This window comes from Magnolia sinica, chromosome 7 (assembly GCF_029962835.1).
Source record: "Magnolia sinica isolate HGM2019 chromosome 7, MsV1, whole genome shotgun sequence".
In the NCBI taxonomy this organism is placed as follows: Eukaryota; Viridiplantae; Streptophyta; class Magnoliopsida; order Magnoliales; family Magnoliaceae; genus Magnolia; species Magnolia sinica.
Genome location: NC_080579.1, coordinates 52,646,256 through 52,718,344, shown reverse-complemented (window position 1 = coordinate 52,718,344; position 72,089 = coordinate 52,646,256). Strand labels below are relative to the sequence as shown.

Genomic DNA, 72,089 nt, shown 5'->3' with positions numbered 1-72,089 from the left:
AGCGAGGAACCTCGCAACCATTCTGTATGCAGCGAGTTTAGTCCCACAGGCTATGATTCTTGGCTGTAAGGGCCATGAATAGTCCTGAAAATTCAAAAAATTCAAAGGCAGTTCAAGTCAATTCAAAACACTTGAAAAACAAGGACTAAGAATCATGATGAGCATATCAATGATCTTACCGAGACTGAACATGGCCATCCCAAGACCTGCATTCGACAAGATCGTGACAGAATTTTCCATGATTTGAGGCTTCTTACAATGAGCATGTCTATGATTTTTACTCTTTGTGACTTGTGTGTGACCAATATAACAAAAACAGTAGCTACATACAAGGCAGTCAACCTGCAAAACATGAGAAATTAGTGAGCAATATGTATATATGAGATGCCAATGTAAGAAGAGTGAGACTAAACCACTACATGACCTCCACACTTGTTGGATGGCAGCTACTCATCCACCGTACACGTGGGACATGGCATATATGTATTTCAATGCCAACCACCAAAATAGTCAGCCCCACTGTGGGTGGGGCACAGCCCAAAAATCACTCTGACTGATCTTAACCACACATCCTATTAATTTGGACATTTGACCATTTTTCTCTTAGGTGTGTGTTGGTTGCAAATTGGATGGCTACATACATCCAATAAGTGCAATTTCAGGACACAATACATCCTCATTAGAACCGAGTGACCATGTATGCCACATGTACAGTGGATGAGGCACCACCATTAAGAAATCACAGAGAAACCATATAGAAGTCTAGCCCAAGAATATGAAGAAACTGCAAATTCCAGAGAAAGAATGGAAAAATGAAAAATTAGATAGAGATAAAAGCAAAAACATGGTCATTGGCACAACCTTATTCGAACTGTGTTGAGCACCAACAAGCATTTGGTCCCTAAAAATCAACTCACCCTCTTTGAATTCCAAGCTTGCATAGACAGCTGCAGTTGCCAATCCAAATTGAAGATATCACAATTCATGAGAAGTACAATAAAAGTGAATAGACAGTGCAAATAGATTTTTCTAAGGGAGTGTTTGGGTTGAGGGTATACTACAGAAAGCAAATAATTTTCCTTTGATTTGACATTTCCTTTTTTTTCTCTCTTTTTCATTTTTCCTTTGGAAAGCCTTTCATTTGACATTTTTCTCTGTTTGATAAACATAAAAGGAGAAGGAAATCAATTTCCATTGCTAAGCAAGGGAGTAAAACTTTTTTTTCAAAATATCAATTGATGGGAAAAGAGGTTTCTGTATGATGTGATGCTTTTAGGGCGTGTTTGGGCAGTGGGAGTAGAAGGGATTAGGTGGGATGGAATTGCATCTGGTCCTGTGCCAATTCCACTCCATGTTTGGGAAGAATGGAAAAGCTGCAGATGGAATTGTATTGGGTCCTATGCCAATTTCACCCAATGTTAGCAAGTTGTGTAGGTCCCACCATGATGTGTGGGCTATATCCACACCGTCCACCCATTTTTCGAGATTATTTTAGAGCATGGGCCAAAAAATCAAGTAAATCTAAAGCTCAAGTAGACCCCACCATAGAAAGCAATGGGGATTGAATACTTACCGTTGAAAACTTCTTTGGTGCCACATAAGTTTTGGATCTGCCTCATTTTTAGGCCCATGCCATAAAATGAGGTTACAAAACAAATGAACGGTTTAGATATAACACGTGTGTTATTCTCAGTAATTTCAAATGATGGTGGGTATATCCATTCAATGTACCACCATATTACCAACAAAGCATGGAATTAATCTTATCCCATGGCAACAGGGGACAATCCCTTCCATGGGTAATAATTATGTTTTTTGAATCCCGTCCCACCTAATCCCTTCTAATCCCACCGCCCAAACATGCCCTTAGTGCAAAATTGGAAGGAAAAATGTTTCCCTTTGAAAATTGAAATTCAAACCAGACAGTTTCTATAGTAAAACGAATAGGTGCAAAGGTTTTCCTTCCCCCAACGTCAATCTCACTTTACCATCCGCTTATGTCACACTTGTACTTTCCCTCGCCTTCCCTAGTTTACCGTCAATCTAAACACACCCTAATATATCACAAAATGTAAAAGATAATCCTCAACATTGAAAAGGCAAAGTATGATCTACGAATTGTTTCTAGCATCATTCGTAATGCCTTTTATAACTTTTCCAATTTATCCTGTTTTCTCACACATTAGTAATTGAGCACAAAACTCTTTAGACCCAGTCTGCAAAAAACCATAATATTCAGCCCTTGTTTAAAAGAATAAGAGACATTGAAGATGAAAAGAATAATTCAATTTAGATTATCCAAGTGAGTGGGTAAAGTTGACTCGGGTGTCTTAGGCCCTTGTTGTGAACTATTCTTCTTATAATATTCATGTTAAACATTACTAAAAAAAATAATCTTAATTTTAAACTTCACACATCTAATCCTTTTTTGAACATGAGAATACTTGATTACTTCAAAGTGTACTAGAAGACTGACAAGATTCTGTGTAGGACTAGACTCTAGTGGCTTAATTCCTATAGGTAAAAGAGTTGCACCTTGTAGGAAGACTTGTGCTAATGAGCATCTTTAGAGCACCAACATCCATGACATTTTAAAATGAAGTTCCCATAAGAGACATTGAAAGGAAAATAATATTTTAACATTGATTATCTTAGTGCTACTATAAGGAGATTCAAAATCAACATATTTGGTACAAACAGAAAAAGGTGCAAGAACCATGTTTTATGCCATCAAATGTAGCTGGAAGCCTAGACCAAAAGGATGAATGTTAATACATTAGTTAGAGTTATTAGTTTTACTTTGGAAAAATACTAGTTCAATCATTGAATATCATGTGGGGACACAACAAATATTATTGATCATTGATGTTTTACATAATAACATTGAATACATGTCTTGGTATGCATTTATCTAAAAACAACAACACATGCACAAATATCCTTGGTAACTTGTGAATTTGAATGCTATATCACCCTTACGGCACTAGGTCACCAGGTGCTTATCCTGGAATGGGAAAAATGCTTATGCAAAAGCATTCTTATATGAGAATTAAAATACTCATTACTCACTTCTCGAATAATGTAATTTCTACTTCAAAAGCATTAGCTGAATGCATTCTAGATCTTCCTTCAAAACTAATATGTAAAGGATTTTTTTCTTTTTGTACTGATGAGTTGATTTTGGTAATGATGAATTGATTTTCCTCTTATGAACACAAGTTGCACATGTGAAGCCCAAGATTGATGATCCAGACAATTGAGCTCATAGCTCTCATCATGGATGGACCATGGCCAAAGAATATCTTCAATCAGACAATGCTAACCTTTCCATCAGCAGCAAGAAAAAAGATCGTTACAAAGAATTTCACAGCAATCCAAACTCAATGGAAAAGAAGGCCAAATATTAGGTGGCTAGGCTTCCAATTTGGGAAAATTTTCTGTGAGCAGTCTATCCATGATGAGGACCATCAAGTCAATGACTTGGATATCCCAACCATGAACCCCACAAAAATGAACTTCATGCACAATAGGGAGTTCCCTACTAGTCACTAATTGAGAACTCAACCTCTAATGTTAAATGTAATCATCACTTGAAGTAAACTATGTAAAAGTTTTTAATATCTCAATTATTTAAAACAACATATTAGCATTCACCGATACTTTGGCTGGGATCTCGGCCGTTGTCATGCAATCTCTATTCATTGTAGTTAATATTTCTTGTTAAGTATTTGAGAGCAAATGCATATGCATCTGTGTGTAGGCGGAAGAACATGAGATGTCCTACATACCACTCATAAATTGGATCAGGAACAAGGAATTTTCAGTATGCCTGCATATCCTACCATGAAAGATGTCAGGAATCATGAGAAGTACACTATCATTAACATAGAAATCCTAGTAAGCCTCCATCAACAATATGTCAATACAAGCAGGGGCCTAGATTTAATAAAGGTAGTGATTACGTGTTGTATTATACTTAACCCATTATACTTAACCCCAAGGCGGAATGCAGTGCCATTGAGCCGGCAATCTTTAGCCAAATTTTTGGTAAATTTTAGGCCATCTTGCATGTTGTTTCCAGAAGCATTCACCATAGAGACTATGACACCGGCTGACGAACCGGCCAGTGGTGTGGTTTCCTGAGCACACCAAAAGATCCCATTTTATTAAAAAGAAGAAAAAGAGTGTACTATACAAGAACTTTGCATTTTCCCATATCAATGACAGGTAAAACGTAACAAAAGAATTACAAATAATGGCAGGTAATATTTCCTTCAAATTTTGGTCCTGAAATTGGAGATATCAGTAGTATAGGCGGTTTAACTTGTGTCTGAAACAAACACCTCAAGAACATTGGTAAGACCTACAGTAATCTATTACTGATTTAAGTAGCATAAGTTGCTTTCAAAATGTGATTAGCTTCAAAAGCCCAAAATCAACTAATCATTTGTTAAAACAGAATGTATCTTACAACCAGTGAAATCTTCTAAACAACACATGACAGCAGAGAATACAAAACATAAGGGTGTTGTTAATAACATGAACATATCTGAAGGCCAAAACATAAAGTTACATGCTACTTAAGTAGGCATAGAAATTTCGACATGGCATATCATAGGATTTCAAATATCAACCCCCACACACAAACACAAAAAAGAAAGAAATGACTTAATCCCCAAAAATGCACTAGAATTTCTATTCTGGTAGTCATGCACATAACAATTATCTTTTAGTACAGTGACTTACTAATGGTCTAATCAGAACAAAATCTTCCTTGATCAGATTATCTTGTAAGATTAGTTCCTTCTTCCAAACAGTCACATAGTCAAATAAAGAAACAGAAAAATATATCTAAAACTACTCAAAACTAGTCACAATGAAAAGGACGAATGGTCCAGAAGACGTAATAAGTTGAGTCTGAAGTAAGACAGACGCACCTAAGGGCCTGATGAAGGGCCATCATCCCAACCACTGCTGTTCTGACCCTTGTTTGGACCTCTCTCTGCTGCAAATGCCACCCATCTGCTCTCATTTCTGGGGCTTTTGATTGGGGTTTTGGGGAGCCAAGGAGAGGTAAATTTGGAATTGGGGGGAACTGTTGGAGAAGCGCTAAAATCCCCACCATTTATCTCTCCTCAATCCACTCCTTCAAAAAAGATTCTTAGTTGAAGCATTTCTTCAAACATGTAGGAGGCCATGGACAGTGGCGGATATGTCTGCCACTACCATGGTTGCTGCCCAATTTTTGGCCATCAAAAGAGGAAATGAGAGAGAAAGAGAGAGTACCTCTGACTTCGTGCTCTGATTTCTTCTATTCCCGTTGGCTATTGGAGGGAGATCGATCAAATGACTGCTTCGAAGAGAACGAACTAGGAGACGCCGATGGAGAGGGAGGGAAATGAAGGCAAATCAGAGAGGGAGAGAGAGGAAGGGAGAGCGATCAAGAGAGTACGAGGGAGAGAGATCGAGGAAGGCAGAGGGAGAAGATCGGGAGAGAGAGAGAGAGAGAGAGAGAGAGAGAGAGAGGTGAATGGGAGCAGAGATCGAGAGAGAGAGAGAGAGGGAGAGAGAGAGAGGTGAATGGGAGCAGAGATCGAGAGAGAGAGAGAGAGAGGAGAATGGGAGCTAAGATCGGGAGAGAGAGAGAGAGAGAGAGGAGAATGGGAGCAGAGATCGGGAGAGAGTGAGCTAGGGAAATAAGGGAATGGAGGGAGAGAGGAGAGGAAAAGAAATTTTTGGGCGCGCCTCTATTTTGAGCGCGCGCCTTTTTGGGCATGGATTGGGTTCCAACCAGGACGGTCCTATTAGGGGCTCTGTGGTGCCCATCATGATGTATGTAGTTTATCCATGCCGTCCATTCGTTTTGATAATTAATTTTAGGTTATGATCTTAAAAATAAGGTATATTGAAGGCCCAAGTGGACCACACCATAGAAATCACATGTGATTTAATTTTCATTGTTTCCTACCATGTCGTCTACTTGATCCTTCAATCTACCTGATTTTTTGGGTTCATGCCTAAATGATATGTCAAAACAGATGGATGGATTAGATAGTACACATATATTGTGGTGGGCCTCAGAGAGCCCCTTACACGATCATCAATTTCAGGTGGTGTAGTAATCTTTTAGCTATGGATTAAACCCGTAGTAATATAACTACGGTTTATATCCGTAGCAAAAAAATAACATAGTCCGTAGCCTTTGCTCATTTTTTTGGTAGTGGCCGGAAGTCTTTGCTTTATCTTCTAGATAAATGTGATGAGTACAAATCGAAGGGTCAATTCCCTTGAGGTTTGAAGTTGACCATCCAAGGGCCCCCTTATACTCAATGAGAGTAGAAATAAGCATACTCTCAAGTTCTTGCTCGAGGTGGGAAGAAATCACCACCTGATATGTCTCACCTTGACCTAATTAGACATATTTCAAATTAGAAGGTAAAGGTTTTAGGTCAAGCTTTTGTGCCTTGAGGTTAGACGGTAGAGGCACTATGTTAGTTTGGGGTAATTCTTTAAATTGTGGCATCCACCAGTTGACTTCAAGTACTATCATGGTTCCCATTTCCCTAATCATATCATCTTCTAAATCATGAGAGTGAGTGAGGCATGTCTCTAGAAGGTCAGAGGATAACTTTAGAAGAGTTCTATCTTCCACGAAAGAATCAATTAAGTTAATATCATGGGAATCGTCATCATCCTCTAACTGTTTACCTGTATTGAAAAAGATTTTTAGCTCTAATATCATATTTTCAAAAGATAAACTCATGACTCCATTCCTGCAATTAATGACTACATTTGATGTAGCAAGGAATGGGCGACCAAGAATGACAGGAATTTGAGTACTCATATCCACGATGGGTTGAGTATCCAGGATAATAAAATTCACTGGGTAGTAGAATTTGTCAACCTAGACTAACACATCCTCAATAATTCCTCTCAGTATATGAACGAAGCGATCGACAAGTTGTAATGTGGTCTGGGTGGGTTTTAATTTACTTAGACTCAGTTGTTCGTAGACCGAGTATGGGATCAAATTTACGCTTGCTCCTAAGTTAATAAGTGCATGCTCAATACAATAATTCCCAATTACACAAGCAATGGTTGGGCTACCAAGATCTTTATATTTCTGTGGAACATCTTGCTTTAGGATGACACCCACTTTTTCTGTTAAAAATATTTTCTTTTGAATACTTTGCCTTCTTTTGGCGCGCATAAATCTTTTAGAAATTTGGCATATGAGGGTATTTGTTTAATGACATCCAGTAGAGGAATATTGACTCTCACTTGTTTCAACACCTCTAGAATGTCCGGAGAGTTAGAGAGATATTTTGCTGAAATCAACCGTTCGGGGAATGGTGCAATCGGCTTGCCTTGAAGTTTCGGTTCTAATTCTTGTGGAGCAGTGCTAAGTCTATCAGTTTTATCTATTTTCGGGTCCTTAAACTTTTCATCTCTTACCGGAATAGATTTGTCAATTGTTTTCCTACTACTAAAGGCGGTGATAGACTTAGCTTGCTCCATTTGATTGGAAGAGCTTGGATCACTTATTTCATATTGTGGTTTAGGATTAGGGAAAAGTTGAGCAAGAAGCATCCCCTTCTCTATAACTGTAACATGTGAATCCATCTTTTATATAAAATTTATAAGTTCTCGTAATGCTTGGATAAGCTCCTGAGTTTGTGTGGAATTTTGAACCGGTTCCTCTTGATTTGGAATTTGATTAGGGAATCCTTGAGGAGTACCAGTTTGTCCATTCCTCCAACTAAAATTTTGATGATTTTTCCAACTAGGATTGTATGTATTGGAGATGGGTCCATTGAAAGGCCTTTGGTAATTATTCACGACATTAGATTGCTCATTCAGTACCTCTTATGTCACACCCTAAACCCAGAAATCGGGCTCACAAAATTTCTAATTACCGAATCTGATGCCGACAACCTCCATAGTACCCCATTCTTGGCTCCCAGCACCTATACACTAGATTCCGATCCTGGGATACTACAAGGAGAATTTTCTACTGTACATTTATCTCATAAGAAGTATAACCATAAGTTTACTCAAATCACAAAGGCAACATCATCATCACATATCCACTAATATAAACAGTTAAATACAGTGCTGAAAGGGAAATACATATATTGAAATTATAGCTCCAGAAGACCGTTGCACGCTCCAAGCTCAACGTTGCTGCAACCTAACACCACCTGCACACATCAATCATGCATAAGCTTATAGAAAACTTAGAGGGTGGTAAAAGTGTGTGCATAAGGTAAGTGCCAAGTATGCAATACAATGCCATAAATCATACAATGTCGGAGTAAACAGAAACATGCTGGTAAGTTCACGAATGCTATCAATCATACCAAGGCTATGCGATGCAAGGCATGAATGCTAATGGCCATATTAAGGTTGTGAGATGCAAGAACATAATAAGACAATATCATATACTGAGGATGCAATGCAATATGCAAATCCTGAAGAGTCCAAGAATACCAAAATATGCAATATGCGGTGCGAATGAAATGACCAAGTTAGAGTGTGAAGTGGGGATGATAGTATGTAGTATCACAGTCTATAGGGTCCATCATAAGGGACTTTTATCCAAGTAAGTCCCATACCTAAATTTGGATAGTCAGACACAATGTGGTAAACTCCTGATCTCAAGTTGGTCGCGCGCCCCAACCGAAATCCTGGCCATTGCCAAGGTACATAACAAATTAGTTGCACACCACCAGCCCGAGTGGATAGTGAGTGAATGAATGAATGAGTAATATGCTGAGTATACGACTCCTGCTCGATAAGTCCACATATCATACCGTACATCTCTAAGATCATCATCGGAGTCTAGTACACTCTAAACCAGAACAAGGTGAGTGGAAGAGACCTCACTATCCGCCTGCCAACGTTAAGCCCGGCTCATCGATAGCGGACCCATTCCTCAAGCTGGTCAAACTCAGCCTAACTTTGCCCCCCCCTCCTATTGGGCAGGTAAGGTCGCACCGCTTCCAACTGACCATGACAAAGTGGAAGACGCGGCCTAACAGTATACGACCCTCATACACTCATGCATCCACTCAGTCTAGACGTTGGAGCAACCTCTGGAACCAAGAGGGTTTAAGAACTTTCACCTAAGGATATCTATAGCACCTCATGTAGAATAGATTTTCGGTGTCCCATCTGGCTATCCATGATATGCCTGTGGAAGCTACGACCCTGATGTCGCTAGGGCTTATGGTGATCATATCACAAAATGTGAGATGCATGAGTCATACCATCCAGTCATGCATCAAACCTACGCCTACCACGGGCACATGTGGACAACTCCTCTTATCAGGGAGTCTCATAATAATCTGCCCAATAGCATATGCTATGATCAATCACTTCTCACATCAAGCATACATATGATGAGCATGGGTATGGATCGTGAAGCTATACTAAGCACGTTATATGATAATGGTGTACTCTCCTCATATCCAGGATAGGCCTAGACTGTAAGCCCCGTGTCCTACACCGTACCGTTCCATGGACTTCCGCGGTCTTCTCGGTCAAATTCCGGTAACCTTCGACCCTTAACCGGTATTTGCGTGTGACCCTGAATCACACGCCGTCAACTTGAATTGACTCAACCCGAGACTTGTACCATTGCGACCGCGTCGTCGCCACGATTTCGATGCCGCGACTTGCGCGCCGATCCGATACCCTGGTCAGGAGATGTGGGTCCGCGTTCGGTGCGAGAGAAACGCCGCGCATTTGCAATCCCAATAGAATCTCTACAACATGTCCCATCAATCAAGTACACATCAATCACTTCATATGTCAAGTACATATCCCATCACTCCCTTACCAAAGCAACTCTAAAGTCAAAGTAACCCATACCCCTCTTACACAAATTACCTCAAAAGTCAATAAAGCTCTTACACACCCATCACTCACCTCACCCATCACTCCATCACCCATCCCTCCCTCTCTCCTTACAACTTTCTCTCTCTCTCATTTCTCAACTCATTTTCTAAGCAAAACAAGCTCCAACGTATGAGCTTCCCAAGCTCTCATATGGAGAAAGCTCTAAGGTGACCCATTTCCTACCTCTCATCTCCCATCTCAAGCATCCAAATTTCATCTCCTCCGTTGGAATCGAAGCTAAGGAGCAAAGAAGCCATTAGAGCCAAGAAGGAAAGATCTAAGGTGGGTGATCCACCGTTGATTTGCTATTACAAGGCTCACTTGTGATGGGACCCATTTTTATGTATGTATTGTGATTATGGAGGACCCATAGTGGCGGGGTCCCTCCACCACCATCCGATCTTTTGTCTTCTTCTTTTTCTCTCCCTTTTTCCTTTTGTATGGTAATGATCATGATGAGGTGTGTAGACCACTATGATGTTTGCATCCAAGCCACCTACCGGCGGACCCCACCCATGTGGGACACACCATGATGTTTATAGGTCATCTCAACCGTCCATAGGGAGCCCACCTTGATATGGCTAACAGTGGGTGTGGTTGCCAGTGGAGTGTGATCTGACGTGGGCCCACCCAGCTCCATAGCTCAGGTGGCAGACCGAGTGAAAGATGCCTCGTTTCAACACTGGAGGTCTTGGTATCGATCACTGTGGTGGTGGCTAACATGGAGTATGTGTACTTACATGGGTGTGGACTCACAGTGGGTGCACTGATGTGGGTGCACTAACAGTGAAGTGTGTACAGATGGTGGGGTCCATGGGACCCATTCACGTCATCCCTCCATCTAGTCAGACGACACCATCATGCGTGCGTCCAAGTGAGGCCCACCCCACATGAGGACCCACCGTGTGAGTATGGTGAGTATGCACGGATCTGCACCATCCAGAACATCCAGGGTCTGGACGGTGATTCTTTATGATTTATGTATATTATATTATATGATACCATATTATATTATATTATAATATATATATATGTAAGGTGGGCCACATGTGTGGGACCCACCACTGGTGTATGTTATTTTATTATATATATATATATATATATATATATATATATCTATATGTAAGGTGGGCCACGTGTGTGGGACCCACCACTGGTATATGTTTATACCCATGCCGTCCAGTAATCTGGACGGGTGAAGTCCACGTGATGTATGGGCCTTAATCCACACCGTCCGTCCCTTTGGACGGGTCCCACTGTGTTGTGGATTTCATCCATGCCGTGCACCTGCTTTGCAGCTGCTGCCGGCGTCAGCAGGTGGGTTGGACCCCACCATAAATGTAGGTTTTGTATCCCACCGTCCAGATGGCTGGACGGTGGGCCCTTTCAGGACGTATATATGTCATCCAAACCGTTTACCCATTTGGCGAGCTCATGCTATGGTGGGCCACGGTCGTGGACGCCACCCTGATGGATGTGGCTCATCCAACCATCCACCCATTTGGTGAGCCAATCTTAAGGCTTGGAAAAAAAACAAATAAATAAATAAATAAAAAGAAGAAGACAGATCTAGTGTCATGTGGACCACACTGCAGAAAACAGTGAGATTCAAACGTCTACCATTGAAACTCTCTTGGCGTCACAGAAGTTCTGGACCAATATGATATTTATTTATTTTTATTTTGTTTTATTGGTTCAGGTCCTTGTGACCTCATAAACAGCTTGGATGAAAAATAAATACTATGGTGGGCCCCTCTAAATTTTAAATGTGGGTATCAATACCACCACTGCCATTTGTGGTATGGTCCAGATGATCCTTTGGATATAATTCTTTGTTTTTCTTTTATATATATGTGCTCTATAATGATCCTTAACATTGACTCAGCCCATCTTGATTTGGCTCATTCGACTCGGCCCATGCGACTCGCCCCTTTTGAGTCAGTCCATTTGATTCGGCCCATTCGACTTGGCCCATTGATCGGTCCATTTGATTCGGCCCATCGATTCGGCCCATTGATCGGCCCAATTGATTCGGCCCATTTAAATCGGCCAATCTGATTAAGATTCCACCATGATGTATGTGATGATGTTTTTAGGCGGTCATGCCTTGGGAGCAATGATGGTTTGACGTCCACATTGATGGGCAATGACGGTTAGATGTCCTCATTGTGACCTTCCCTTAGGCCTTGTTAGGCCCATTCTCTTCGTGGGTTAACCCAAATAAGTTGGCCGCAGACGGACGATTCGTACTATCAGATTTGATATTACTACGGCCGACGACCGATCTTTATATTGTGGTTTGACTGGCAGTTCATATATGAGCCCTACCTTACTTATAGGCCGATTTTCGATTTTGATTATCGATCGATCCCGATTGTCGTGGCCGATTGCCGATTCCGATTGACATAACCGATTTGCCGATTCTGATTATCGATCGATCCTGATTGTTAAGGCCAAGTATTAAGGCCGATTCCGAGTGTCGATTTCGATTGCCGAGGCCGATTGTCTAGACCTATATAATTACGTGCGACCCGCGGTTGAGGCCCATTGTGATGTATTCATGGCCTATAGGCAAGGCCCATTGTGATAGGTCGATTGTCGAGACCTATATAATTACATGCGACCCGCGGTTGAGGCCCACTGTGATGTATTCATAGCCTATGGGCAAGGCCCATTGTGATGTATTCATGGCCTATGGGCAAGGCCCATTGTGATAGGCCGATTGTCGAGACCTATATAATTACATGCGACCCGCGGTTGAGGCCCATTGTGATGTATTCATGGCCTATGTGCAAGGCCCAATGTGATGTATTCATGGCCTATGGGCAAGGCCCATTGTGATGTATTCATGGCCTATGGGCAAGGCCCATTGTGATGTATTCATGGCCTATGGGCAAGGCCCATTGTAATAGGCCGATTGTCGAGACCTATATAATTACATGAGACCCGCGGTTGAGGCCCATTGTGATGTATTCATGGCCTATGGGCATGGCCCATTGTGATGTATTCATGGCCCATGGGCAAGGCCCATTGTGATGTATTCATGGCCTATGGGCAAGGCCCATTGTGATGTATTCATGGCCCATGGGCAAGGCCCATTGTGATATGTATTAGGCCCATAAGCTGGGTTCGCCTGTTGTGTATATGTGGCCCTTGAGTAAGGCCCATTGTGTTGTATATTAGGACTTTGTGTGAGGCCGTGGGCCCACTATGTGTTTGGCTCTATGTGGCCATCCCTTGGGGGCTATGTTGGTTAAATGTCCACATTGTCGAGGCTGATTGTTGATGCCGGTTATTGACACCGATTATGAGTATGTGACAACATAGCATCACGATACATACCCATACGCATCATCTGCATGTTTGTTATGAGATGTGGTTGACCATTGCATATGACATTGGGCAGGTTGTTATGAGACTCTCGGATATGCGGAGATTGTCTCACATGAGTACACGGTATGCGCATGATTGATGCATGACTGGATTGTATGACTCATGCATCTTACATTGTGTGTTGTGATTATTGTACGCCCTAGCGACATCAGGGTCGTAGCCTCCACGGGTATTTCGTGGATGGCCAGACGGGACACCGAAAATCTGTTCTACATGGGGTGCTATAGATATCCCTGGGTGAAAGTCCCTAAACCCTCTTGGTTCCAGAGGTTGCTCCAACGTCTAGACCGAGTGGATGCATGAGCGCATGAGGGCCGTATACCGTTAGGCCGCGTCTCCCACTGTGTCGTGGTCGGTTGGAAGGGGGTGCGGCCTTACCTGCCCGAGAGGAGGGGGCAATGCTAGGCTGAGTCTGACTAACTCGAGGAATGGGTCCGCTATTGACTAGCCGAGCCCAATATTGGCAGGCGGATAGTGAGGTCTCTTCCACTCACCTTGTTGCGCGCGATGGGGCGGCAATCTGGTTTGGAGTGTAATAGACCCCGGTGATTTCCCAGAGAGTAACCGTACTGATATGTGGACTTATTGAGCAGGAATTGCATATTCATTCATTCATTCCTTCACTATCCACTCGGGCTGGTGGTGCGTAACTATTTGTTACGTGTACCTTCGCATGGCCAGGATTTCGATTAGGCGCGACTAACCTGAGATTAGGAGTTTATCACATTGAGTCTGACTATCCAAATTTAGGTATGGGACTGGTTTGGATAGAAGTCTCTTGTGGTAGACCCCGTAGTCTGCGATGCTACGTACTATCATTCCGACTTCACACTACAGCATGGTCATTCCATTCGCACTGCATATCGCATTACATTCGCAATATATGGTATTTGGGGTTACTATGTTTATGCATTTATACGGCTTAGATACGACTGACAATATTCGTGGACTCATCAGGATTTGCATATTGCATTTGCATCATCGGCATCTGATATTTGGCTTGCTGTCTCTGCATTGCATAGCTGATCTGCATTGCTTCATCAATATATGATATTGTTTTTATTATATTTTTGCATCGCATAGTCTGGTTAAGGCTGATGGTATTTATGGGCCTATCAGCATGTTTTCGCATTACTCTGATATCGTATGATTTATGATATTGCCAGTATTTATGACATTGTATGATTACGGGCTTATTAATATTTCCGCTTACTCTGATTACTCTGATATTGCTTACTGGGCACTTACCTTGCACACACACTTTCATCACCCACTAAGCTTTCTATAAGCTTATGCACGATAGATGCATGCCGGTGGCGTTAGGTTGCAGCAGCATTGAGCTTGGAGCGTGCAGCGGGCTTGTGGAGCTTTGATTTTTGACATATGTATTTCCCTTTCAGCACTGTATTCAATTGTTTATATTAGTGGATATGTGATGATAATTTTACCTTTGTGATTTGGGTAAACTTGTGGTTATGCTTATTACGAGTTAAATGTACATTTGAAAATCCTCCTTGTAGAATCCCAGGATCGGAATCTGACGTATAGACGCTGGGAGCCGAGAATGGGGTACTACGGAGGCTGTCGGCATCGGATTCGGCAATCGAGAATTTTGTGAGCCCGGTTTCCGAGTTTGGGGTGTGACATAGACGACCTACTCACAACATGAATGGGCCCAAGGGAAGGTCACAATGTCATGCCCCAAACTCGAAAAATGGGCTCACAAAATTTTCGATCATCGAATTCGGTGTCGACAGCCTCTGTAGTGCCCCATTCTCGGCTCCCGGCAATCATATGCCAGATTCTGATCCTAGGATCCTACAAGGAGGATTTTCAAAATGATTTTTTTTTTTTGTAATGGAGCATAACCACAAGTTTACACAAATCACAAAGGCAACATCATCATCACATATCCACTAATATAATCATTTGAATACAGTGTTGAAAAGGAAAATACATATGTCGAAATCAAAGCTCCAGAAGACAGCTACATGCTCCAAGCTCAACACTGCAGCAACCTAACACCACCTGCATGCATCTATCGTGCATAAGCTTATAACAAGCTTCAAGGGTGGTGAAAGTGTGTGTAAGGTAAGTGCCAAGTATACAATAAATCCCATAAATCATACATCATCGAAGAAATAATGACAAGATCATGAATCATGCGATATCAGAGTAAGTGGAAATATACTGGTAAGTCCATGAATCATTTAATAACAGGATACGCAATGCAGATCGGCTATACAAATGTGGAAACCAAATATCAGGTGCCAATGATGCAATGCAATATGCAAATCCTACTAAGTCCGTCTAGGCCATATAAGTGCAAAAGATAGTAACCTAAAATGCTAAGTACTGCGGATGCAATGTAATATGCAGTACGAATGAAATGACCATGCTATAATGTGAAGTCGGGATGATAGTACATAGTATCGTAGGCTATGAGGTCCACCACAAGGGACTTCTATCCAAACCAGTCCCATACTTAAATTTGGATAGTCTGACTCAATGTGATAAACTCCCGATCTCAGGTTAGTCGCATGCCCAACCGAAATCCTGGCCATGCGAAGGTACATGTAACAAATAGTTACGCACCACCAGCCCGAGTGGATAATGAATGAATGAATGAATGGATATGCAATTCCTGCTCAATAAGTCCACATATTAGTACGGTTGCTCTCTAGAAAAATCACCGGGGTTTATTACACTCCACACTGACTGCCTCTTCCCTAGCTGCACAGCCAAGCAAGTGAAAGAGACCTCACTATCCGCCTGCCAATATTGGGCCTGGCTCGTCGATAGCAGATCCATTTACAAGTTGGTCATACTCAGCCTAGCTTATAGCCCCCTCACTCAGGCGGATAAGACCACACCCCTTTTAACCGACCACTATACATTGGTAGCCATGACCTCATGGTATAGGCACCGACGCTCATATTCCACTCGGTCTAGATGTTGGAGCATCTCCTGGTACTAAGGAGGTTATGAGATTTTCACCCAAGGACATCCTACGTGCCCACAGTGCTAGAACCAAGCATTTTCGGTGTCCCATCTGGCCATCCATGATGTGTCTGTGGAGGCCACGACCCTGATGTCACTAGGAAATACAATGATCATGTCACACATGTGTGAGATGCATGAGTCACACTGTCTAGTCATGCAATAATCGCAAACCACGCGCTTATGTGGGTAACTCCTATCAGTGAGTCCCATCAATAATCTGCCCAATGGCTATGCTATGATTTGTCACTACTCATCTCAAGCATACATATGATGTGTATGGCATGAGTCATGGAATTATACTACACATGTTATAAAGTAATGAACTATCCTCAAAACGAAGATGGGCCTAGACGGCCTATATGTAACAAGTATGGGCCTATCAATGGGCCCTAGGGAGAGTTATAATGCGGACATTTAACCAATATTATTCTTACAATGTGGACATCAAACCAACATTGCTCCCAAGGCATAGCCCGCCCTAAACATCAACACATAAGCCACGGTGGAGTCACATTATAATGGGCCTTATGTACATCCTATTAGGCCTCGACCCATGGGCCTTCAATGCATCAATTGGGTCTTGACCCATGGGCCCCAATACATCACAATGGGCCTCAACCCATGGGCCCAAATGCACCACAATGGGCCTCAACCCACGAGCCCTAATACATCGCAATGGGACTCAACCCACGGGCCCTAATACATCACAATGGGCCTCAACCCATAGGTCCCAAATACATCAAGGTGGGCCTAATCACATGGGCCGCATATATATATTGAATAGGCCACACTAATTAGGCCTTACATACATTGCAATGGGCCATAACCCATATGTCTTGGATACATCACAATGGGCCTCGTAACATGGGCCTCATGTATATCAAGGTGGGCCTTAATGGATGGGCCATGACTACATCAAGATGGGCCTCCTCAAATGGGCCTTATAAATATCAAGGTGGGCCTCAACAATGGGCCACAAATACATCAAGGTAGGCCTCCTCAAATGGGCCTTATAAATATCAAGGTGGGCCTCAACAACGGGCCCCACCTAAATATAAATGGTGATGATGACTTCCACCATTAAAATTCCTAAGGCCCACCATAGCATTTATTTCCTGTCCAATCAATTCATAAGGTCATAAGGACCTGGATTTAGAGGAAAAGCTCATATTTGTCCAACCTTGTAATCCAAAGGTTTTGAATGATGGTCATTCAATCCAACATTGCTTCTATAGTGTGGTCCACATGATCATAGATCTATCTTATTTTTTAACTCAAGCCTTAAATGAGCTTTCCAATATGGTTGGACAGTTTGGATGCAACACATGCATCATGGTGGGTCCCACCATTCGGTGATATGGAAGGTGTGGTATACATCATACGTAGGTCCCACAAACCTTGCTGAAGTCAATAGCAGTGGGACCCATCGTCTCTACAGAGAATGGGTGGACGGCATGTATACAACACATACAACGTGGTGGGTTCCACCATCCGCCTGAACGGTGTGAATAAAACACATACCTCACTGTGGGTTCCACCATCCACACTATTGTGGACGGTGTGAGTAAAACACACAATCCAACCCATTGGTAAGGTCACACAGACCTAGACAAACAAGAAAAATAAATTTCATATTAATCCCAAAATCCTGTGGTGCCCAAAAGAGTTTCAATGGTAGCCGCTCAATCACGCTGTTTCCTAACGCGTCGGCCACTTGAATCCCATATGCCGTTGATTTTTAGGGTGGCCCACATACAGAAGGAGGCCCACCCAATGCATGGTGTGGATTTTTGGCACACATCACGGTGGGGCTTACGTTTGGGGACCCACGATCCCTGGCCAACCGTCCAGCGCAGGACGCCGCTAGCGTCCTCTGACGAGTCAGCAGCAGTAGCTGCTACTCTCTCTATTATTTTTTTTGAAAATTTGATTTTTCTGAGGAATTTTCTAGGTGGGGTCCGCGTCAGGTAAATCCACTCCTCCCATTTGATCCTATGTCTCGAGACAGACCAAACGAGTCCAATATACGATATGTCTTGGCGTGTTGAAAAATTTAAGTAAATTTAAATGGTGAAAATCACTGTTTGCTAAGGTATGGCCCACCAGTTAGTCGGATTAGCTTCATTTTTCGGTTCAACGCCTAAAATGAGTTGGGGAAAAGGATGGATGGCTTGGATAGAATCCATACATCAATGTGGGGCCTACATGGGTAGCCCTCACAAAGGCTTTGAACCAAAGCTAATATTTATGTTTTCATTTTGATGTCCAGCATCCCTAGACGTTGGACGGTCTGGGCCTAACACATGTACAAGTTAGGCTTGGCTTAGGTGGGCCACCAAATGCATGGTTGGTGTGGATAAGACATATACCTAGGTGGGGTCCATCCGAGTAGGCCAAACAATCACATCATCACACACAAAATAAATGAAAAGAGAGGGAGAGAGAGAGAAAGAGGGGCACGTGTGATAGAGGGCTCCACCACTATGAGCCCTCCCTTGCATTCAATCATACATGAAGTGGGTCCCATTACACATGGGTCCATTAAATCAAAATTCAATGGTGGAGATTCCTTCTCCACTAAAATAGATGGTCAAGATGACCTCTATCCATGCAAGGAAAATAAACATCATGATGGGGTCCATAGAGAATGGCCCCATCATGGAATGACCTTGAGAATTAAGTGGGCCATCAGCCACACCTAGGGTCCAAAATGAGATCCCTACCATCAATCGATAGGCCTCACTTGGCCCTCCATCTAAAAAAAACATGAAATGTAGGCTATAGAAGCACTCACCGTTCGATCTTCTTGGTCCATTGGAACGCCGGTCCCCTTGTGCTTCACTTTGATGGAAGGTGATGAAAGGTGAATGGCTAAGATGAAGATTTTGGGGTGGGAAGTGGGCCACACAAAACCACTTTTCTCTCTTGGGAAAGGCTTGGATGTGAGCTCATTTGGGTGCTTGAAAAATGTGAAGAGAAAGAGAGAGAGAGAGAGAGAGAGAGAGAGAGGGTGGTTGTAAGAGAAGTGATGGGTGATGGAGTGATGGATGTGAGGTGATGGTGTACTTGACATGTATAGGTGTGTAAGAGAGAAGGTGAGAAAGAGTTAACTTTGAGGTTGCTTAACTTGAGGAGAAAGAAAGCTTTGATTGATTGATTAAGTGATTAATTGATGGGACATGTTGTAGGGATTCTATTAGGATTACAAACACGCGACATTTCTTCAAAATAAACGCCAGCCCACATCTCCCTGCCAGGGTATCGGATCGGTGCGCGAGTCGCGGTGTCGGAATCGCGGTGACGGTGCGGTTACAATGGTACAATTATCAGATTAAGCCAACTTAGATCTACGGGATACGACTTATAGTCATTCGTAAACATCGATTATGGATCACAAGTTGCCAGAATTCATCGGGAAGAATCGCGGGAGTCGACGGAATAATACGGTATAGGATATGGGTCTTACGCACAATATGGACATCTAACCATCATTGCCCATCAATGTAGACATTTAACCAACATCGCTCCCAAGCAGTGGCCCACATAAACATCATTACATACATTATAGCAAAATCATACATTACATCGGTCTACACATTCATCGCATTGAGCCTCATTTAAGGGCCACATATACATCACATCAGGCTTTGCCATACGGGCCACAAATACATCACAATGGACCTTATCAACTAGGCCATAAATACATCACAACGGGCCATATACCTGGGCTGGAAATACATCTCATTGGGCCTTATCAAATAGACAATAGGTGGACCCTACACATGGGCCTTAAATACATCACATGGACCTCATCGCACGAGCTTCAAATACATAACAAGTGGGCCCTGCACATGGGCCATTAATCATCTCAATGGGCCATGACCCATGGACCTCAATACATCACAATGGGTCGCAACCCATGGGCCTCAAATACAACAAGTGGGCTGCATTAATGGGCCGCACCAGTGGGCCTCATATACAATAAGTGGGCTGCACCAATGGGCCTCATATACAAAAAGTGGGTTGCATCAATGGGCCGCACCAATGGGCCTAGAAAAGTGAATGAACCGTGTGCGTGCAACACACATCATGGTAGGCCACATAAATGAACAACATAGATATATAATACATGCATCAATGGTAGGCCCCATGTGGCAGCCAAAACAGATGGACGACGTGGTTGTGAAGTAAATCAAAGTGGGTCCCACCGTCTGGATGGTGAGAATACAACGCATACATCATGGTGGGCCACACCTGTCTAGCAAACGGAATGGACAGGGAGGCTGAAAATACATACGTCAAGGTGGTGCACAGAACTTGATGATATCACTACAACAGGTGTTGCTGCTGTGTGGGACCCACTATCCTTACTAATGGAGGGTGTGGATTTCCACATACAACACAGTAGGCCCCCACAAGGATGGACGGTGAGATATAACACATTCCTCATGGGTGGAGCACCACTGCACCGTCCAAATAGATCCAACACCGTCCAGACCCCCTAGACGGTGTGGATGAAGCATATGTTAAGGTGGGTCCTACCGTCCCACCCGTGGGACCATGTGGACAATGTGGATATAGAACACATCCATCAAGGTGGTCCACGTAGATGGACGACATGGATGAAACAATACATCATGGTGGTTCACGTCTAGCTACTGGATAGTCTGGATGACCTGAATAAAACACCACATCATGGTGGGTCCCACAGAGATGGACAGTTTAGATACAACACATACCTTGTGATCAGCCCACCGTCCAGAGGTCTGGACGGTGTGGATTTACCACACAATCAAGGTGGGATCCACAAAAACTTGTCGATGCTAATCCAGTAACTTTATAGCTGTTGGATAATGTGGATAAATAGCATGCATCAAGGTGGGTCCCATCCCACATGTGCAGGACGTGTCGGTGGGCCCCACCCGTCCAAATAGATGGCTGGTATGAATAAAACACATACGTGATGGTGGGCCACATCCCATTTCAAAATGGATGGATGGTGCAGATTAATCTCGTCAGAGGTGGGGTCCCACGTCTAGTTCAAACGGACGAACGGTGTGGATTACAACACATCCATCAAGGAGAGGCCCCACGTCTAGGCAATGGACAGTGTGGATAATCACACGTACCCCAAGTCAGACCCATAAAACTTGTTGACGTTAAAGCAACCAGGTGCTACCGGCCATGTGGATTTACAACACAATCAAGGTGGGATTCACAGAAACTTGCCAACGCTAATCCAACAACTCTATAGTTGTTGGACAGTGTGAATAAATCACTTGCATCAAGGTGGGTCCCATCCCACATGTGCAGCACGTGTGGGTGGGCCCCACACATCAAAACAGATGGCCGGTATGAATAAAACACATACGTGATGGTGGGCCACATCCCATTTCAAAATGGACGGACGATGCGGATTAAACTCGTCAGAGGTGGGGTCCCACGTCCAGTTCAAATAGACGGACGGTGTGGATTACAACGCATCCATCAAGATGAGGCCCCACGTTTGGGCAATGGATATTGTGAATAATCACATGTACCCCAAGTTAGACCGATAGAACTTGCTGATGTTAAAGTAGCCAGTTGCTACTGGCCACCCAGCAGATGGACGACCTAGATACAACACATCCATGAGGTGGGTCCACATGCGTGGGATCCACCAGCAGTTTTGGATCAAGTAGATATTTGTGGTTTCTCTTCATCTGGGCCTATCCAGACGGACAAGCCAGTAGGCCTGCCGTTGGACGGTCCGGTAAGGTGGGCCCCATATGGATGGCATGGATATAATACATACTTCATGGTGGGGTGCATGAGGGTGGGCCACACACATCAAGAGAGAGAGAGAGTGAGTGAGGAGAGAGAGGGAGATCGGAGTAGTGGAGGGACCTCGCCACTATGGGCCCCTCAATACAATACATGCATCAAGATGGGTCCCACCATGTGGGCCCTAAAAAATTGAGATCAAATACTATGAACACCCACCATTTGCTTCTTCTTGGATCAATGGCAAACTAAGCTCCTCGGCTACCACTTTGATGGAGTATGATGGAGATTGGATGGTGGAGATGGGAGATGAGGGGGTAGGAAGATGGGCTACACCAAGCTTCTCCTCTCTTTGGAAAGCCATGGATGGTTTTCTCTCTCTTGCTTGGGAGAATGGGTAGAGAAGAGAGAGAGAGATGGGTGATGGGTGAGTGAGTGATGGGTGTGTACTTGACATGTACGGGTGGAGAGAGAGAAAGAGTTGACTTTAGGGGTTATTTTTGGGGATGGGACATGTACTTGATTGATGGGATTGATGGGATATGTTCTATTAGTTTAACAAATGCATGGTGTTTTTCTCGAACTGAATGCGGGCCCACATCTCCTGCCCTAGGTATCGCCTCAGCACATAAGACACGGCATCGGCGCAGTCACAGGGGTACAAGTTTTGAGTTAAGCCGACTCTGATACACTGGACACAACTCAGGATCATGCGCAAACACCGATAACAGGTCGCAGGTCGCTGGAATTCGACCAGGAGGACTGCGGAAGCCTACGAAATAGTACGGGCTAGGATACGAGTCTTACATCTTGAAAAGTTGGTATTGTTGGGCAATGTTCAGTTGTGTGAATGTTACAAGCACAAATACTGCAAACAGTTTCCTTAGCCTTATCCTTCTTTAGTTCTATAGACTCGAATTTCCTCATAAGATTAGCACTTTAGTATTGATATCATCATCCTCTTTCAAAAGGTATATTTGAAAAGGACTGGCTTAAAGTCCTGAGAGGGGGGTGAATAGGACTATGCCAAATTAAAAAAATAAATGTGGAATTACAAAGATAAACAAATATAGATAGCACAATTATAAGCAACCTCAAATGCACAAGTATTGAGAGGCCGATACAAACTGAGTTCCAAGGACAACCTTACACCAAAAACCAAGGTTTATGGTAGGATAACCTGATTTCTAGAACATTTGTAAGTATCAAAAACTCAAACTTAGAAGGAGGCAAAGGAAATAATCTAAATTATTACAACATTCACCACAAGTGTATAAAAGGAAATTACAACATTCACAACCGCACGTTAGGAATATAACCACGTTACTAATAGATAGAGAATGTAGCGAATATAACCACGTCTTAGCTTTCTCCTTCAAAGAAAAGAGAGAGTTTATGCCTGACTATGTCATCGAACACGTTAGGAAAATATAAAGTGGCTATGATCTCATCAAACTCTTTCAAGTGTGAATATGGATTTTCATATTCAAGTCCATGAAATTTTGGAAGGAGTTGGATCACCCCTAGTTTGATATCCATATGTTCCGTATTTTCTAGAAAAACCATGCATGGGGGCGTGCTCACCCCCGCTGATTGTAAATAATCTCGTAAAGTATGAGGTGGGGTGCTTGATGCACCTCATTCTCATCCTGGATTTTCTCAACCCTAGGTTGAGGTGGATTTGGAGGTTAATTGGTAGTCATAACTTCTGTTAATTTTGTGGATATTAAGTGGTGTCTAATCTTTTGATGGATAGATAACACCTCAACCAATCCTCCTTCACTCAAGAAACATCGAGTGTTTTCATGGACCCACTTGGGTATGAAACACTCTCAACCCTCAATTTCAGACTCCAACCTAAACTTAAAAGGAAAGAGGGAAATAGAAATCTAGAAATAGAAAGAGAGAATTAGAAAAAAGTTACCAAATTAAAAGTTTCTATATTGGAATCTAATAAAAGAAAAAGGAAAACAAATTAGTTTTAAATTTTTTTTTTTAAAGAAGAAAGCAACCAAGTTTCTAAAAATAAATTAAGAAAGTTTCTAATCCTAGAAATAGAAACTAAATTAGTTTCCAAAAATAAATTAGAAAAATCCTGACCTAAAAATTGAAAGTAAACAAACCCTAATCTTAACCTAATCTTAAAACTAGTTAATCTCAAAAAAATGCAACTGTTAGTCCCCAGTAACGGCGCCAAAAACTTATTCACAGCCCCAAGTGTAGGGTCATGATGTCGTAATAATCTCGATAAGACCAAGGTCGAATCCATAGGGTCTAAACTTCTATGTTTATGAAATTAAGTAGAACTAGAACTAGAAGAGGATGTGAATCTAATTCTGAAGATATTGAGAGAGTAATTGTGATTAAAGTATTTGAAAATTGTAAATTTAAAGTTGGGAACTAGGGTTTCCAAGGATCCACTTATAGCAATCAGGGTGATACTATGCTTGATTCAATGACACCACTAGAATCAGAGTCCTATCTTATCCAGTTGGAAGATATAACAATTAAAATCAAAATTGAACTTCCATTGACCTAATTCTCAATAGATCAGAGTCGTTAGAACTGAAAGTGATTCCATCACCTAGCCATGCCCAGGAGACAATGGCAAACAATAGGATATACCAATTCCACAACCAATCATAAGAGAATTATGAAGATTAGAAGGGATTCCATCATCCAACCATACCCAAGGGACGATGGAGAACAATAGGATTTCCTAATTTCACAATCTCAAAGCATGGAAAGAAAATACTCAAAGCTATTGTTGATCTATTGTAATTTGAGTCACAATAAACCATTAAAAACTGAAAGTATTCCTTAAATATCAAATTAGAATAAAAGAGAGTTCAATAGAAACAAGAATCAAAGTAATAGAAACATCCCATCATAGTATAAGCTTCACCTCTTGGCCCTAACTAAGAGGTTTAGCTAACCATAGACATGATTGAACCAAAGTCTCTTAAATAAAACACGAAAACAACTAAGGAAGAAGAAGAAAAGCTCTTAGCGACAGCTTCTCCGCCCTTTTTCTCCACTCCTTAAACCGTAAAGATGCCTAGGAACATCCAAGGGACTTCTATTTATAATTGGGGAACTCCCTCTTGCGAACTGACCTTGAAAATTTGCAAACCAACCTTGGAACCACCTTAAACGTATGCAGTTCGGGTGCTGTCTACGTTACCTTCGACTAGTCGAGGACAGCCTTCGACTGGTTGAGGATCACCTTTGACTGGTCGAGGGTTACCTTCAACTGGTCGAGGATAATGGGAATTTAGAGGATTTTGATCGCTGGAGTTCGAGTCGAAGTTCCTTCAACTAGTCAAGGAAGAGCTTAGACTGGTTGAAGGAAGGCTTAGACTAGTCGGAGTAGGCAGATTTTTAGGATTCTTTTTCTTCACTTCAAATCTTCGATTCTCTTCATTCCTCACTTGGTTTTATTGGATCTTTAGCATGTAAATTCTTCATTCTTAGCCTCATAAGATCCATCCTTGGCTTTGGTGATTCTTGAGTGTTAAATCCATGCTTTTAGCATCCTTTTCGATCCAAGCTCTTAATTGACCTTGCAACACAATCATGATTAAAATAGAACATTAAGCATTATCATGTTCATAAAACTAAGGAATAAATGAGGGATAATATGCAATATTTGACCCTCAACATCTCTCGACCATGAAGTTTTGGTGGTTCAAATTATGCATATTCGGAAGCTAGGATGAATATATTTCTGTAATCCATGGACCATGATGTGTTGGATATTGTTGGGAGTGGATATGTGCATCCAATGGAACAAATAGTGCTTGAAAATGGCACTACCACATCTAGACCAAAACAAAAGGCATTTTGGATTGACTATGAAAAACAAAGGAAGACATGTGATGCCAAAGCTACAAATGCGATTTACTGTGTTGTTTCATAAGAGGAATTTAAACGAATATGTATATGTAAACTTTAAAACAAGCATTGGATCTATTGGAAACAACCCATGAGGAAACAAGACGATAAAATGCTCAAAGCTAAAACTCTTAACAACCCAATTTGCGAACATAAAAATGGATGAACATGAGACATTTATGGAGTTTTACCCAAAACTGAATGATATATACAACTTCATGTGGGGACTAGGTGAGAGAGGCTTTTGGTATCGAAAATTTGTAGGAAAATCTTGAGATCCCTACTGGAATGCTTCAATTCAAAAGTCACCACCATAGAAGAGTATAGAAATATCGATGAAATGAAAGTAGAAGAACTCATAGGTTCCCTACAGACTTTTGAGATACACTTTAACACTCACACAAAATCCAAACATACTGTCCTCAAAACCTCTAAAAACAAAGTTGAATATGAAGAGGATAGTGAAGAGGATGATGTAGATGAGGAGGTGGCTCTTCTAGCCAAACAGTTAAAAAATAAAAATAAAAATAAATTCTTTAACAAAAACCATGAAATGACATTTAACAAAAAAGGGAAACAACCTCACCATAAGCGCCAAATAGGCAAACCATTCAGAAGCTCAAATGAGCCTTAATGTTATAACTGCAGAAAGTATGACCATCTATCTACTGATTATCCCACAAAGAAATCAAAAGGGAAGGCTGTGGCAACCACATTGGATGACACTGAAGATTCCCAATCAGATACAAGTGATTTTGAAAGTGATGGAGACCGAAAATCCTTGAAAATTCTTATGGCCTCCACCACTATAGTCATCTCGGATCTAGGGAACAGTGAGGATAAAGATGACCAACAAAGTGAAAAGGACTCCTCCTCAGAAGAAGAAGGAGAATAATAAGAAAACGATAATATTCATGATGCATATGACCAGCTCTACACTCACAGTTTGAGCATCCTTAGAAAGCTTGGTCAAGCCAACAATTAGAACAAACAACTACAAACTGATTTGGATGAAGCATTAGCTATAAATACAAAATTGACTGATGAGTTACAAGAGTATTATGTTGACAATGCCAAGCTTGAAAGGGAAGCAACTAATGATGGCTTCAAAATTGAAGATTTGAACAAAAATATTAAACATCTAGAATCGGAAAGTGAGAAACTGAAATCAAAAAATGAAAATATGAAAACTGAAAATGCAAAACTAAAACTAGATGTAGAAAAATCCAGATATTTGGCAGGACTTAGTCATAAGTTTTCCCAAAGTGATGAGAAACTAGAAAGATTCTTACACCTCTAGGGATAAGAAATGTTTAGGCTATGAAACTTGCAAATTTATCCCTTCTCTTGCACCTCCTATGGTTAAGAAAACAATTGCATTTGGTAGACAAACAAGAACTTCTCCTATCTGCCATTCATGTGGAGACCTATGACATGTTAAGTTTGAATGTTTATCATTTAGACAGCCCCATTACACTTTTGGTTTAAGCAATATTGGTAAATTTAAACCAACTGGAAAAATGATGCAGAAACCAAAGTGCCCTCCTACAAAAATTCCAAATGAAAGAAGGAAATTCCCTACTCCTCCTAAAATGACAAAGAGGATGGAGGCGTTGCTGAAACAAGTAACATAACTAAATCAGAATACCAAAGAATTGGTGAATAAGGCGAATCTAGATCAGTTTCACCCAAGAACAACCAGTTTAAAGGAGAAACTAAAATGAACACTTCATCTCCTAAGAAGGTGGTTACCAAATGGCTTGTGTAAAATAAAGCTAACTGCCTTGTGATACATACAACACTCAAAGTAGGCAGTAGCTCAAAATGGTATCTTGATAGCGGTTGCTCCAGGCACATGACTGGTGACAAGACCCAGTTTTGCAATTACACTGAGTTTGATGGTGGGTCGGTCACATTCGGAGATGGGAGCACCATTAAGATAGTTGGACATTAGACAATAGTTGGGCTTGGATTGCCTAAGATTAAGGACGTTCTCTGTGTTGAGGGACTGAAACACAATCTATTAAGCATTTCCCAAATATGCGAGAAAGAACACTTCGTCACTTTCTCCAAAGATGTGTGCAAGATCTTAGACAACATAGGCAAATTAATCATGAAAGGTCTCTGCACAAGTGACAACTGCTATGTAATAGAAAACAGTGGAGAAAATGCCCCCTCCACAAGATGTCATATGTCTACGGATAATGAGTCTGAATTGTGGCACCAAAGACTCAACACTGCCGGAATTTTTCCCATCTTTGCTTAAAAAAATATGGTGAGAGGACTTCCTAAGATCGGGAAGAAAGAGAATGTTGTGTGCGGTGATTGTCTCAAAGGAAAATAGATAAAAGTTGCACATAAGAAGACAAACACCGTAACAACCTCAAAACCACTTAAGTTGTTGCATATGGATCTAGTAGGTCCCACCAAAGTTGAGAGCCATAGAGGGAAGAGACATTTTTTTTTTTTTTTTTTTTGTGATGGTAGACGATTACTCCAGATTTACTTGGGTCTCTTTCCTTCGTGAAAAATATGATACATTTGAACAATTTAAAAAACTTGCTAAGCAACTCCAGACAGAAAAGGGATATGTTATTGATATGATTATGAGTGATCACAAGAGAGTGTTTGAGAATGACTGATTCCAAAGGTATTGTGATGAAAATGGGATCTGGCATGAGTTCTCAGCTCCAAAAACTCCCAAAAAAAATGGAGTGGTTAAAAGAAAGAATAGGGTGTTGCAAGAAATGGGCTCGGTTATGCTCAATAGTAAAAATATGCTAAAATGTTTTTGTGCCAAGGTTGTCAACACCGCGACTCCGTATGAACTATGAAATGGTAAGTCACCTAGTGTCAAATATTTTTGTGTCTTTGGTAGTAAATGTTATATCCTTAGAGACATGGAACAACTAGGTAAATTTGACTCTAAAAGCGATGACGGCATATTCTTGGGATACTTGCAAAACAGTCATGCTTATAGAGTCTATAACTTGCAGACCCTCACATCCAAGAAACATTCAATGTGGTTGTTGATGATCAACCACATGACAAAAATGGTCATAACATTGACATGGAGGAGATGTGGAACCAGGCATGATAGGTAAATCAGATAACAAATCCACTTCTCCATGTGTGTCTCAGCTATTGGGTGACATACCGGTTATCAAGGATCATCCCTTCAATCAAATAACTGGAGATCCTAAAGCCGGTGTTAAAACTCGATGACAGCTTCAGACAATTAATAGTCATCTTTGTTTCACCTTAAAAATTGAACCGAAAAATGGTTGTCGAAGCCCTAAAAGATGAATTTTGGATTACAGCCATGTAAGATGAATTGCAACAATTTAAAAGGAATGAAGTATGAGAACTTGTCCCTAGGCCACAAGAAACAAACATCATCGGAACAAAATGGATTTTCAAGAACAAGTCAGATGAATCTGGAATTGTAGTAATAAATAAGGTAAGACTCGTTGCGTAAGGATATTCGCAAATAAAGGGCATCAATTTTGATGAAATGTTTGCCCCAGTAGCTCATTTAGAGTCTATAAGAATTCTCATGTCCATTTCATGTGCATTACAATTTAAATTATTTCAAATGAATGTGAAGAGCACCTTTCTTAATGGTGTATTAGAGGAAGAAGTATACGTTGAGTAACCTAAGGAATTTTTTATCCCAAATATCCTCAACATGTATACAGATTGAGAAAAGTGCTCTATGGTCTTAAAACAAGCACCCCGAGCATGGTATGAGCATTTAATGCAAATTTTGATAAACCACAATTTTTTAAGGGGGAGTGTTGATAAAACATTTACTCAAAAGACCGGTAACGCCTTGCTAATTACCCCCTCTCCCTCTCCCTCTCCCTCCCTCTCTCTCTCTCTTGCGCTACCTCTCTCTCTACTGAAATGGGAAGAGGAAGGGTAGAGCTGAAGCAGATCGAGAACAAAATCAATCCCCTATAAGAAATGTGGGAATTGTCAGCGCATTTTTACCATCAGCTAACACAAACCTTAGGTTTAGATATGACATGTAGGAATTGTCATATTTAATGGAAAAGTTTAGATGTGTATATCTAATCTGATCCATCCACCGACTTTTCCAAATCATTTTAGGACATGAGCTAAAAAATGAGACATATCCGAGTCTCGAGTGGACCGCACAGAGGTAAACAATGTCCCATTGTCAAAGCTTTTTAAGGCTTAATGTTATGTGTGTATGTGATGGAACCTACCCAACAATGGGGTCATTTGGTCCACAAAGTGCTGGCTAACATGATAGATGGAATGGATTATCCACTCATGGACCTTACATAGTAGAAAAAAATACATAAAGTAAAAAAGAAAAAAAAAATGTCACTAGTCGTTATTGCCTAGTGATGTGAGGGCGGAAGCCTCCTTGGGCTGCCCCCACTCGTCGACCCCACCTTGACATATATTTTTAATCGACACCTTCTGCCTTCTTCTCCAGATTATTTTAGGCCATGGACCAAAATATGAGGCTGATCTGACTCTCTAGTGGGCTGTATTAAGGAAAACAATGCCCATCTGTTGAAATCTTCCAAGGCCCACTATGGAGTCCGTGTTCTTCCAAATCAATCCAACTCAGTGGCTATTAAACCCACATTAATCTGGTCTACACGGTGACATGTCGGATCATCCAAGTGGAGCCCACCCTTAGTAATGACAAAATAAATATTATAAGGATGTCTACCACTTACTTGAGCTATTACTAGCACCCCAGACCGGCGAACGCCTAGTTGGGGCGTGGAAGTGGGTCCCACTTATCGAACCTTCCATGAAGTATCTGCAATATCTACTCCGTTTATCCATTTGAGTAGATCATTTTAGTCCAAGACCCCAAAGATGAGGGTGATCTGAAACTTAGGTGGATCATGCTAATGGAATTAAAGGGGGTAGAGGGTGCTGCCCATTTGGCACCACTTACGCCCCACTCGTGGGACCACCTTGGCCATGTTTGGTGTCCTAGATTTAGGGTCCCTATTATACTATGTTAAAGTGATGTGTATTTACTTGATTTGTAATTAATTAGTAATTGAATTTAAAATTCCATAAGTAGTGTACACGTGTAATGTTGACATTACAGTTTTATTAGTCCGTTAGGGGATATATATGGGTCACATCTCAGTGATTAACCAATGATGTGTAGCCGTCAATTTACGTTAGCCATGATCGGATGGTGCACATCATTCTACTAAAGTAAATATAGTGATGCCATTGATAATTTGATTCTTTAAGGACATCATTAGTGGGTCATGTCCCCAAATGGATTGGTAGCCTAGTGACACACATGTCGTACTTGTGGGTGTCCATTTAGGTTACTCCCAGTGGACCCTGCCTTGTTATATGTACTTTATTCATGCCTTGTAGGCTACATGTGGAGCCGATATTAGTCTAACGTGGGCCAGACCACATAGACTTCCATATTTCTAGTGGGGCCTATCATTTGGTTCCCACTCTCTATATATGATGTACCAATTAAGGTCGATTATTTCCTGATATGTCTGATACAAGCTAGTGTACATGGCTTAGTAGGATACACTGAGAACATGCTTAGTATACTGATATCATGCCCAGATATATACTTATACGCGTTATTTGTATGGATGTTGTGGGTGATGATTGATCATAGCATATGCCTTTGGGCTGAGATACTTATGATACCCCATATAGGATAAGGTTGGCCCACATGATCGCGCAGTACACGTAGGTTTAATGCATGACTTGGATAGTATGACTCATGCATTTCGCATCTTGTATGTTACGATTACTTTACGCCCTAACGACATTAGAGTTATGGCCTCCACAAGCGTATCGTGAATGACCAAATTAGATACTAGAAAAATCTGTTCCAGCATTAGAGCGCTATGGATGTCATTGGATGAAAGTCCTTAAACCCTTGTGGTACCAATAGGATGCTTCAATGTCGATACCGAGTGGATAACATGAGCGCCTGAATGCCAAATACCAGTAGGTTGTGTCTCCTACTATGTCGTGGTTAGTTGAAAAAGGGGTGTGACCTTATTCACCCCAGAGTAGGGGTTGTAAGCTAGGTTGAGTTTGACTAGCTCATAAATGGGTCCGTTATTGATGAGTCAGATGGCTACTGGCATGCCATTGGCAAGGCGGATAGTGAGGTTTGTTCCACTCACTTGGTCATGCACGTAATGGGGCGATAGCCAGTGTTAGAGTGTATTAGACCTCGGTAATGTTTCTAGCGACGGATTGTTCTGATGTGTGGACTAGTTGAGGATTAGTATGCTTGCGTTGCATCTCTAGCATATGACATTCGGCCATGTCATTTATGCACTTGCCAGTTTAGCCTTCCATAATTTCTACTTTGACATTTTTATACTTGGCACATGCAATGCGCACACATGCGTGTACTCTCAAAGCTTCATAGTAAGCTTATGCACGTTCATTACGAGCAGGTTATGCTAGACCATAGCAGCCTTGAGGTAGGAGTATGTGTCTGATCTTTTGAAGTTCTGTTATATCATGTATTTTCCTTTCAATACTGTACTAAAAAATTATATTAGTGGATATGTGGTGATGATGTTTTGTGACTTGGGTACACTTGTGGTTATGCTCCTTTACAATCACGTTGAAAATACCCCTTGTAAGATCCTAGGATCGGAATATGGTGCATGGGAGTTGGGAGCCAAGAATGGGGTACTACGGAGGCTGTCGGTATTAGATTCGGCGGCCGGAAAATTTGTGAGCCGGTTCCCAAGTTTGGGGTGTGACATTTACTATTGGAGTTCTCCAAATCCGCCATCAATGCTCGCAATTGCTCTACATCTACATCTTGATATGAGATCTACTATGTTTTTCTGATTCGTTAGATCAATGGCCATGCTTACTGATGAAAGTGGCTGAAGATCGAATCTGGATATGCTGTGCTAAAATTCGGAGTCTTCTTCATTGTTTGAATCTGCTAGAATCTTTGCATAGTTGTTGATCGAGAATATCTCTGAACCATTGAGAAGGAATTTGCCATTAATCTGTTATGGGGGCCAGCATCTCTGATCGCCTCTGGATCTTGATATGCTCGTGTTGACATCGTGGCCCCTTTGGTTTGGACGCTCTCATCTGTTGTGATCGGACGAACTAGATGGTGCTGGATGGTTTAAGTGCGATTGAGATGGTCCTCTTCATTTCCCTCATTTCCTTCACTTTCTTCTTCTACTCATCGCCTCTTTGCAGCTGCTCTTAAAAATGCCTGCTACTTGTTTGTTCAGAGCTGTAAATGAGATTCATAGCGATACTACGACGAAAAATAAGGAACAGCAATAGAAACTCCCCGTTGTGGTCTTGTAACCGGAGGAGATCATGTATTCCAGAGTCAATTCTGAGATACTGCTCTCTCTCTCTCTCTCTCTCTCTCTCTCTCATTTTGAATCTCTTATCAGCTTTAATTTTGTCTCTGTGGGGTGATATTTTAGCTCGATTTTGTTTTATTTTATTTATTTTTTAATTAATTTATTATTATTACTATTATTATTATTATTATTATTATTATTATTATCATTATTATTTAAATTACATGAAAGAGTAGTCCTTTTGTAGCCGAAGGAACACAAAAAAATGTAGTCTTCCAGTTCTCTACCATATACGGTCCCTGCCTTGGAACCATTCATTTAATGGGCCCTTTCCTGCATGTCCGCTATGAAAAAAATCACGCTGATTGGGTGATTTGAAACATCAGATTGATGGATGGTAGGTTTTTAGTCCGGTCATAGGTTGCGGCCAGGACCGCTGGATCTTCAAGTCATGAATTATTTTATTTTTTCCATTGTGGGCCATCCATAAGGGTTTTGATCAAAGAGCTGCTTGTGGGTTACCACTTGGTGAGAATGGCCTATAGTGATGCTGATTATTTCCCAATTGTAGTGGATGTTAGTTAGGAGTTTGCATTAAGTTCATTCTATAGCGATGCTGATTATTTGCCAATTGTAGTGGATGTTCGTTAGAACTTTGCATTAAGTCCACACATTTTTTATCTATGTTTTATACTTGTTAAAAATGAATTAATCACTAGTCTATACGATAAGTCTGTTTGTGGATGTTGTTTGTGGATGGCATGGTGTTAGTTAATAGGAACAGAGACGTATTTATTTTTTGGGTGAAAGTGAAACCATATTCATGCATCGAACTTTCACAGAACTTCATCCTTTGGTTAATAGAAGATCATCCAAGCAGTGCGGTTTTTGGGCTTGACCGTTTATTTGCAAGGTCCAGATTGGGCAGGATGCATGCATGCATGTCTCTATCCATTTCAGAAATAAGATATTTAGAGAACAGTTATGTTGCTATTTAATCATCATGTAACTTGCACTGATGTACTCGTCGAGATTCTTTACATAGGGGAATTATCCCTCTTACAACAACAATTTCAAATTTTTTTTCAGAATAGTCTATCCATATGTATGAATGTATATGATGTCTAAACCACATATACGATGTACTAGTTAAGATTATTTATATGTATCAGGTGCATAGTGGATTTCTGCAACTATGTTTGGTTTAGAAATATATGAAAAAAAGCTGAAATCAGTAGCTTTTTTTGTTTTCTTTGGCGATGGAAAGTGGTATTTAATGGTTTGCTGGTGTCATCCAATCTTGATTACTCGAACCTTCCTATTGGGCCACATTGCCAACCATGGGTTCTAATTGTTGATTTCATCAGATGGATGTGATAATCAGATGGGAGCTATTAGGGTGCGCGGGGTGGCACCAGATCTTTTTATTTTTTGAAAGGCAGCGTGACCACCAGATCAGCAGCTTATAATCCCGAAAGGAGGGCCCTGACTTGTACAACAGCTGGGCCGAACAAGAAGACACTTCTTATTGCCATCTAGCATCATAATACCTCATAATGCATTACCTTTTCTTTTGATGATTCTTCCGAGAAAAACCATCTATTATAAGCTGTTAACCTCACTGTCCTCTGTTTCTCAAAATATTAATAGGATTTCTTGCAAAATGGAAGGGTCTTTGGCCAATATTCAAATGTTAGTCCAAGTGTCATATTGAAACATAACATCTATATATATATATATATATATATATATATATATATATATATATATATATATATATATATATATATATATATATAAGGCTCATGTGATTGGCATATTATACAAACAATTTAAAGATTCATGTCATATGTGAACTTCCCTTTGTTACATGTGCTGCATAGAGTAGAAGAGTGGAGGAATGTTATGATTATTGGCATAACAGATTGGAGGCTGTTGGATTTTAATGGATGTCAATGCACTATCCTTTATATTTACTTCAGTTGCATCCGTGAAGAAATTTTATGGCTTGGACTTAGGAAATAAAGGTGCACCGGAATTGAGATTCTTTATTCCTGATCTGGTTGCGTCATTTTTACTCAGACCTGATATCATATTTAACTTGGTGAAGTCTGCCAAATACCTTTCAGTGATTTGCTTATGCTCTTGAGTACCATATAAGACACCAATGCCCTTGAGTTTCAAAGATGACCACCATTCCCTTTCTTCTGAGCTCTTGGTTTGAGCCAATGGGCTACACATTTTGTAAAAGTTTACATGCAACTCTAACATTTGTTCTTTATGCTACATGATATTCTGCTAGCACTACAAGAAAAGGGGGCTTTAGCCTCGGTTCAAAACTGTGGCTAAAAATGTTAAAAACTGAGGCTAAAGCCTTTAGCCTCAGTTTTGCCTCAATTATCCAAACCGAGGTTGAAACCCCCGTGGCTAAAGGCTTTAGCCTCAGTTTTAGCAACCGAGGCTAAAATGACTTTTATAACCTCGGTTCTTCGAGTGAGGCTAAAAGAACCTTTTTAGCTTCAGTTTTCTCAAAATGAGGCTAAATCAAAATTTTAACCTCCATTGTTTCGAACCGAAACTAAATCCAAATTTTAGCCTCAATTGCCTCCAACCGAAGCTAAATTTATTTTTAACCTCGATTCTCAACAACCGAGGCTAAAGCCTTTAGCCACGGGAATTTCAGCGTTGGTTCTCAACAAACGAGGCTAAAGCCAAGCCTCGGTTACAAATTGAGGCTAAAAATGTTTAATTTTTTTAAATATTTATTTAAACTATTAAACCATTCATTCAATCCACTCATGAAACAATCAATCATGAAAGCCACAATACCAACAAAACAGTTAACAACAATCTATTTAAAGTTTTCAAAACAAACTCAATCAAACTATTACACAACATTAGGTTCCACAAATAATACAAAGTCACAATGCAAGATTTGGGTATGACTTTTGCTTGGCTGATGAACAACTACAGCTTGTTTGGTTGTCTGAAAGCATCTGCAAAGAAGAACTCGCCATTAGCAATAATTTATAGTGGAGTCCATCATATCGACAGTTCATTTGGATCTGGTTTATCTGTGGGCTGATTTACTAAAATAAGATACTAAAATGGATGGATGGTGTGGATGTGATAAGAGAACATCGCTGGCATGTATACAGAGGATCTCACTTTCGGATGCGGATTTCCTGCGAAAGCTTCGCATGAAATTCCTGCGCTGGGAAGGCAAGTGGGGCCACTGTGATGTTTTTTGAGAAATTCACGCCGTCTAGCTGTTTTGAGAGATCATTTTATAATATGTTGGGAGAATCAAGTGAAACACACAGACGGTAAACAATGAGGATTCAGCGACCACTGTTGAAACATTTTGGTCACAAAAGCTTTCCATTAGATAAATTTTTGTAGTTTCTGCAATCAATCCCAGTGAGAATGACTTGCATATAAAAATTAAGTTGGAGCACATTTCTTTTCTCGAATTTCCGTCGCCAGAGATTGCACAAAAAGAAATCAAACAAATAGTTTGCGATGGATTTAAAGGAGCAAATAAAAAAGAAAATCAAATGAAAGAATCTAAAGAAAATAGAGCATGAGATTGGATGATCACTGTTTTGGTATCCCTGTTTTGTTGCTGCCTTTGTTTCCTTTTTGTTTCTTAATAAAATCATCGTTAAAAATAAAAATATTCATAGTTCGCAGCACAGTTAGTTGGTGTAGGCTCATTTAGTTTGTTTTCTAATTTCCCCAATTTGTAGTTTGAGTTCACCTAATTCGGTAGATTAGAAAATAGTTCAATCTGCTGTTCACATATAGTCCAAGCGCAACAAACATGCACATTAACCGGAGTTTAGGGTCATCCAATCAGCCCATTAGTTCTCGATATAGAGCATGAAATTGGATGATCTCTACACAATAGAGTGATTAGATTCCATTTATCCTGAGTGAGATATACGCCTGAAAGTTGGCTTGAAACCGACTACACCACATAGAGCAGTAGGCATTCTCACGGAACCTAAAGAAAATAGCAAACTTTATTGATGTGAGAGTTCTTGTACTTTCTTGTGATGGTTTAGGAGGCAATTACACATTCACTCAAACTGTCTATAACTCCTCTAAAGGATTTAATTCATAAAGCAACTTCATTTCACATATCATGAAACTTATGGTGGCCTGCATAACATTGAGGGGTTGTCATCTTTGGTTAGGTGACTTTTATGTTTATATAATTTCCGAATTAATGACTAGTAATGAAACTAACATTTTTTCCTTGAGTATAAAAAACTTTCATGTTGTAGCAAAAGTTACTTGGGATTCAATTTCTCATTCCAAATCTGTCTCATATTGCATGCATTGGCAAAAAAGAAATTTATGATCCTTCCAAATTCTCTGATCTTGTGCAACCACTTGGTACCACCTACAAGAACCATTGCATTGAATATCAAAATGATCAAGCCTTAAAACTCGAAAAACTCGACTCAAAAGTGTGGCCGGTCAATTAAAGATTGAGCTTTTTGACTCTTGGATGAATAACAAAACATGGTAATATTTATGACCTAAAAGTTACAAATATGGTAAATCTAGGCAATTTGTTTTTTGAGTTTTGTTGAGTTGAATTGACTTGACCAAGATTAGTCAACCAAAGATGAACTGATCGAATCGACTAGAGATTTTTCAGGTTTCCAAATAGAGGTACAAAAAGACAATGATTAGTCAACCAAAGATTTTTAAAAAAATGGCTGCTAAAATCAGAGCAAAAAGGAGATCAACTGTAGTTGCATAGGGCATGCAATCTATCTCATCCTTGATAGCAATTGGCCTTTTTGCAGGAACTGAAGGGTGAATCATGAGTAATCCAGAAGTGAGAATACCCACCTTCATGGAAATTATATTAAGGAATTAAAAGTAGAGTGGTCTATTTCACAGGTTGAAACCAAAAGACATTTACAAACCTAGGAACCATGCTGATCACAAATTACCAATATGGGGACAGGGAAACGATCTGTTATGATAATTTCAGCATAATCACGAGGAGCTTGCAATAGTTGAGCAAAGGCCTGTAAAATAATCAATATAAGAGATTTTTTTAAAAAAAGGGTAGTACGAGTCCTCTCTCCTGATAATCATTGAAAGCTTAAATTGCAACCTACAGAGTATTAAGATTGATTATGCGCCCTAACTCAATAGGGATCCACCCTTTGAAATTTTTCGATGAGAAGTTTGTGCAGTTTAAAAGAAAATATAGATTGGTAAAAATATAAATATACTAATGAAAGCATGTGCACTTAATAACTGCAAGCCTCTGTATAGAGACGTCATTGTAAATTAGAATATCTTCACAAATGACTGGCCCATCTCTAATATCTTTTGGTTAAGACTTACAGATATGTTACTCTCTAGCTTCAGGAATTCTGATGGAATGGAACCATTCGATCTTTGCCATGCACAATTCAAACAACTCCAGCTGTCCAAGCTCGGCCGGAATGCTACCAACCAGTTCATTGTTGTTCAATTGCCTGTAGAAGGAAACTATCAAAAATAGTTTACACACAAATATCCCCGAAATGGAAATTTTATTTTAAAGTAAGAACCCTCACAGATAGCTTAGCTTGGACATGTTCTCTAATTCAGGTGGAATTGGCCCAGTGAGCTTGTACTGTGTAGGTACCTAGGAAGAATAAACAGGAAACACCTTGACCAATGATGAAGAAAATCCCCGTTGTATGAATACTGAAGCTATGAAATAAATATCATGAAATCTAACAATTATTGCTGACATTTTTCTGAAAAGATAGAAAACAGAAATAATAATAATAATAATAATAATAATAATAAATAAATAAAATAGGGTTTTAGATTGCATGACCAAAAACCAAAAAACCACATTTTCCTTACTAGTATGGAAATAAAATGCAGTAAAATGAAATGAAACTAAATCTCAGAAAAGAACATCAAAGCATCTAATTTATTAGACAAAATGCTTGTTAAATTTCCACTTCTCTGAAAATTCACCAGATGGAGCATTGCTTAAAAAAAGGCCAAAACCCTAATTTCCAAACAAATCACATCAGAGTCGAAGAGAGATCTCCGAAAGGGGCCAATCTCAGAAACTCCAAAGCAAATTCCTACAAATCAAACCACAACTCATACACAATATGCAAAAAATAAAACCTTTGGGATTTCTCCCACATCTACCGCATCCAAAACCTAACTCTCCCCGATGAAATCAAAAGCGATTTCCAGAAACTCAGCAATTCCAGCAAAAACACACAAAATGCAGGAAAAAAAAGGCACAAGATTGAATTTTCCGAAACTTTTTCCCACCAAACGCATCAAAACCCAACCATTCCTACCAAAAAAAAAACCCTAGCGATTCCCACCACAATTTCGAGAGGAACCGACACTCCAAGAACCACGAAACCCTAGCGATTCCCTTCTTCAATCAGCGGCGAATGGTCAAAGAAATGGGGAGAAATGCCAGATTGCATGGTGAATAACACAGATCGAAGGGAGATTCGCACATACCTGGCGATGTCGAGATCGATTGAAGATCAGATCTTCCATTTTTACATTTTTTCATCTTCCTTTCTTTTTCTTTCTACGATCTCTCCCTCCCTCTCACTCTCTCCTTTTTCTTTTGTTCTTTTCATTTTTCTGGTTTCGTTCGGGTAAAAACCTATCGATAGCGAGTCTCCGCTCTCTCTCACTTTTAGCCTCGGTTCTAGGCAAGTGAAGCTAAAAAGTAGGGCGTGGATCTGGTACTATCCCCTCCTGTTCGGAGCTCGGTACAGGCGGAGGCCCCACGGGCCACTAAGGGGGCGTGTTACTTTTATCCACACCGTCCATCCATTTTTCTATATCATTTTAAAGTGCTGGATCAAAAATAAGGCAGATGAAAGGCTTAAGCAGACCACACCATAAGAAGAAGCGGTGTTAAGGACGCCCACCATTAAAACCTTCTTAGGATCTACCGTGCCATTTATTTTCCATCCAACCTGTTGATATGGTTATATATACTTCATGAAGTGAAAAAATAAATATCATACTGATCTATAACTTCCGTGGCCCCGAGAATTTTTCAATGTTAGGAATTTAATCGCCACTGTGTGGTCCATTTAAGACTTGATTCTGTCTTCTTTTTTTTTTTGTCCAGTATTCTAAAATGATATGAAAAAAATGGATGAACAGTGTGGGTAGAAGTCATACATCACGGTGGCCGCTCGCTAGCCCATGGAGCCTTTGCTTGTCCCGATAAGTAGACTTTTAGCGTTGGTTCTATGCAAATGAGGTAAAATAGTAGACTTTTGGCCTCAGTTCCTATGCAATTGAGGCTAGAAGGTAGACTTTTTGCCTCGGTTCCTATGCAATTGAGGCTAAAAGGTAGACTTTTCGCCTCAGTTCCTATGCAACTAAGGCTAAAAGATAGACTTTTCGCCTCGGTTCCTATGCAGATGAGGCTAAAAAATAGACTTTTCGCCTTGGTTCCCATGCAACTAAGACTAAAAGGTAGACTTTTCACCTCGGTTCCTATGCAACTGAGGCTAAAAGGTAGACATTTTGCCTCAGTTCCTATGCAACTGAGGCTAAAAGGTAGACTTTTGGCCTCGGTTCTTATGCAACTGAGGCTAAAAAGTAGACTTCTCGCCTCGGTTCCTATGCAACTGAGGCTAAAAATGAACTTTTAGCCTCAGTTCCTTAGCAACCAAGGCTAAAAAAACACATTTAGCCTCCATTTTTTCAACTGAGGCTAAAATATTGTGGCTAAAGGCCTATTTTCTTGTAGTGTAGTTAAGATCCACAACTTACTGATTGTAAATGGATCTAACTTGCAAAATGGGAAAAGAAGACGTTGTAAGATTGAGTTAACAGAAGAAGAGAAACTAATCTCGTCTTTTATAATAAATTCAATAGGAATTAAAAATGTAGAGTTATTTATCCATCGAAGTAAACCTAGGCCCTGTTTGGATATGAGGAATCTGTGGAAAAGAGTTCTTTTTGCAGACAACTACTGCTGTTTTTTGTTTACACTATTTGGATTGTAAAAGAGTTTACGTGTAGGTGTGATTGTGGATGTTCTCTGTCAAGTAGCATAATTTTGATATTTACAACCAATGTGGATGTTTCCAACACAATGAAAATGGCCATTTGGTAATATTCTGTAGATCCAATGTAGTTTGGCTGTATTCCCCTCTCATCTTTGTATTTGACAGTATTTCCTTAGTTTCATTTGTTGAACCTCGTCTTTTACAAGCGAGGCTTATCTGAATTAGAAATACATTTTCTTAAGGAACTATTCAGCTTGCTTTTTGGCTGCGAGTTCCTTTATACCTTTTTTTCTTTTCTTTCTTTCTTTCCTTTTTTTTTCTATAGTATCTTTTTAAGTTCAGAGTCATGAATTCATTATTAGAATATGGGATAACTGTTTTAGTTTTCTAGAATTCTAATGAAAACTTTCTGTATGTTGATTAATTTGTGCCATATCTTCAGATTAGCCTAGAGACAAAATTGTATAATTCTTTTACAGCAAAAATTAAATTTCTCAGATTCCTAACCTTGTCATCTTTTTGGTTGCCACATGACTGATAAATTGAGTGGAAGTTTTCTCAAGTATAATTCTTTTACAACAAAAATTAAATTTCTTAGATTCCTAAGCTTGTCATCTTTATTTGTATGCATGTTGCATTAAATATTCATGAAAGTGTGCATGGATGTAAATGCATGATGTATAGTTGTGAGCAAAATGCACATGTTGCAGGAATTAGGGCATATAATCTTGGTACTGATTCATTGTTGGAAAATCCTTGTATATGCACAATCACACATACACATAGATGCGTGTTGACCTTTGCATATGTGAAAATTGTTTGTTTACATGTATGTAATGCACATTGACAACTATCCTATAAGTACCATAATTCCACCAATGCTAGCTTTAATTTCTCTAGCTACTGTGTGGAATTATGCTCAATACATATGACGTCCTGATCTCATTTTTTTGATTGTTTTTTTAGTCCCCCCTTCAATATCTTGAAAATGCACTCGATGGATAGGCCATTTTGTTAGAAATATGGATATGAATGTAGGCATGTTTGTGCTATAATCTGACTCATGATGCTTAGAGGAAAGAAGGAAGGACACCAAGAGGGAACTTTTCTATTTCTATCAACATGTAACAGATATAGCTGATTGTAGCCCTTATGATACAGAGCCTATATGATATGGGCATCTAGCTATTGACAACTCTCTTGTGTTCGTATTGTATATGAATTTCCAACTTATTAAATATGCATCTATCATAATTCTCTTATCCTTTTGGCATTCCAAGTTAGTTGGGATTCTTCCATGCCAGTTTCATGTCCTAACCCTAAAACAACTACATATATGGAGCTCTCGCTTTAAACCCAACTCCCACAATTTTGAGAAACTGAAAGAATTTCGCCTCCATTTGTAGCTTTACTAACTAGCCATTTATAGCCCTTTAGATGTTGGTGTAGATGCCGGATCGCTGTTGCCGGAGTAAAGGTAATCTTGTATGTGAACTTTCACCATGAAAATATGTTGATGCATTTGTGGAGTAGGCATGGATATGACTACATTGAATTCTTATACAAGGGTGTAAAAGGGTTTGAAGACAAGAAAATGGTAAGTGTCTACTTAACTCAGGAAAATTATGAAGCCTTTTAATCCATTCTTTTTGTATGTTATGAGCATCGAGGATGGCTCTTGATACAGGTAAATGGGTTCAATTTGACGATGACCATCAAATTCCATAGATGGAGGAAGGCATCACAAAGCTCTCGGGTGGAGGTATGATTCATTGTTTTCTAGATCATTTAGCTTCTTATTCAAGCCCACTTGACATTTTTGTTCATTATGTTTTAGGTGATTGGCACATGGCATACATTTGCATGTATAAAGCTCAAGGGGTTTATATTTAAATTTATTGGTAAGCCTAAGCTAAAGTACTTTTACACAGTCGATCAATGACTTACATTTTGTGTAGATGAGAAAGGAAAAGTATGTGTTGTTGAGGCACTTGGTTTATAATCTGTACAATTTGTCTTCTTGCTTTTCATAGAAGGGAGACTGAATTGGAGGGCCACTCCATTAAGTGGCCTTGATTAAATAAACTCTACTTGATTATATCCAATGATTGAAGTCCCAACTTTGTTATGTTGTAAAATGACATTGTAGTGTCCGCGGTTTTTTTTTTTAAATTTTTGATCTGCAACAACAACAATAGTCTTTTTTTTTTTGTGCTTGATGAGTGATAAATGTCATTATGTATGTTTCCATTTATTACCTTTAGTATCTAGTTGTGTTATTATCATGTGTTTGATGTTTTGATTAATTACACGTGGTTTATCCGATAAACCTTGTTCATTTTGATGGCAGGCAATAAGCTACATGGCCATGTGATGACTTAACTGATGAGGACCTCCACACTGCTACACAAAATGCTACTGGTCCAAAAGGTGCTTTATTTGTACCCGAGGCGAGATACTTCTACGCTTCATGATTTTTTTCTTAGAAGTTCATATGATTCGTAGAAGTATCACCTTTTCCTTCTCCATTCCTTCTGCTTTCTGTATTCTAATAACTTACCATTAGTTTTTAACATCTTTAGGTGCCATTTGAAGTTCCTGTCCGAAGACAGATAACTTGTTTGTTGGATCCAAACCTTTAGTGTACAGGGTTCATCTATGATGAATTAATTAAGGTAGGCTGGTTCTGGTAGACACATCTCTATTGTCTATGTAGAGGCTGCTTTCAAGTTCCAATTTTGATGTCATCCGTTTTCTTATTGAACATTAAACCATCCTTTTCATTTCCAAGAAGATTTAACCCACAATGGATTTTCAATCTTTAAATCATCATCATTGTCATTGCCTTTTCATTTCTAAGAAGGTTTAACCCACCCACAACATAGATACATGCACCGAAACTTGTTCCAATAAAGGGTGTGATCAAGTGGTACTGGGCAGATGTAAATTGCTTATACATTCATCTATATAAGGTGCATTTGTTTTATGTAGCTTTTTATTTAGGTGCCATTTGAAGTTCTTATCTGAAGATAGATAGCTCATTTGTTGGATCCAAGCATTCAGTGTGCAGGGTTCATCTATGATGAATTAATTAAGGTAGGCTGGTTCTGGTAGACACATCTCTATTGTCTATGTAGAGGCTACTTTCAAGTTCCAATTTTGATGTCATCCTTTTGCTTATTGAACGTTAAACCATTCTTTTCATTTCCAAGAAGGTTTAACCCATAATGGATTTTCAATCTTTAAATCATCATCATTGTCATTGCCTTTTCATTTCTAAGAAGGTTTAACCCACCCACAACATAGATATATGCATCGAAACTTGTGCTAATAAAGGGTGTGCTCAAGTGGTACTGGGCAGATGTAAATTGATTATATGTTCATGTATATAAGGTGCATTTGTTTTATGTAGCTTTTTATTTAGGTGCCATTTGAAGTTCTTATCCAAAGACAGATAGCTCGTTTGTTGGATCCAAGCCTTCAATGTGCAGGGTTCATCTATGATGAATTAATTAAGGTAGGCTGGTTCTGGTAGACACATCTCTATTGCCTATGTAGAGGCTACTTTCAAGTTCCAATTTTGATGTCATCCTTTTTCTTATTGAATGTTAAACCATCCTTTTCATTTCCAAGAAGGTTTAACCCACCCACAACATAGATATATGCACCGAAACTTGTGCCTATAAAGGGTGTGCTTAAGTGGTAATGGGCAGATGTAAATTGCTTATACGTTCATCTATATAATGTGCATTTGTTTTATGTAGCTTTTAATTTATGAGAAATGATGAATGATGTTATTGTATTACATGATTAGGTTGCAGAAGGGGCAAGGATTGCTAGAGCTTTAAGGATTATTGGTGTTGATCTAAATGCAAACATATTCCATGAAGGTGAAAGTTGATTGGATTTTTGTTAATAGATTTTTTTTACTTCACGCATCCATGATGGCCCTATAACAGCCATAACAATCTGACGCATTTTCTTCCTTTGAAAAAAAAATTGACCATTTTTTGCCATGGATTAAAATTAAAATGCAATGCTATGAAGAGGTAAAGATTGTTTAAATCTCTAAAATGGATTACACACCTCCTATGTGACATCTAAAAGCATTGAAGTAGATGTGTTCATCTATGATTGGAACTACTGTGAATCCTGACTTTTTTATTTCTTATTTTCTAGATGTAAACCTCTATTAGAGACATCCTGGAATGGATATCTTATAACGATTTCAGCATCAAGTAATTCCTGTATCATTGTTCAATCATCATTCCAACATCTATATTTGTATGTATGTGAAGTCAACTTACGATCTGAACATGTGGTCCATGTAATGGTGTAGGTGGTGCATCAATTTCTCTCACATATATTGCTGTTGAAAGAATCATTGCTGGGTAACTCGATTTACACACCCTGTGATTTTAGTAGCCCATATAAATAAGAACTATCAAATAAAGGATTTTTATTGTTATGTAATCATCTTAAAGGATTAAAAGCATGCATAAGTGCTCAATTGGTCTCTATAACAAAGAAGCATGTTGCCTATGGTGAAATCACAGAATCAAAAGTGTCTTTTTTTCATAATGATTCTGAGAGTATGACTAGATCATTTTCATAAGATTATGAAAGTTTAAGTTATTCTTTCCATATTTGATAAGTTATTTGGGGCTTTTTGTAAATTAGATTTTTCATTTTTGTAAATTAGATTTTGCAATGAAACATCTTCAAGCACATTATTTTCATATGTTTTTCTTTGGATTAATCTCTAATTTGATGAAATGCAACAAACTTCTGTTAATTTATTTCCCTTGATCCTAAATTTCATGTGTTTATTAGGGTTTAAAATTGTTCTTAAAATTTGACCGTTGGCAAAGTTAAGAACAGTTTAAAACCATTCCTAAAATGTGACCGTTGACACTATAATGGTTTAAAACCGTTCCTAAAATTTGTACCCAAAACAGTTCTGTTCCTTTTTTATGACGCCTCATTTAGGAACGGTTTTACATTGTTCCAAAAGCATTTAGGAACGGTTTTAAACTGTTCCTAAATGACGATTTTGGTCTAGTGAAAGGAGATTGATTGATATGACTTGTTTATGTTCCTTGAAGAGTTCCTCTTCCGTGACTATCATTCCTTTGTCTTTTTTATTTTTATTTTTTATGTTTTTGAAATTTTGTACATTATAAAGTTCTTTGTCTTTCTTACACTGTTGAAAATTGTGTAGATGGAGGTAGTTAGATCCTTTGATGATATAGATGGACCACAATAGAAGCATTCTCTTTTTGGAAATCCAAATGATCCAGAAACTTTTAGGTTTGTATTTTTATGTTTCATTTTTGTATTCAACACCACTACTTGAAATATCTTGGCTTCACTCATTCTTTTCTCAATAAAATTGTGTTATGTTTAAAAAAAAAAATATGGCTCTCAACATCACTGCTTGAATAATTTACCCAACGTGGTCGTCTAAGATAATGGAGAACATGAAAATTGAGATCATGTTTCTTTTACTATATCTATTTCATGTTGTTTTGTGTTACTTAGACAAGCTAGTCTTGCATTGTTCTGTGTGACTTTCCGGGCATTTGTAGTATGTGGATGGCAAAGAACAGAGGAAAATTCTATTATTTTCAAGTACTCAAGTTAACCATCATGTCTCCATCTATTTATTTGCCAATGTGAGAACTATACTCATTTGCAAATTATATGATATGCAGGTACATATATGGGGAGCCAGGGCATGACTCCACATTTCCTAGAGTCCAGGATGCTAATACAGATAGCTATCCCTTGCAACATTTTAAGGGTTGTGTGTAAGTGGACTAGGAATAAAATCAGAGATGCTAGTGGTGTCTCAGGTTCATCGTGGGTGTCTCATGGCCTAAGGAAGTGTTATTTGTTGTCCAAATTGGATTGGATTGTGTTGGCTTCGTGGTGTAATTTGATTTGTGCAAATGTGGTAGTGGATCATGTGGCTCTATTTTGTAGTTTGTATTTTGTGTTCACCTATCTCTTTTAAATTTTTTTTTCCTTCTTCTTCTTTTAAAGATATATGGCTTTGTATTGTCTGATCGTGTTTAACCTTTGTAACTTGATAAGCTCATCTTCTTTGAAAATTTCAGGATTGCCATTTATTCATGCAAATACAGAGAAGCCACTTAAAGAGAAAGATGGTCGCTGTACTCATTGGTTTTCCATTGTTTTCCTCGCCATGATCAAGCTTGCATGAGTTGCAGCCTTAGATGTGTTATTGATGAACTTTACTTCATTTAATAGGTTTCGATTTGGTACAATACTATTGATGAAGTTTCCTTCTATTATAATGGTTTTGTTTTGAAGGTAGCATATGAAGGGGAAAGAGAGTGCATGAGTGGTGTGAAAAATGAAAGATTCAAATTTTGATAATGTATTTCTAAGTGTGATGCATTTTTTCATCAATCATCACAGAAAACTTTGAATAGATAGATAACTATTTTTGTTGTTATTTTGCTTTTATGAATGGATTAAAATGAATGATTGTATTTGATTGAATGAATGAATGAATGATTATGCCATGAAGTCTTTATTTATATGAGCTTTAGATGAGTTGATATATCGGGGAATGTACTAACAATGGTATTAGACACCATTATTATACATTATTTTTAAATAAGCACTGGCCACTGATATTGGCCGTAGCCCTAGTTCTAAAATTTGTAGTTGTTGCTAACTTCAGCCTATTGCTATGGATTTCTTAATACTTTTAGCTACAAATCTTATCCGTAGCTCTATGTAAATTTCGCTACAGAAGCAATGGCTATGGATTAAATTCGTAGCCATTTCTTCAAAAGCAATGTCTAAGGTATTAATGCTACGATCTTGCTATAGACTATAACTGTAGCAATAGATCTTTAGCTATGACTTTTATCCATAGCCTTTGATCCTTTTTTTGGTAGTGATAGCACACGCCTTTCGGTTTGAGATACTTACGGGACCTCATATGAGATAGGGTTGCCCCACATGATTGCATGGTATGTACAAATTTATTGCATGACTAAGACAACATGACTCATGCATTATGTATGTCATGATCACTTTTACACCCTAGTAATATCGAGGTTGTGGCCTCTACAAGCATATCATGGATGGCAACCGAAAATATTTGTTTTAGCATTAAGGTGCTATGGATGTCCTTGGGTGAAAGTCCATAAACCCTTGTGATACCATTAGGATGCTTCAACATGGAAACCAAGTGGAAAACATGAGCGCTCGAGTGCCAAATATCAGTAGGCCGCATCTCCCACTATGTCAAGGTCAGTTGAAAAGGGGTGTGACCTTATTTGTCTGAGGGTAGGGGGCTAAAAGCTAGGTTGAGTCTTATCAGCTCATAAATGGGTTCGTTATCGATGAACCAAGTGGGTATTTGCATTTTACTAGCAAGGCAAATAGTAAGGTCTTTTCCACTTACTTGGCCATGTACGCGGTGGGGCAGTAGCCAGTGTTGGAGTGTACTAGACCTCGGTGATGTTTTCAGTGACAAATTGTTATGATATGTGGACTAGTTAAGAATCAGCATATTTGCATTACATCTCTAGTATATGATATTTGGCCATATAGGCCTTACATTGCATAGACTTAGTATGGCTAACAACATTCATGAACTTAGTAGTTTAAGCCTCCATCTTCCGCATACATTGATATATGTATTATTATCATACGCATTGTGCACACACACACTCACTCTACTGAGCTTCATAAGAAGCTTATGCACATTTGTTTACGTTGCAGGTGATGCTAGGGCGTATCAACAACATTGAGCTTGGAGTATGAGCCTGATCTTTTGAGTTTTGGTTATATATTGTATTTTCATTTTAGCATTGTACTAAAAGATTTTATTAATGGATACATGGTGATGATGGTTTTGTGACCTTGGTTGTGGTTATGCTCATGTACAAAAAAAAAAATCACCTTAAAAATCTTCCTCATATGATCCCAAGATCGGAACCTGGCGTATGGGAGTTGGGATTCGAGAATGGGGTACTGCAGAGCTATTGGCACCGGATTCAGTGGACATGAATTTTTTTATCCAGGTTCCCAAGTTTGGGGCTTGATAGGTTGTAAAAAGGATTCTCGACATTGATATAGATAGAGACAGTGAAAGAAGCATGCTGTAGTTGTCTTAAGAAGTTCTTGGTCAAGTGTGGACTGAAAGATGCTAAACTAGTTAGTACACCCCATGCTACTCACTTTTAGCTTTTTTTATAACATGTCCTATCATAGATATAGAAAAGTAGTATATGTCTTATGTGCACTACTCGAGCGTAGTTGGCAGTTTCATATATGACATGGTTTATACTAGACCAAATATTTCACATGCAGTTGGTGTTGAGCAAATACATGTCATCAAACTTAGCAAGCAACACTTGGAAGAAGTGAAATGGTTACTTCGTTATAGACGAGGTACGATGGACTATGTCTTAACATTCAAAAATGCTAAAGAGAAACTTATAGGTTGTGTGGATGTCAATTATGTAGGGAATGTGGATAACTGAAGGTCAATTTTCAATTAATCATTTGTGTTAGCGGGTGGAGCTATCAGTTGGATGTTGAAGCCTTAGTCTATGGTTGCACTTTCCATAGTCGAAGCTAAGTACACAGAAGAATGGAGGCATTCAAGGAAGCTATTTGGTTAAAAAGTATAATAAATAAGTTGGGGCTTTACTATGAAGTTGTGCCTATGCATTATGACAATTGTTAAGGTCAAATATTGCATATTATCCCCCATTTATATCTTGGTTTTATGAACATGATACTACGTAATGTCGTATTTTACTCATGTTTGCATTGCATGGCGAATTTAAGAGTTTGGATTGGAAAAGGTGTAAAAAGCATGGATTTGACACTTAAAGATCACCAAGGCAAAGAATGGATTTTATGAGACAAAGATTGAAGATTTCAAGGTCCTAGGATTCAAGAAAACTAAGTGGAGAAGGAAAGAAGTCGAAAGAACAAATGTAGAATTCACATTGATTATGTCATCAATCACTGTTCGATGACATCGAACACGGGTCGATAACATCGAATTTATGAATGAAAATCGAGTTGGTTGCTGAACAAATTGAAGACATTTTTCGTGACTTGAGGACTTGTTCGATGACTCGAAGCTTTGATCGATGGCATCAAAGCAAGTTCGATGACATCGAATTTTATGTGGATTTTTGAAAAAACTTGTTGGACATATTGGGCACAATGTTTTGGACGCATTATCGATTCCTTGAACAATGCTCGATGACATCGAAGGTAAGTTCGATGACAGAGAAGGTTATAGAGTCTAGATAAAGTTATAACAACGTGAAAAAAGTACGTATAAAAGACACCTTCGATGACATCGATGGCAGTTCGATATCATCGAACTAATGTGCAAACTTACGCAGAGGTTATGCGGAGTGCCTAAATTTGAGGTGGTTTCCAAATTTCTTAATTCAGTTTGAAGCTTGGAGCACCCCAATTATAAATTGGAGACCCCAGGGCATCCCTTGGCATCTATCTAGGGTTTGAAGGAGCAAAGCACAAGGGTGGCGAGTCATCGCCAAGAGTTTTTCTTATTTTCTTCCTTAGTTTTCATGTTTTCTTCTAGGGTTTTAGATCCAATCATGTGTATGGTTAGCTAAACCTCTTACCTAGGGCTAAATGGTGAAGCTTATAACATGATGGGATGTTTCTATTACTTTGATTTATGTTCATGTTGAACCTTCATTGATTATAATTTGATTCTTAAGGAATATTTTCAATTTTTAATGGTTTATTGTGACTCAAATTACAGTAGATCTGCAATAGCTTTGAGTATCTTCTGTTCCTGTTTTGAGATTGTGAGATTGGTAAATTCTGTTGTTTACCATTGTCTCTTGGGCATGGTTTAGTGATGGAATCCCTACCAATTATCATAATTCTCCTCTTTTGAGAATTATGTCAAAGGAAGTTCCAATTTAATCTTAATTACTATATCTTCCAATTGGATAGGATATTACTCAAATTCCAATTGTGCTAATTGAATCAAGTAAAGGAATCACCCTGATTGCTACAAGTGGATCCATAGAAACCCTAGTTCTCACCTTTGAATTGATAAGTTTCTATTAAATTATTCGCAGTACCTCTTTATATTTCAGATTTAGATTCATATCTTTTTCTAGTTCTACTTGCAGTTGCTTTCATAATACACACGAGTTTAGTCCCTATGGATTCGACCTCGGTCTCACCGAGATTATTACTGCATCGTGACCCTACACTTGGGGTTGTGAACAAGTTTTTAGCACCGCTGCAAAGGACTAACGGTTGCATTTTTTGAGGTTAACTAGTTCTAGAATTAGGTTAAGATTGGGGTTTGTTTACTTTTTATTTTTAGGTTAGAGTTTTTCTGATTTATTTTTAGAAAATAATTTACTTTCTACTTTTATAATAGAAACTTTCTTAATTTGTTTTTAGAAACTAACTTTTTTATTTTTTAGAAAATTTCCTAATTTATTTTTAGAAACTAGTTTACTTTTTTTTTTTTCATTTTTAGAAACTAGGTTGCTTTCTTATATCTTTTTTTAAAACTAATTTTCTTTCCTTCTTCTTCTGCAGGATCACAATATAGAAACTTCAAATTTGGTAACTTCTTTCTAATTCTCTCTTTCTATTTTTTAGATTTATATTTTCCTTTTTCTTTTTAGGGTTAGGTTAAATTCTGAAATTGAAGGCTAAGAGTGTTTCATGCCCAAGTGGGTCTGTGATAACACTCGACATCCTTTCAGTGGAGGATTGGATGAGGGGTTATCTATCCATCACAGGATTAGACATCACTCGAGATCTACAGAGTTAATAGAAGTTATGGCTGCCAATCAACTGATCAATCAACCTCCAAATCCACCTCAACGTAGGGTTGAGGAAATCCAAGATGAAAACGAGCTGCATCAAGCACCCCGCCTCATACTTTACGAGACTATTTACAACCGGCAGGGGTGAGCACACCTTCATGTATGATTTTTCTAGAAAATATAGGACATATGGATATCAAACCAGGGGTGATCCAACTCCTTTCAAAATTCCATGGACTTGAATCTAAAAAATCATAGTTAGACATGAAAGAGTTTGATGAGATTATAGCCACTTTATATTTACTGAACATGTCTAAGGACATGGTCAGGCTGAAACTATTTCCCTTCTCCTTGAAAGAGAAAGCTATGAAGTGGTTGCATTCACTATGTCCACGATCTATTGGCAGATGGAATGACATGATAAGGGAGTTCATTAAGAAAATTTTCACATATCATAAAATGAACACCCTTAAAAATTCAATCATGAACTTCGCCCAAAAGAAGATAAAACATTCTTCCAATGTTAGGAGTGGTTCAAGGATCTTGTCAATTCATGCCCACAACATAGTTTTGAAACTTGGTGAATAACAAGTTTCTTTTATGATGGGCTGACTTCTTCCATGCGACAAATTATCGAGACAATGTGCAATGGATAATTCATGAACAAAGAGGTCGATGATGTGTGGGATTATTTTGACAAGCTTACTGAAAACACACAATCATGGGACATCTCCCCAAAATCTAGCACCACTTTTAGGCGTACTCAATCAAATGAGAGGGGCGGAATCTATCTTTTGAAAGAAGATGATGATATAAATGTTAAAGTGACTAATCTCACAAGAAAACTCGAGACCATGGAACTAAAGAAGGATTGGGCTACGAAAACTGTTTGCGGTATTTGTGCTTGCAACATTCACACAACTGAAAATTGTCCAATAATACCTACTTTTCAAGAGGTACTAAATGAGCAATCTAATATCGTGAACAATTACCAAAGACCTTTCAGTGGATCCACTTCAAATACATACAATCCTGGTTAGAGAAATCATCCAAACTTTAGTTGGAGTAATGGACAAACTGCTTCTCTTTAAGGATTCCCTAATCCAATTCTAAATTAAGGGAAACCTCAAGAGGATCTAGTTTTAAAGCATCTTCAAAATCAAGAGCATTTCAATCAGGGTATGCTTCAAGCCTTTCAAGACCCTACAAAGGCCATATAAGGGCTTTAGGCAAAAAATGTAATTGGGGAAAAAGGAAGCCTTCTAGCTCAACCTCTTCCCAATCCAAGACAGCAGTATGAAGTCAGCGACCTGAGCTCTTTAAACCAAATGGAGCAAGCCAAGTCTATCGCTACTCTTAAGAGTGGGATAACAATTGACAAATCTATTCCAGTAAGGGTTGAAAAGTTTAAGGACCCATAAATAAATGAAACTGATAGACCTAACAACACTCTACATGAGTTAGAATTGGAACCTTAAGGCAAGCTAATTACTCCATTTCCCCAATGGTTGATTACACTAAAACCTCTTTCTAACTCTTAGGATATTCTAGAGGTGTTGAAATAAGTAAAGGTCAGCATTCCTCTACTGGATGTTGTTAAACAAATACTTTCATATGCTAAATTTTTGAAAGACCTATGTATGACCAAAAGATGGTAAAACATCCCAAAGAAGATCTTTTTGACAGAAAAAGTGAGTGTCATCCTAAAGCAAGATGTGTCACAGAAGTATATAGATCTTAATAGCCCAACCATCGCTTGTGTAATTGGAAATTACCGGATTGAGCACACACTTCTTGACTTAGGAGCTAATGTAAATCTGATCTCTTACTCGGTCTATCAACAACTAGGTCTGTGTGAATTAAAACCCACCCGATCCGTGTTACAACTTGTTGATCGCTCAGTCATGTACCGAGAGGGATAATTGAGGATGTATTGGTCCAGGTTGACAAATTCTACTACCGAGTAGATTTTATCATCTTGGATACTCAACCCATCATGGACATGAGCACTCAAATTCATGTCATTCTTTGTCGCCCATTCCTTGCCACATCAAATGCAATCATGAATTGTAGGAATGAAGTCATTAATTTATCTTTTGGGAATTTAACATTGGAGCTCAATATCTTTTTCAATGTGAGCAAATAGGTAGAGGATGATGATGCCCACGATATTAACTTGATTGATGCTTTCGTGGAGGATAGAACTCTGATGACCTTAACCTCTAACCCTTTAGAGATGTGCTTGGCCCGCTCCCATGATTTAAATGATGATATGATTAGGGAGATGGGAACTATGCTTGATATTGTACCGGTGCTTGAAGTTAAATGGTGGAGGCCACAATTTGAAAAATTGCCCTAAACTGATGTAATGTCTCTACCGTTTAACCTTATAGCACTAAAGCTTGACCTAAAACCGTTGCCCTTTGAATTGAAACATGTCTATTTAGGTCAAGATGAGACATACCCGATAGTGATTTCTTCCCACCTTGAGCTATAACAAGAGAGTATGCTTATCTCTACTCTCATTAAACACAAAGGAGACCTTGGATGGTCGATTGCAGTTCTCATTAGAATTGATCCTTTGATTTTTACTCACCACATTTATATAGGGGATAATGTGAAAACCTCCCGGAAACCACAACGTAGATTAAATAAAAACATGAAGGAATTGGTTAAAGCCGAGGTACTTAAACTATTGGATGTGGGTATTATATACCTTATATCCAATAGCCAATGGGTGAGTCCAACTCAGGTGGTTCCTAAGAAGTTCGGAATCACCATCGTAGCTAATACTGACAATGAATTCGTGCCAACTAAAGTTACTACTAGTTGGAGAATGTGCATTGACTACATGAAATTGAATACCATCACGAGGAAGGACCACTTTCCTTTGCCCTTTATTAAGCAAATATTGGAAAGGCTAGCTGGTCACTTGTATTATTGCTTCCTTGATGGGTATTCGGGCTACAACCAAATAGAGATAACTCCTTAACATTAGGAAAAGACAACATTTACATGTCCTTACGACACTTTTGCTTACCAAAGGATACCATTCGGGCTATATAATGCCCCCGTCACTTTTCAGCGATGTATGATGAGTTATTTTTCTAACATGGTGGGGTAATATTTAAAGTTCTTCAGGGATGACTTCTCTGTCTTTGGTCCATCCTTCGGCGATTATTTGGAGAATCTTAAATGTATGTTGAATCGATGTGAGGAAAAGAATTTGGTGATAAATTAAGAGAAATGTCCTTTCATGGATCGTAAGGGAATTTTCCTTGGACATATCATCTCGTCCAAGGGAACTAACGTAGATAAGGCTAAAATTGATCTTATCTCTAACTTACCTCCACCCAAGAACATACGAGACGTGTAATCCTTGATAGGACACGTCAGATTTTATAGACGATTCATAAAGGACTTTAGTCACCTCTCTCACCTTTTATGCAATCTACTTTAAAAAGATATACCACACGAGTGGACTAAGCAATACCAGGAAACTTTTTCTAAGCTCAAGGGCATGTTAACCACTACACTAATCATACAGCCACTCGACTGAAGCCTTCCTTTTGAAATTATGTGTGATGCGTCTGATTATACTCTTGGAGCGATTTTAGGCTAGAGAAAAGAAAAGAAGTCGTATGTTATTCATTATGCAAGTAGAACTTTAAATCCTGCCCAAGTGAACTACTCTACCACGGAAAAAGAACTCTTAACCGTAGTATTCGCTTTGAAAAAATTTAGGCCCTACTTCATCATTTACACTGATCATGCGGCACTCAAGTATCTTCTTTCTAAAAATGATGCTAAGCCCCACTTGATAAGATGGATCCTCTTACTCCAAGAATTTGATTTGGAAATAAAAGATAAAAAAGGAGGAGAGAATGTAGTGGCTGACCACCTTTCCCACCTTGATCTATCTGATTCACTTAAGACGACACAGAAATGACATGTTCCCTGATGAACAAATTGTTTAAAGTCTCCCATTCACATTGGTTTGCAGATATTACTAATTAACTTACCACAGGTTTCATACCAACACATTGGACTACGCAAGATAAGAAGAAATTCTTTACCGAGGTACACAAATTCTTCTAGGATGATCCATATTTATTTAAATATTACCCAGATCATATCTTAAGGAGATGTGTGCCAGACAATGAACACCAAAGTGTCATCTCCTTTTGTCACTCTCAGGCCTGTGGTGGTTACTTTTCTACCAAAAAGACTACGTCCAAAATTCTACAGTGTGAATTTTACTAGCCCACTATGTTCAAGGACACTCATGAGTTTTACAAAGCTTATGAGTGTTGTCAGAAGTTGAGAGCATTGTCCCATCGAAACATGATGCCTTTGAACCTCATTCTGATCATTAAAGCATTTGATTATTGGGGCATCGATATCATGGGACCATTCCCCTAATCGCTTTGGATTTGTATATTTTGCTAGCAGTAAACTATGTCACTAAATGGGTCAATGTGATCCCATGTCGGAACAATGATCATCAAACGATCATTAAATTCTTAAAAGCGAACATCCTTTCTCGATTCAGAATGCCTCGAGCCACCATTAGTGATGGGGGTTCACATTTCTGTAATAGGCCATTTGTGAACTTAATAAAGAAATACGGCATCTCACATATGGTGAGCACTCCATATCACCCACAAATAAGTGGGCAAGTTAAGATTTTCAATAGGAAAATTAAACATATTTTGAAAAAAATGGTTAACCTTGACCATAAGGATTGGTCAATCTGATTGACCGATTCTTTATGGGCTTACCTTACTGCATTTAAGACTCCTATTGGAATGTCTCCCTTTAGACTTGTTTATGAGAAGGCTTGCCAATTGCCTATGGAGTTGGAACATAGGGCCTATTGGGCTATTAAAAATTTGAACTTCAATTTGGACAATAATGGCTCGCTACGCAAACTTCAGTTGAATGAACTTAAAGAGATCCGAAATGATGCATACGAGAACTCGAGAATTTACAAGGACACGATGAAGGTGTTTCATGACCAACACATTCTTCGAAAATCATTCACACCAAGTCAAAAGGTCCTTTTGTATAATTCTCAGTTACATCTTTCATTGGAAAAACTTCAATCTCGTTGGATCGACCCTTTCACTATTACTAACGTTTATCCTCATGGGGCCGTCGAGATTCAGAATCCAAACAATGACAATATTTTCAAAGTGAATGGACACCAATTAAAACAATTTGTTGAGAAATTTAATTAAGAGGACATGTCCATACCTCTGATTGATCCTATTTACCAGGATTGACCTCTTAGTCTGACGGAGGTATAGTTAGGTTTATTGCTTTCATATATGATAGGATTAGGATAGTTTGCTTTCCACTATTTAGGACAGTTTGCTTTTCACTATTTAGGATCATTTACTTTTGTTGGTTTAATTCTTGTGCTAACCCATCTTCACAATGAGACCATTAGAAAAGCCTCGAAATTCCTTCTTCAAGTATTACCTTTCCATCACTTCCATTTTCTTTTCATTGCTTATTTTTGTATTACATGCTTAATTCTTTTACATTGAGGACAATGTATATTTTTAGGTTGGGGATGGAGTATTAGGTAAAGTAATAAGTGTTTTCTCAGTTTTGAGCAAATTTTTTGAAAATTTTCAATGTTTCAAGTTGAAATCTATTTGGGAAGTGATGAATTGTGTACTTAAGAATGATTTGAGTATGATAAGATAGAGATTGAATTTTGATCAACTAAGTAATCTATCACTTATGTTCTAGCTCTCAATTGATTAAGAAGAAGTTTGAAAATCATGTCAATCTAAATCACAAGACACATGCAATTTGTCTTCTGTAAGACATGCTAAAAATTTTGATTGTTAGTATGTGAATCATTGATAAATGGTGAGAATCAAGTTTGGAGAATTTTATCCACCTTAAAAGAAGAAAAGAACCAGTTAAAAAGTAGGACATTGACAAAAAGGTTATGTATTATGATCAAGAATAAAAAGAATGAAAGGACTGGAAAAGAAGGCAAAATAAAGAATGAAAAAAAACTGACCATCGATATAAAATCAAAGATTGGAAAAAGACGGAGAATGGGATAAGTTTGGAATCAATACTTAAGTTTCAAACCAGTCTTGAAGTGATGAGCATGACTAGCATGATGAAAAGGTAATATTCATATGGGAAGTAAGTTGATTTTCACTAAGCACATTAAAAAACTTGATATGTAAACTATGCTCTGATTTAATGGATAAAAAACTTATTTGATTAATTGCTTTTGTGATTCAACTCTAGGTTTTCAAAATCTTTCTTTTGTATCTTAATTATACACATTCATACTTGAGTGTGAAAAAGATTGTTTTCTTAAAGAGGTTTTAGACATTGAGCATTGAGGTTTATTTTTCACATACTTTGCTCAGGACTAGCAAAATGCTTGTTGGGGATTATGTTGAGGGTCAAATATTGCATCTCCCATTTATATCTTGTTTTTATGAACATGATACTGCTTAATGTCCTATTTTACTCATGTTTGTGTTGTGAGGTGAATTTAAGAGCTTGGATTGGAAAAGTTGCTAAAAGTATGGATTTAACGCTCAAAGATCACCAAGGCAAAGAATGGATCTTAAGAGATAAAGATTGAAGATTTTAAAGTCCTAAGATTCAAGAAAACCAAGTGGAGAAGGAAAGAAGTCAAAAGAATAAGTGTAGATTCACATTGATTGTGTCATCGATCACCATTCGATGACATTGAAGCTACTATTCGATGACATTGAACATGGGTCAATGACATCGAATTTATGAATGAAAATCAAGTTAGTTGCTGGATAAATTGAAGACATTTTTATTTGACTCAAGGACTTGTTCGATGACTTAAAGCTTTGATCGATGGCATTGAAGCAAGTTCGATGACATCGAATTTTATGTGGATTTTTAAAAAAACTCGCTAGACATATTAGGCAAAATGTTCAATTACTCGAAGTCTTCATCGATGATATCAAAACCTGCTTGATGACATCTAAGACCTCTTCAATGACATCAAATTTATTGAAAATTTTGAAATAACTCGTTGGACTATTTTGGACGCATTATCGATTCATTAAACAATGCTCGATGACATCAAAGACACCTTCGATGACATTGAAGGTTATATAGTCTGAATGAAGTTACAACAACGTGAAAAAAGTATGTATAAAAGACACCTTCGATGACATCAAAAGCAGTTCAATGTCATCGAATGATTACGCAGACATACGCAGAGTTTACGCGGAGTGCATAAATTTGAGGTGGTTTCCAAATTTCTTAAGTCTGTTTGAAGCTTAGAGCACCCCAATTATAAATAGGAGACCTTAGGGCATCCCTGGGCATCTATCTAGGGTTTAGAGGAGCAATGCATAAGGGTGGAGAGTCGTCGCCAAGCATTTTTCTTCCTTTCTTCCTTAGTTTTCATACTTTCTTTTAGGGTTTTAGATCCAATCATCTCTATGGTTGGCTAAACCTCTTAGTTAGGGCTAAGAGGTGAAGCTTGTAGTATGATGGGATGTTTCTATTGCTTTGATTCTTGCTCATGTTGAACCTTCATTGATTATAATTTGATTCTTAAGGAATACCTTTAGTTTTTAATGGGACTCAAGTTACAGTAGATCTGCAATAACTTTGAGTATCTTCTTTTCCTGTTTTGAGATTATGGGATTGGTAAATCTTGTTGTTTGTTATTGTCTCATGGGCATGGTTTAGTGATGGAATCTCTACCAATTATCATAATATTCCTCTTTTGAGAATTAGTTCAAAGGAAGTTCAAATTTAATCTTACTTGATATATCTTCTAATTGGATAGGATAAGACTCCAATTCCAATTGTGTTAATTGAATTAAGTAAAGGAATCACCCTGAGTGTTACAAATGGATCCATGCAAACCCTAGTTCCAACCTTTGAATTTACAAGTTTCTATTAAATTACTCACAATTACCTCTTTATATTTCAGATTTAGATTCATATCTTTTTCTAGTTCTAGTTCTACTTGCCTCTAGAATACACATGAGTTTAGTCCCTGTGGATTCGACCTCGGTCTCACTGAGATTATTATAGCATCGCGACCCTACACTTGGGGTTGTGAACAACAATGAGAGCTCTGTCAATTTGACGAAGAACTTGATGTATCATTCATTGACTAAATACATTGATGTTCGTCATCATTTTATCTAGCAGATGCTAGAGGAAGGAAGTGTCACTTTCAAGAAGATTCACACAGGCGAGAATCCAGTGGACAATCTTACAAAGGTGGTTCATGCAAAGAAGTTTTAATTTTGCTCAACTTCTTTAGGCTTGACGAAGAAGAAATGAAGATGGAGTGGGCACAAGAAGCAGTGATGATTGTGTTCCTATTAAAAATTAAAGATGGTGATAGCAGCATGGAGCAATGAAGATGGATGATTAAAGTCATGGTGGACATTGTTGATCTATTTGCTTTAATCCTAGTGCCAAAAGTAGAGTTTTTGATTTGATTGACCGGCCTATCGATTCAATTAAAATATTACCAAAAAATCTAGTTTTCGCCTTAGATGTTTTTGAAAGTTTGTTAATTCGATCGACAGAGGTGTCAATTGGATTAATGGTTTGTCGAGTCTTGTCGATTGGATTGACAATCAGATCGCCAATTGCACACGTTTGCGAAAGTGTGGGTTTTGTTTCTAATTGTATACGAAGTGTATAAATACCCTTATAATTAGGTAATTATGGCTAGGACAAATAGAGAGCTTCAGAGCCAAAAAGGGTTTTGAAGGGAGCTAGCATTTTTCCATCTTTAAGTTATTCCATCTCTTATAATTCTTTTGATATAGTGGATTGATCATCACTTTATGGTGTGGTTTTTTCCTAAAAGGGTTTTCCACATAAAATGTTTGTTCTTTGTGTTTGATTTTTCTTTTCCTTTCTCAATTGCTTGTTTGATTTGTTATGAGGTTACTGAAATTGAGTAGAATAAAATACCACAACTATGTGTAGAAGCTTGGTAGAGCTATAAAATGAATGACTATATGTAGCGCCCTGAAATTCAGGGGTCGAGCATAACTCAGCTCCCGAGTTCCAAAACATCACTTATGCAACATATTTAATGATGGATATATGGTGACTATATTAGTGCATAAAACATGGAATAGATTAAGCCAAAACACAGATATAATTCAGGGATAAGTGAAGAAAGCAAGCGGAAGACTTATAGAAACATATGTGTACAAGTGTAAATCCCTGAAGTACATTCACCAACCAGGTCGTATGAAAGTGTTACTTAACAAAATTACAAGTATCAAGTTACATCATTTAAATTCCCAAAAATAATCCCAGCATCCCGCGCATCAGAACAAGGCTCGCTAGAACCCGTCTGAAAACTGCATATAAGAGAAAGCAGCCTCATCATCATCCATCTCCCGCTCTGCCTCAGAAGTCGCATCAACATCTGCAACATCAGAACCTAAGACAGAGTCTGGTGGGTGTTTAACACCGCCCCAGAACGTGGGAGTGAGTGATCAACTCAGTGGAACAATAAGGCACTGGTTAACATGTTATCAGTTCAATCAAGTAGTAATGATAAAGCAGAACAATTAAATAAATCCTAAGTACTCTTGTTAATGCAAGGATGTATGCAAAATGATGCGTGCCCTCACGCGTACACCCTCAGCATCTTCATCTTACGTTACGCATGACACCACCTCAAAGTGCGCCACATCTACAAAGCACATGCAAATGCGGTGCATGGATAGGATTACCAAGTTGTTATTAGTCTTTTTCATACAGCAGGATTGGGAAGCTAAGATACCTTCCTCATGTCACCATCCAAACAGTGATCCATTATAAGGTTGTCAGTCCTAGATATCTCATATGATCATATGTTTGTAGGTCGTAGCAAAGGGCTCGTCACCAATCAATGCACGCCTATCATACCTTCGTTACTACACCAAGGCTCGTCACCTCAATGCGGTATACAGGCATGCTCGAGGTCACTACAAAGGGCTCGTCACCAATCAATGTAGGCCGACAGCACGAATATAGTGTCCCATACCACCATAATTGGCTCACGAGTTTAGTTGCTCATTGGTCACTACGGGGATGCTCGTCACCCCAGCGTAGGCCGACAGCTCGACCACGGTGTCCCATACTACCATGTCCGGCTCATGAGTCTTAGCGGATCAAGGTACCAAGGTTAATAGGATTTCATTGGTAAGTTCGGTACCCTAGATTCAAGCAGTAGCGTCCATACATGGTGAACATACATCGGATAATCGGGTTACTTGACGAACTTGACTAGCACGAGCGCACGTTGAGTTGAGCGACATAGAGTGCGCAAACACTCCGCGTGGCCAAACTACTGCCGCCAACTCTAATACGACTCGGGTTCGTCTAATTACATCTGTTGTGGCGAAAGCAACCTCAGCCACAACCTTAAGGCAGATTACCGTTTTCCTTGGACTAATGCATAGTCCCAAACACCTTACACTACAACAGATATATGAATTTAATGTAGAACAATAAAGGAAACAACAACTCAAATCATGGTACATAAGCACTTGAGGAATATCAACTTATCATAAATGTAAGCATAAGTAATGCTTGAATTTACATAACATGGAATGTAACTAGCAAGAAGGAAATCATGCACATCAATAGGAGTGTTGAGAATCACTTCTCAACGCCCGTAATTAGTGTGATAACTTACACTTTAGATCATTCAGACATTTCTATAAACACATAAAATATATAATACAACATATACGACATATGTTGAAATACACACATTTGGACAATTCCTTTTACCAAGGAGTTGTCATACATACATCTAGCATACATACATGACAAATAATCATGGCAAACACATGTGCATATTTTATATGCATACGGTACTTTATACATACACATGAATACACAAATCTCAAAATAACACATGCATATCAGGAATGCAACATAAACATAACATTTGGCACGTGAAATCTCATCCATAGCAAGAATAAATCACTAACTGGCATTGAAAGATTTGAAAACCATAACCTATACACTTAAAGTCAACACCTTAAGCCAAAAAAGAAACACCGAACTGATTTAGACGAGTTGTCTTCGTCAACGGCGATAGAATATCCTAAAACAAGGATAGAAATGAGATACAACAATATCAAGACTAATCTAAGCTCTAACACAGATTAGGGTTAGGTTAACTTACCCCAAGATGAACTCAGAACCGTCAGAATAATGATTCAAAGTAAAGGTTCAAGGATGTAGAAAAACAGGAAAGAATCCAAGATGATTCACCAACTTATCTCTTACTATCTCTCTCTTTTCCACTCTCTTTCCAAGCTAGGGTTAGAGAAAATTCGTATGGAAAAGAGGGCTAGGGTTTAAGGACTATAAATAGGCCTCATATTGATGAAAATAACCCCAGGGCCAAGGTATACTTAGGTTATAACCAAAGTAAGCCTCTCTCGATCCAACGAAGCAGTTCTAGTGGGCCAAAAACCACGAAAGGTCGGACTTAAGCTCATTGACCATGGATCTAGGTCAAGCTGAGTTTTCGTACCGACCGGCTCTTCAGATCAGCCGTGGCGGACCACACTCAATTCAACGATCACGGAATCTCGATCAGGTCCACAAGCATAAGGATATGCCTGGGCCATCTTCCCAGATCAGAGGGTGAAATTGGGTCAGAATCCAACGTTCAGATAGCTTAAAATCATCGCGCAAGCGACACGACTCAGATTTCATAAAAACTTATTAAATTCTCAACCGTTCTCACACTCTTCACTCCAAACTCAATCAAATCGACCCAGAACATCACATGGACTTGATTTTTGAGGTGATGGTCAAGCCCAACTCGATGACCGCAACAGCCTAAGATCATCGCTATCGGACTTTCGACGCGCAGTCCAGGTCCGATCCAGAACTTCTAAAAATTCTCCAGAACAACTGGATTTAGCGATGGATCCCATATTTCAGAGTAACGTAGCGCTAACTAATCTACAAGCTTTGAGCCATGCAGATACAATTTATAGTGATTGATGCGAATTTCACAAGCAATCGAGTATAGTGCTAATTACCCCAGAAACAACTACTTAAGGAAAAATTAGCACAAAATTTCCAACGTCGTTACAATCTACCCCCCTTAAAAAAAAATTCGTCCTCGAAATTCATACCTTCATAAATTCCTCAAGGATTAGAGGGTAGGTCTTTTTGACCTCAGCTTCAGATTCCCAAGTAGCCTCTTCCACACCATGATACGTCCATAGCACCTTCACAAGAGGGATAACCTTGCTACGCAATACCTGCTCCTTCCTGTCGAGAATACCCGTCGGTTACAGTACATAAGTGACATCCTCACTCAACTACACTTGCTCCCAACTGATAATATGCGAAGGATCAGGAACGTACTTCTTCAGCATAGAAACATGAAATACGTTATGCACGCTCGCAAGAGGTGTGGGCAAAGCAAGGCGGTATGCTACCGCTCCCACTCGATCCAGAACTTGAAATAGACCAATAAATCTCAGCGTCAGCTTCCCATTCTTACCGAACCGCAGAACTCCCTTCATAGGAGAGACCTTCAGAAATACATGGTCTCCAACTTCAAACTCAAGCGGTCGACGCCTCGTATCAGCATAACTCTTCTGCCTGCTCTGTGCTGTCAGAAGTCGATGTCGAATGATGTCAACCTTCTCTGAAGTCACCTGCACCAACTTTGGGCCAAGCAAACTACGCTCACCAATTTCTGCCCAACAATGTGGTGCTCTGCACGGGCGACCATACAACGCCTCATAGGGAGCCATGCCGATACTCACCTGGAAACTGTTATTATACGCGAACTCTGCATACTGAAGACAATCATCCCAACTGTCCTTGAAATCCAAAACATAAGCTCGCAACATATCCTCCAGGACTTGATTCACGCGCTCCGTCTGCCCATCTGTTTGCGGATGAAACGCGGTGCTGAACTTCAGTTTCACACCCATCGCTTCTTAGATACGAGTCCAGAAGATAGATGTAAAACGCGTGTCTCTATCAGACACAATCTCCAGGGGAACTCCATGTAGACGCACTATCTCCTTGATATACAACCTAGCCAACTCGTCTGCAGAGTAAGTGAGTCTGATTGGTAAGAAATGCGCCGACTTCATTAATCGATCGACGATCACCTAAATAGAGTCATATCCCTTCCTCGTCCTCAGCAACCAAGAAATAAAATCCATAGAGATGAAATTCCACTTCCATTCAGCTATGGGCATGGGCCGCAAAAACCCTGGAGGTCGGCGATGCTCTGCCTTGACCTGCTGGCACGTGAGACAATGAGAAATAAATTCAGCAATCTGGACCTTCATATTGTCCCACCAATAAGACCTCTTCATATCCTAATACATCTTCATGCTACCTGGATGCATCGCAAGTTTAGAACTATGGGCTAACTCGAGAACCTCCCGTCTCAAGTCAGGGATGTCAGGAACACATAATCGGCCACGAAAACGTAGGCCCCCATCAGAACTAACACTTCAGTTAGAGTTCTCATCTGTACCAACCCGCTGCCTCACTTCACCAAAAGCTCATCATCTGCCTGAGCTGCAACGATCCTCTCGTCGATAAGGGGCTGTACACGAATGTGTGCAATAACCTCATACGGCTCAACCACCGTAAGCTTCTGCTCAAAATCGCGCACGAACTCTAACATATCCCACTCTACTATCATCAGCGGAGCCACAAACTCAATAGCCTTCTTGCGACTCAACGCATCTGCCACAAGGTTCGCCTTGCCCGGATGGTAAGAAACATCGAACTTAAAGTCCTTCAATGTTTCCATCCATCGGCGCTACCTCATATTCAAGTCACGCTGCGTGAAAATATACTTAAGGCTCTTGTGGTCGCAAAAGAGCTCGAACTCCTCACCATAGAGGTAATGTCTCCAAAGCTTTAATGCAAATATGACAGCTGCCAACTCCAGGTCGTACGTAGGGTAATTCTCTTCGTGTTTCCTCAACTGACGCGAAGCATAAGCAATCACCCTGTCCTTCTGCATAAGGACACAACCCAGACCAATGCGAGAGGTGTTAGTATATATAATATACTTAACCCCTTGCTCTGGTAAAACTAGCACAGGGGTGGACGTCAACTTGTCCTTTAGCTCCTGAAAAGCTAACTCCGCCTGCTCATTCCAAGCAAACTTCAAATCCCTCCCTGTCAGCTACGACAACGGTCTGGCAATCTTCGAGAAGTCCTGAATAAAGCGTCGATAATAGCCTACAAGACCCAGAAAACTCCTTACCTCAGTAACTGAACCAGGCTGCTTTTAATCCTGCACTGCAGCTACCTTGGCAAGATCGACGGCTATTCCTTCCTTGGACACCACATGTCCCAGGAACTTGACTTCCTCTTTCCAGAAATCACACTTCTTGAACTGCGCGAAAAGCTGATGCTTCCTTAGAGTATCCAAAACCGCTCTTAAGTGCTCCTCGTGTTCTTCCCGGCTCGCCGAATATATCAAGATGTCATCGATAAAGACAATGACGAATCGGAACAAGAATGGCCAAAACACCCTGTTCATCAGATCCATGAACACGGCCGGTGTGTTCGTCAGACCGAACGACATCACAAGGAACTCATAGTGACCGAAGCTAGTCCTGAAAGAGGTCTTCTGCACGTTCCCATCCTTGACGTGCAACTGATGATACCCTGACTGCAGATCAACCTTCGAAAAGTACTGTGCCCCCTTCAACTGATCAAACAGATCATCAATCCTGGGCAAAGGGTACTTATTCTTCACAGTTACCAAATTCAACATGCGATAATCAACACACAATGGCAAGGAACCATCCTTCTTCTTCACAAACAGAACAGGTGCTCCCCAAGGAGACACACTAAGCCGAATACAGCAAGCCATCTATCTGCTTCCTCAACTCCTCCATTTCACTCGGAGGCATGTGATAGGTGGGTAAAGAAATGGGCGCCGCACCAGGCATAAGATCGATAGCAAAATCAATCTCACGCTGAGGAGGTAATCCAGGAATCGACTCAAATACATCTTCAAATTCTTGAACTACTGGCATACTAACCAACGCCGATTCAGCCAAACTCTCCAACAGAGAAGAATAATAATCAATACAAAGAGTGTAACTGACCTGAACTGGGAAAGTAACAGTCTCGCCCTCAGGTCCATGGATCGTCACTGATCTATCTTCACAATCAATCTCAGTTCGCATCCACGTGAGCCAATCCATACCCATAATAACATCCTAGTGATAAAGCGGTGCGATTAAGAAATCAACACAGATCGATCCACTTCCTAGATCGACCAAACAATCCAAACAACGCTTGTCCAAAGCAGAGGAAATCCCCATAGCGGTAATAAGCGTCACTCCTTGCATAGGAACAGATCTCAAACCCAAACGCCTAACTGCCGCATAAGATATAAGAGAAGTAGTGGACCCTGTATCCACTAACACAGAAACGGGAATACCTTCAATGTGCACTGTCACCTCGAAGGACCTCGGCACTAAGTCAGACATAGGCGCTTCAGCTGAAAGCACATGAACACGAGCCTGCTGCTGACGATTCGGCGGAGGAACCATGGGCCACTGAGGTGGCCTGAAGCTAGGAACTGCAGGTCTGAAGGATGGATGAGCTGGCGCTAATCGAAGAGGTGGAGGAGAAATCACCTGAGGCATTGGATGGTTAATCCTCTGTGGTGAAGTAAAACCACTGGCTCGCATATGGGAGAAGCAAAAATGGTCCAAGTGCCCAATCTTCCCTCAATATGAACATCGAAGATCAGCTCTCATCTGCTGAGCGGGCGGCGCTGAACGCCTCGGAGGAGAATCTGCTTGCAGCCTCTTGCCGAGGAAAGGTGCACCCTGGAAATCCAGTCGCGGCCTAGGAACCATCGGTGCTCGCATGCGGGACGACCTATCCCCGTCCTGCTCTGCTCGCAAGGACATGCTCACCAGCTCCGTATAAGAAAAAATGCTAGCATAGAAAATCTTCGATCGGATCTCAGGTCTCAATCCCTTAGAGAAATGCCGCATCCTCATCGGCTGATCACCCAGGATCAAAGGAACATACCGCCCCAACTCAGTAAACCGGTTCTCATACTCCGTCTCTGACAACCCTCCCTGATGGAGGTGAAGGAACTCACTCTCCTTCTCATGTCGGTACGTAACCGGGAAATACTTCTCGGGGAAGTGTGCCTCAAACGCCTGCCACGACCACACAAAATCCTCCTCGACAGTGCGAAGAACACTGTCCCACCACAGACTGGCCTCCTTCTCAAACATGAAGGAGGCAAGCTCAACCTGCTCGACCTCTGAACAGTGCAGCGGTCTCAGCATCTTAGAGATGCGGTCGATCCAATACTCAGCCTCCTCGGGTCTATGAGAACTTGCAAAAGTAGGAGGTCGCAAGCGCTGGAATCGCTAGAAAAGTGCCGTTGGCACTAGCGCTCCCAGATGGAGGCATAGGTGAAACAGGTGGAGTCGCCCCCACTGACTGAGCAAAGATGCTAGCCATGGAAGAGAGGAACTCCTGCTACTGCTGCTGCTGTTGCTGCATCAACAGCATCATCTGCTTAAACCTATCAGACGGGGAAGAAGACGAAGGTGCACGGCTCGGCTCAGGAACCGAGGGCGTTACTGGAGGAGCCATAGGTGTTGGCCCAACACCAGACGGACCCGCCTGCGGATCTGACTGGCTATCGCTCAAGGGAGGAACCCCGGCAAGCGACTCAATCAAAGAGAGACGGGCCGAAGAGTTCAAACCCTTAGGAGGCATCCATACATTCAACAGAGGATGCAACCTATCAGATTCCACATCACATAATCCATCCACACAGCAACACAGCACAACTCCAAAGATAAACAACATGCATTCCATTAATCAAAATCGTCGCAATACAAGTAGTGCAGTAATACATGAATCATGACTAAGAAAGCATGAAAACAATAACATCTAAAACTTCAACAACCACAGCAACTACAACAACTCCAACTACAAGCTAACAACGGCTACACACAGAAAGAAAACAACAAACAAAGCAAAGGACGGCCACGACGACAGCTACTCGTCGGAATAAGGGGATGGAGGCGGAGCACCCTTATCCTGTAAGCAATACAGGATAGACTTCAGAGTTCGAGTCACCTTCTTAAACTTATGTTTAACAAGGCCTCAAAGATTAACAATATCCTGGCATAAAACAGCCTGCCCTTCTTCAAGCCGTGTAAGACGGGCATCTCTGGCAATCTGCTCTGCGCTCTGCTCTGGCACCACAGGAGGAGAGCTATCACTTGAATCCTGTGCCTCATCCTCTTCCTCATCCTGCTCTGCTTCTTCCTCAATCTTCGCACCACCTTCAGCATAACTCTCTTCATCACCGCTCTCAGACTCAGCCTCACTCTCTGAGGCATGCCGACCAGAACCGATCTCCATCTGCTTAAGAGTCCTCAGATCAATATGACGAACAGGAACCGGCTTCTCAGCTCCAAGCCTATAGCTAAACTCATGTGCAAGCTTGCAAATGAGGCGGCCAAAAGGAAGTGACTCGGTCCTTCTACTTGAACGACCGATAAGAATAATCTGGCACAGGACGTACGTAGGCACACATAACTTCACTTCTTGCCCCACCTGATACAGAAAATCCACCATCAGGCGCGTACACTCGCTGCGATTGCTCCACCTTGGGTATATATTGAACGTAAATATGTGGTGAAGCAAACGGACGTCATCCGTCATGTAGGTAGCCAAAAGACTCCTATTCGGCTGCCATTCGACCAGACAACCACACAAGGATCGGGTGTGACGATCCCTCTCGCGCACACTGTTCACATTCTTCTCGCTGGCATGCACTTCACCAAGTGGCACCTTCAAGAGTCAGGATATCAAAGCAACATTGACAATACCCACTCGACCGCTACCACAAGGAATCTTGAACTGCAGAGGCTCCAGCGATGGATCAAGAATATTGGCATAAAAGGCTCGAACAGTGCTAGCATTCGGGCGATACTCGCCTTCGAACAAGGGACCCCAACCAGCCCCTTCTAGGCGCTCCAACAACATAAACTCACCAAACAGCCGCGGATCAACATGAGCCTCAAAAAGGACTCTACGGCCTTCATAGACTCCATGCGATAACTCCGCCAACAAAGTCCTACTAACGGGAGCTCGAGGATCAAGGTCCCGCTTCGTCTGGAATTCACGAGTGGTGGACGTGCTCGCGGCGGCACCTCTCGGCCTCCGTGCACGGGTTGGGCGGCTCGGCCCAGCTTCATCCACGGGCGCTCTCTTCTTCCCCATCAAGGAAAGAAGGGAAGAAATGGAAAAGATGGCCGTCACTATCTCAAAGAGGGCCATGAGAAATGAGAGAAAGAGAGAAATAGGAAGATGGTGAAGCTTCCACACACCTAAGAGCCAAAAAGGGGAAGGTAGAAGCTCAAATGAGAAGGAAAGAAAGGGAAATCAGCAATGGGAGTGAGGATTTCGAAATAGGGTGATGGGTTTGCATGAAAAATGGAAGAAGAAGAAGATTTGGGAGAGATTTAGAGAAGATTGGAGAGGGTTTTCAAGAAAGGGAGAGCTTGGGAGGGATGTTTGTGAAGGAAGTAAGTTAAAGGAAGGGTTTTAAGCTGAAAACCATGGAGGGGTGGGCCACACTGGGCCTAGAAACCATCGGCCAGCGCCGGCCCGGCCGGCTGATCGGCGAGCCCTCGCTGAACCGGCGATGGCATTGCCGGTCTCTGGACTGTCCGGTCATGCCTCACCATTTGGGCGAGGTCCTCCTGGTCCCCCATGCTCAGAAATGTGTGGTTCCCCCTTGGGCCCCACAGGAAATGCCCCGATCGGCCCCTTGCATGATTTGACGCCTATCGGGCCATTCTGACAGAAATCTGATTAAAATAAAGATTTCTCGGAGGTTTAAGGGCTAAAACAAGATGATAAACCATCTAAACTCATAGTTAGATGGTCTAGGAAAGGTTTCAAGTCGCTGTGTGTGATCAGGAGAGAGCACAGACTCGATCTCGGCAAAGGTTTTCAGGAAACTTTCACCGATAGAAGCCACGGAGCACAAACACCAAATCTATGTTAGATCCGTACCCAAATACACTAAAGTGGTGACAATGTGCAGTGTGTGACCATAACCCAAGTCTGGTTTAATCCAGATCATGCTTTGATACCAACTTGTAACGACCTAAAATTCGGGGGTCGAGCATAACTCAGCTCCCGAGTTCCAAAACATTACTTATGCAACATATTTAATGATGGATGTATGTTGACTATATTAGTGCATAAAACATGGAATAGATTAAGCCAAAACACGGATATAATTCAGGGATAAGTGAAGAAAGCAAGCGGAAGACTTATAGAAGCATATGTGTACAAGTGTAAATCCCTGAAGTACATTCACCAACCAGGTCGTATGAAAGTGTTACTTAACAAAATTACAAGTATCAAGTTACATCATTTAAATTCTCAAAAATAATCCCAGCATCCCACGCATCAAAACAAGGCTCGCTAGAACCCGTCTGAAAACTGCATATAAGAGAAAGCAGCCTCATCATCATCCATCTCCCGCTCTGCCTCAGAAGTCGCATCAACATCTGCAACATCAGAACCTAAGCCAGAGTCATTGTAATGACCTTGGAAAATTTGTGCTAATTTTTCCTTAAGTAGTTGTTTTTGGGGTAATTAGCGCTATACTCGATTGCTTGTGAAATTCGCATCAATCACTTTAAATTGTATCTGTATAGCTCAAAGCTTGTAGATTAGTTAGCGCTACGTTACTCTGAAATCTGGGATCCATCGCTAAATCCAGTTGTTCTGGGGAATTTTTAGAAGTTCTGGATCGGACCTGGACCGCGCGTCGAAAGTCCGATAGCGATGATCTTAGGCTATTGCGGTCATCGAGTTGGGCTTGACCATCACCTCGAAAATCAAGT

General features: G+C 40.0%; 1 protein-coding gene, 1 long non-coding RNA gene and 1 other non-coding gene across 5 annotated transcripts; all 3 read right to left on the bottom strand.

Annotated features, from left to right (window-relative positions):
- Nucleotides 1-3,776: 3,776 nt before the first annotated feature.
- LOC131252071 (uncharacterized) lies at nt 3,777-5,405 on the bottom strand. The gene is made up of 2 exons (XR_009174148.1): nt 5,287-5,405; nt 3,777-4,139 (listed from the first exon to the last, which is right to left on the bottom strand). It is a non-coding gene; the product is annotated as an uncharacterized LOC131252071 (long non-coding RNA).
- A 33,226-nt stretch (nt 5,406-38,631) lies between these two features.
- Nucleotides 38,632-39,935, bottom strand: LOC131252069 (LRR receptor-like serine/threonine-protein kinase SIK1). 3 transcript variants are annotated; one of them, XR_009174146.1, is made up of 3 exons: nt 39,810-39,918; nt 38,876-38,952; nt 38,632-38,800 (listed from the first exon to the last, which is right to left on the bottom strand). XR_009174146.1 is itself a non-coding variant. In XM_058252990.1 (3 exons), exons 1-3 carry the CDS (start codon nt 39,846-39,848, stop codon nt 38,674-38,676), a joined length of 237 nt encoding a protein of 78 aa, XP_058108973.1. In that variant the 5' UTR covers nt 39,849-39,935; the 3' UTR covers nt 38,632-38,673. The 3 variants fall into 3 exon arrangements, 1 of the variants encoding a protein (XP_058108973.1); XM_058252990.1 differs by having other exon boundaries at nt 38,882-38,952; nt 39,810-39,935; XR_009174147.1 differs by lacking the exons at nt 38,632-38,800; nt 38,876-38,952 and adding an exon at nt 39,310-39,633 and having other exon boundaries at nt 39,810-39,935.
- A 12,691-nt stretch (nt 39,936-52,626) lies between these two features.
- LOC131252414 (small nucleolar RNA R71) lies at nt 52,627-52,732 on the bottom strand. Its single transcript, XR_009174436.1, has one exon. It is a non-coding gene; the product is annotated as a small nucleolar RNA R71 (small nucleolar RNA).
- Nucleotides 52,733-72,089: the final 19,357 nt, after the last annotated feature.

Bases quoted from the DNA above. Each gene is read 5' to 3' on its own strand.
- LOC131252069 (XM_058252990.1), bottom strand. From the start codon at position 39,848: ATGGAAGATCTGATCTTCAATCGATCTCGACATCGCCAG. The intron at 38,953-39,809 runs GTATGTGCGAAT...TATTCTTCCTAG, and splicing joins ATCGATCTCGACATCGCCAG to GTACCTACACAGTACAAGCT. The intron at 38,801-38,881 runs GTGAGGGTTCTT...TTCCTTCTACAG, and splicing joins ATGTCCAAGCTAAGCTATCT to GCAATTGAACAACAATGAAC.